Genomic DNA, 59,797 nt, shown 5'->3' with positions numbered 1-59,797 from the left:
GAAGTTTCTCCTTAATTCTCTCTTTGATCAGCTTCCAACTGTTGTTTCTCGTCCTGCCCTCTGGTGCTTTGGAAGAAATAAGCTGACCCCCTCTTCTTTGTGGCAGCCCCCCAAATACTGGAATACGGCTATCATGCTGTTGCCATAGTCCCTTCTTTCCTCCAGACTAGCCCACTCCTGCAATTCCGGGAGCTGAAGTCCCCCCACTCTTTCTCAAAGTTGCCATGGTTGAGAAACACTGAACTAGGGATACAAAGGTCAGTGTGGCTAGGAGATGTGTGTCCGTACTACTCTCTGCAATCTAGGACTACGGTTCCCGGACAGCCTTGCCCACAGTCGCGTGACTTGAACAGTTTTGAGATTTTAATTCAAGACAGTTTGGCCTTTCCAGGTCGGAGAAGGCTGGACTGCAGTTGCCTTTAGAATAGAAATAGAATAGAATAGAATAGAATAGAATAGAATAGAATAGAATAGAATAGAATAGAATAGAATAGAATAGAATAGAATAGGAAAGAACAGAATAGAATTATAGAATAGGAATAGAAATAGAATAAACAAGAATAGAATTACAGAATAGAATAGGAAGAGAATTACAGAATTATAGAATAGGAATAGAATAGAATAGGAATAGAATTATAGAATAGAATAGAATAGAATAGGAAAGAACAGAATAGAATTATAGAATAGGAATAGAAATAGAATAAACAAGAATAGAATTACAGAATAGAATAGGAAGAGAATTACAGAATTATAGAATAGGAATAGAATAGAATAGGAATAGAATTATAGAATAGAATAGAACAGAATAGAATAGAATAGGAAAGAACAGAATAGAATTATAGAATAGGAATAGAAATAGAATAAACAAGAATAGAATTACAGAATAGAATAGGAAGAGAATTACAGAATTATAGAATAGGAATAGAATAGAATAGGAATAGAATTATAGAATAGAATAGAACAGAATAGAATAGAATAGGAAAGAACAGAATAGAATTATAGAATAGGAATAGAAATAGAATAAACAAGAATAGAATTACAGAATAGAATAGGAAGAGAATTACAGAATTATAGAATAGGAATAGAATAGAATAGGAATAGAATTATAGAATAGAATAGAACAGAATAGAATAGAATAGGAAAGAACAGAATAGAATTATAGAATAGGAATAGAAATAGAATAAACAAGAATAGAATTACAGAATAGAATAGGAAGAGAATTACAGAATTATAGAATAGGAATAGAATAGAATAGGAATAGAATTATAGAATAGAATAGAACAGAATAGAATAGAATAGGAAAGAACAGAATAGAATTATAGAATAGGAATAGAAATAGAATAAACAAGAATAGAATTACAGAATAGAATAGGAAGAGAATTACAGAATTATAGAATAGGAATAGAATAGAATAGGAATAGAATTATAGAATAGAATAGAACAGAATAGAATAGAATAGGAAAGAACAGAATAGAATTATAGAATAGGAATAGAAATAGAATAAACAAGAATAGAATTACAGAATAGAATAGGAAGAGAATTACAGAATTATAGAATAGGAATAGAATAGAATAGGAATAGAATTATAGAATAGAATAGAACAGAATAGAATAGAATAGGAAAGAACAGAATAGAATTATAGAATAGGAATAGAAATAGAATAAACAAGAATAGAATTACAGAATAGAATAGGAAGAGAATTACAGAATTATAGAATAGGAATAGAATAGAATAGGAATAGAATTATAGAATAGAATAGAATAGAATAGGAAAGAACAGAATAGAATTATAGAATAGGAATAGAAATAGAATAAACAAGAATAGAATTACAGAATAGAATAGGAAGAGAATTACAGAATTATAGAATAGGAATAGAATAGAATAGGAATAGAATTATAGAATAGAATAGAACAGAATAGGAAAGAACAGAATAGAATTATAGAATAGGAATAGAAATAGAATAAACAAGAATAGAATTACAGAATAGAATAGGAAGAGAATTACAGAATTATAGAATAGGAATAGAATAGAATAGGAATAGAATTATAGAATAGAATAGAACAGAATAGAATAGAATAGGAAAGAACAGAATAGAATTATAGAATAGGAATAGAAATAGAATAAACAAGAATAGAATTACAGAATAGAATAGGAAGAGAATTACAGAATTATAGAATAGGAATAGAATAGAATAGGAATAGAATTATAGAATAGAATAGAACAGAATAGAATAGAATAGGAAAGAACAGAATAGAATTATAGAATAGGAATAGAAATAGAATAAACAAGAATAGAATTACAGAATAGAATAGGAAGAGAATTACAGAATTATAGAATAGGAATAGAATAGAATAGGAATAGAATTATAGAATAGAATAGAACAGAACAGAATAGAATAAAATAGAATAGAAGCTGGAAGGGACCTTGGAGGTCTTTAGTCTCAGATAATCATCAAGTGAGTTTGCCTCTCCCACTGTGGTCATATTATCACACATCCCGTTCAGCTGGAAAGTGCCTGTTTGATCTGGGTTTATTCCAATGTAGAGAGGACTCTCCAAACTTGGCCACTTTTTAAGACTTGTGGACTTCAACTCCCAGAATTGCCCAGCCAAAGTTTGGAGACTCCCGATGTAAACTGCAAGCCCAGCTTATTTGACAAACTGCAGAGAAACAAACCGTGACATAGCATGAAGTTAAATTGGCTTTTAAGATGATCACGTTTGTAGAAAAAAACAAACCCTGTATTTAACCTACAACTATTCCACTAGATGCAAGGAAGCATGATCTTTTTTTAAAAAAAGAAAAAGAAAAAAGAAAAATCAATTGCCAGTCTTGGGAGAGCTATTTAATTTGGATCTGGTCAGACAGCAAAGGAAATCTGTTTCTGGTAAAACCAGAGAATCCTGACCATATAATAAATTGGCCCTGATACTTAAGAAGTTAAATAGCAGGTTCCACCCTCCCTTTGCAGTCAAAAAAGCCCGAGGTCAATCAGCTTTTCTTTCCATGCTCAGAGGACCTCTCTCCACCTGGGATCAAGGAACAAAATGACTCAAAACGACACGTGGACCAGCCTGGCTTATCAGCTTTACTCAAACAGTGACCGCACCACCCACCGAGGGCTCCGACGACATTTTCCCATTTTAAGACAAAAGTTGGCCAGATTGAGTGGAACTGGCACGCGCGCGCGCACACACACACACACACACAGTCACACAGAAAACAAAATATAGAGGAGAAGCCACAGCCCACAGTCCCAGCCTGCAGCGAGGGCACGTTCAGACGATCATTTCCAACTGCCGAGCATATTCAATGACCTGCTTGGCCAGCTCTGTGGAGGGGATGGTGGCGTCTTCCGCTTTCTGCTGCTGCCCCATGAAGCAGTAGTGGTTGTTTGGACCCAGGAGCCAGCCTCGCTGGAAGGGGGGAGGAGAAGCTGCGTGAGTTGAGGGGCTGACGGAGCAGCCCAGCAAGGCAGCCAAGGGAAATTCCTTGCCCACAAGAGAAGAGGGAGGGGAGGGGAGGGGAGGGGAGGGGAGGGGAAAGGAAGGAAGGAAGGAAGGAAGGAAGGAAGGAAGGAAGGAAGGAAGGAAGGAAGGAAGGAAGGAAGGAAGGAAAAGGAAAGGAAAGGAAAGGAAGGAAGGAAGGAAGGAAGGAAGGAAGGAAGGAAGGAAGGAAGGAAGGAAAAGGAAAGGAAAGGAAAGGAAAGGAAGGAAGGAAGGAAGGAAGGAAGGAAGGAAGGAAGGAAGGAAGGGAAAGGAAAGGAAAGGAAAGGAAGAAAGGAAGGAAGGAAGGAATGAAGGAAGGAAGGAGAAAGAATAGGGTTGGCAGGAAGGAAGGAGGGAGGGAGGGAGAAAAGGAAAGGGAGAAAGAAAAAGGGAAAGGAGAGGAAAGAGTTGGCTGGCAGGCAGGCAGGCAAGAGAAAGAGAAAAGGGTTGTCAGGAAGGAGGGAGAGGAAAAGAGACAGAAAAGAAAAAGAGAAAGAGAAAGAAAGGAAGGAAGAAGAGAAAGAAAAAGAAAGAAATTCCTCCACAGAAGAAGCCAAGGCAGCTGAGGAAGCCGCACGGCCAGGCTGACGGCTCACGAGGAGGAGCGTGGGCAGAGTTGGGCCCTGGTCAGCGGAGCTGCCCTCCCGGCGACTGGCCCAGCCCGGCCCCCTCACCTTCTTGGCGTAGTCGGACATCTTTTTGGGGGTGAAGAACAGCATCCGGGTGGCCTCGTTGAGGAGGATCTTCTCATAGGCCTTCTCGATGCAGCTGGCAATTTCATCCCTGGGGCGGGGGGAGGAAGGAAGGGAGAACCCAGGTCAGCCCCAGCCGGGAAAGAAGCGCTGAGAGGCCCGGAGCCAGGAAAGGCCCTGGGAGGAGAGAGAGGCCGGGCAGAGACTGGTGGGGAAGGGCTGGACCGGAGTCCCTTTCAAGCCGCATTTCTCAAAGCTGGCCTTAGTTTAAAACCAAGATACAACCCAGCAGGCTCCGACTGTAAACAACCATGGTTTACAGATTGGCAAAATGCACAAATATTGCCCGGCCACCCATCAAACCCGATCCTGGTTAGTGTGCCTTGTAAACCTGACACCCCCCTGGACGTAACTGAGCCTGGAATGCTGGTTCTCAGGCAGTTGGCAAGCCGGCATGTATCCAGGATGGTTGCAGCTTCCCCGGGGTCCTCAGTTTCTGGCCAGCACAGTTAATGGAAGAAGCTGGACTTGCTTAACAAACGGATGACTCAGTTAACAAGGGCTGAGTTTCACTTAAAACTGTGGCCAAAAAAAAAAAAAAAAAAGCTTGCAAAACTCCGGCATGTCTGCCTGCTCAGCTGTGGAAATTCTGGCCTCGAGGGCAATCGTAAATCAAGGATTACCTGTGCAGGTAGTCCTCCACTTACGACCACGACCAAGCCCAACATTTCTGTTGCTGACATTGGCTAAGCGAGTTTGGCCCCCATTTTACGACCTTTATTGCCCCCGTCGTAAAGTGAATTGCCGTACTTGTTAGTACTTGTTAAATTAGTAACGTGGTTGTGAGTGAATCTGGATTCCTCCCCCCCCCTTGATGTGGCTTGTCAGGATGCATGGAGGGGTGGTCACGTGACCCCGGGGGAATGCTGCGACCGTTGTAAATGTGAGCCAGTTGCCAAAGGTCTGAATTTGGATCGCAGGGATGCTGCAACGGTTGTGTGAACAAGGGTCATAAGTCACTCTTTTCAGCGCCCTTGTGACCTTGAATGGTCACTGAGTGAACTGTTATAAGTCAAGGACTACCTGTAGTAAGAGGGGGGCCCCTCCCCCAATACCCCGGGTGTCCCCAAGCTGAAAGGAGCGAGGCCCACCTGACTGTGTCCAGCAGGATGTCAATGAAAAAGGCGTAACTCTCTGCCGGGATGTTGCCTTTGGCCAGGAAGACTTTGTTGTAACTACCTTCCATCAGGTACTGAAGAGGAGAACAGATTACACAATCGTCACAACAACAACAACAACTACAACAAAAGCATCCCTGAAATCCGTCTCACAAAAAGTGGAGGGATGACGATATGGCTCGCTGCTGCCCAAGAGATACACTGACGTTGAAGGCATGGCTGAATGGAGTCGTGAAAGAAAGGATTGCCCAAATGAAATGGGAATGGCAAAAATAGAAACAGTGGCAAGGTCAGTTTAACTGCTTAAAGATCTGAATTGTTGAACTGGCCCACGGCAAGTTGTCCCGAGTTGTGAGTTGCCCAGGTGAGCCAGCTCGTCCCATTCCGGCGGAGAGGGGCACATCCTGAATATGTATAAGGTTTTTCATCTACCCACTTTGGGGATTTTGATATTATTTTACTGATTAAACCAATTTATGGGTGCAGCTTGCAACTGTTAAAATATCCACTGTATAATTAAAAAAAACTATACATGCGCACATCCGAAGGGCAGCAACAAAACATTCCCAAGTTAGCCACGTGATTGGCCCCATCTCCATTTGCAGTCCCCAGGCATGTTGAATAGAGATTAACAGAACTGGAAGGGACCTCGGAGGTCTTCTAGTCCAACCCCCTGCTCAAGCAGGAGTCCCTACACCATTTCAGACAAGCGGCTGTCCAGTTTTTCCTTAAAATCCTCCAGTGATGGGGCACCCACAGCTTCTGAAGGCAAGCCGTTCCGCTGATTAATTGTTCTAACTATCAGGAAATTCCTCCTTAGTTCCAGGTTGCTTCTTTCTCTACTTGGTTTCCACCCACTGTTTCTCGTCCCGCCTTCAGGGGCTTTGGAAATTGTCCTCCCATCTTCTTTGTGGCAGCCCCTCAAATACTGGAATGCTGCTATCATGTCTTCCCAAGTCCTTTTCTCTAGACTGGCCATACCCAATTCTTCCAACCGTTCTTCACGTGTTTTAGTACCCAAGCCCCTAACCATCTTTGTTGCTCTTCTCTGCTGAGAAAACCACGTGCTTAAGGCCCTTTGCGAAAAGCAACAGGTGAGAGGAATCAGACCTCTCCCACATACAAAAAATATATGGGGAAGAACAGAAACTCAAACCTCTGACATCATCAAACATCCCTATCTTCCTATCCCAGCTCCTTGGGGAGGATCCGAGAGGTGGATGGAAATGCCAAATCCAGTCTAAACATCGGGCTGATTGTGCGAGAAAATGTGTTGTTGTTAGCTACAAAGTCTTGTCTGACCCATCGAGTCCCCATGGACGACGTTCCTCCAGGCCTTCCTGTCCTTTACCATCTTCTGGAGTCCCTTTAAGCTCAAGATAGATGATAGATACATATATAGATACATAAAATGGATGAAAGATGGATGGATGGATGGATGGATAGAAAAAGAGATACGTAAGTAGAGGGAGAGATGATGGATGGATGGATGGACAGATGTTGTTGTTGTTAGCTGCGAAGTTGTGTCCAATCCATCGCAACCCCATGGACCACGTTCCTCCAGGCCTTCCTGTCCTCTACCATCTTCTGGAGTCCATTTAAGCTCACGCCTACTGCTTCAGTGACTCCATCCAACCACCTCCTTCTCTGTCGTCCCCTTCTTCTCTTGCCCTCAACCTTTCCCAGCATGAGGCTCTTCTCCAGTGAGTCCTTCCTTCTCATTAGGTGGCCAAAGTATTTGAGTTTTAGCTTCAGGATCTGGCCTTCTAAAGAGCAGTCAGGGTTGATCTCCTCTAGGACTGACCGGTTGGATCGCCTCGCAGTCCGAGGGACTCGCAGGAGTCTTCTCCAGCACCGTAGTTCAAAGGCCTCAATTCTTTGGCGCTCAGCCTTTCTTACGGCCCAGCTTTCACTGCCATACATTGCAACTGGGACAAAACGTTAACAATCCACAATTAAAAAGATGGGGAGGAAGGGAGCGGTTACCTGCTCCAGAGACACAGGGTGCTTGATGTAGACGTTAGTCTGGATGTCCTTGGACGGCAAGCGTTCCAGCTCGGTGTGAAACTCGGCAACGCGGTTTTGGGACAGCAGGAAGAGGAGGTTCAAACCCAACAGCTGGTGCTTATAGGCCGACTCGGGCAATTCGTCTCTGAGGAAGGAGCAAGGAGAGACGGGGAACATGTCAAGAGGGGGGGTGGTGAGGACGGGAGGGCCTGTGGGCAAAAAGCCTAGAATAAAATAAATTAGCAAAAGGCACCGCTCCCACCCACACTAGGTGCCTTTCCCTCCCCTCCAGCAGCCAAGATCCTCTCCAGCTTGTGGGGTCTTCGGTTGTATGGAGCAGCTGGCTGGCTGAGGAATTCTAGGAGTTGAAGTCCAGAAGTTTTTTTTAAGTTGCCAGGTTTGGAGACCCCTGGCATAGAACAACGTTTCTCAACCTTGGGCCCTTTAAGACTTCTGGACTTCAACAACTGACGTCAACCCCTCTTAAAGCTCCCTAGCGTGATGGCTGAGGGATTCTGGGAGTTGAAGTCCACTCCTCTTAACGCTCTCTAGCGTGATGGCTGAGGGATTCTGGGAGTTGAAATCTACTCCTCTTAACACTCCCTAGCGTGATGGCTGAGGGATTCTGGGAGATGAAGTCCACACATCTTAAAGTTGCCAAGGCTTACTGTCCTCTGATTTACTAAATTCACCCAAGTGCCTGTAGCCATAGAAGGTACAAAAGTTGGCTAACTATGGTTCAAGTGGGCTGCTGAACACACCCAACCTGAAGTGAAGGCTTGCCGGAGCACACGGGATCACTGTGCCTGGGATAATGTGGAAAAATCACAAGGAGCTTGGTAGGCTAACTCCTCCCAATTTCACAAACTTGCAGCTTCTCCCCTATCATTTCTTTGTTCTAGAATGGCATCCAATCTTGCTTAATATTAGATTCCTACGATGCTTTTATTTTGTACAACTCAAAAGTGGTCTACTTAACGCAATTTTCTCTAGCACAATAATCCAGGGAGACGGGCTGAGACACAGGGGACTAAGCCACTCAGCTGGCTTTCATGCCTAAAGCCAGGCTAGACCGTAGGGCATCCCAGTTCCTAGTCCAGCAGCTTCACCCCTACCCGAGACTCAACCTTTTACAGATTTATTTTTTTGATAGTTTTGATATATCGTCCCACGGCTTTCGGGATCGCCCGAGGGAAGAAAACATTCCCTCAAAAAAAAAGGCGAAAATATTTACTTGTAGTCAAAGTAGTAGCATTTCAGCTGGGCCATGTATCTTTCAAAAGATGGGATGTCTTTCTTTAGGATGCTCCACTGGGCTCCGATTTCTAAAATGTCTCCTTGAAAAAGGAAGATAAGAACAGGCAGAGCATGAAATAACAACAATAACAACGACACAACAAGCAAGGACAGCACAAAAGCACAGGGCCAACAGTTGGCCTTTCAGCGGGGAAACCTCGCTGTCCTCCAATCAATTCAGAGCAAATGACAAGGATGGAGGAACAGTTGACTTGGATTTTCATTAAGTCACAGGCAACGACTTCCTGCGTTCCAGCAGGGTGGAATTATCACAGGCGTGACCTAGGCCTTCCCCGTGCTGTTAAAATGAGTCACGTGAGGCGTTTTGAACCCTACAAAAAAATTCAGCCAAGATCCAATCTTCGCCTCATGATCCATCGACATGGCTGAAATTTAGCAGGCTGACCACTAAGGAACTCCTGGCTGGGCAGTGCAGATAGTCCACGACTTAGCGACCATTCATTTGGCGACCGTTCAAAGTTACAACAGCACTGAAGACCTTTTTATGACAGTTGCAGTGCCCTGCAGTGGTGTGTGTGTGTGTGGTGTGTGTGTGTGTGTGTGTGTGTGTGTAGTGTGGTGATCCCTTTTTGTGACCTCCTGACCAGCCAAGCCAATGGGGAAGGCCAGATTCGCTTAACAATCCTGTTATTCACTTAACGACTGCAGTGACTCAGTTAACAACGGTGGCAAGAAAGGTTGTAAAATGGGGCAAAACTCACCTAACAAGTGTCTCGCTTAGCAGCATATGCTTTAGGCTCAATTGTGGTCATTAAGTGGAGGACTGCAGCTGTACAGGCAGCCCTTGACTCACAATCACAACTGGGTCCGGAATTCCTGTGACTAAGCAAGGCAGTTCAGTGAGCCCGGCCCGATTTTACAACCTAGTTTTTGCCATAGTTGTTAAGCGAATCACACGGTCGTTAAGCGAATCCAGTCCCCCCCTTTTTTTTACTCTGCTTGGTGGAAGCCGGCTGGGAAGGTGACGCATGCTGATTACGTAACCCTGGGATGCTGCAACCGTCGTAAACACAGGGTGGTTGCCAAGCGCCCGAAATTTTGATAGGGTGACTTGTGAGGATGCTGTGATGGTGGAGTGTGAAGATGGGTGGTTTTTTCCAATGCCGTCATAACTTAAATGGTCGCCAAACAAATGACTGTAAGTTGAGGACTACTTGTACTTGGGTACCCTTTTGTAAGCGACCTGAACAAACAGGATTTCAATATAGTGAAAAACATTTAACCAGCCTACACCGTGTTTCCCCCCCCCCCCCAGCAAAAAAGACCGGGTCTCATATTAATGTTTGCTCCAAAAGACACATCAGGGCTTCTTTTCAGATTAGGGTTTATATTCGGGGAAATACGGTACTAAATGCCTCCCTCTGGCTGGCGGGTCTTAACTAAGGCTTATTTTGGGGGTGGGGCTTATATTACGAGCATCCTGGGGGAAAAAAATCACGCTAGGGCTTATTTCCCATTTGGCTCTCATTTGGGGGGAAACGCGGTAGTTTAAGGGACAAGGCTTTCTGACATGGAAGGACGAGTCTGTTCGCTGCTCAGCTTGGTGGTCAGAATTCAGGGATTAGGGCAGAATTTCTCCAGACCTCTTCCAAAATTAGAAGGCACCCGGTCAAACTACGTGCGGGCTCGTATAGTACTCACTTGCCAAAATAAGCTGCTGTTTAGTCAGTTTGGTGCCAGTGGTGGGCAAGAAGTTCAGCTCAAGCAGAGCCAACTGAAACGCAAGAAGAGAGAAAGAGGCTTGCAGACAATCAAGCTCACCGCAGTGTATTACCATCTCCTCTGATACAGAAAACACCATCAACGCCCCACGATCCCCTGCGACCGAGGTGGGGAACTAGGTAGCCCCCCCCCTTTACGACTTGTGGACTTCAACGCCCAGAATTCCTGAGCCAGCATGGGAGTTGAAGGCTGGCTGGGGAATTCTGGGCGTTTGAAGTCCACAAGTCATAAAAGAGCCCAAGTTTACAGGGTCAGCATACTACCCCCCCCCCGACATATTGCCCCTCATTTTACCAGCCTCAGAAGGACGGAAGGCTGAGTCAACCTTGAGCCGGTCAGGATCGAACTCCTGGCAGTGGGCAGAGTTTGCCTGCAATCCTGCATTCTAACCACTGCGCCGCCACGGCTCTTAAGTGAGTTTTGCCCCATTTTACGACCTTGCTTGCCACAGTTGCTAAGTGAATCTTTGCAGTCGTTAAGTTAGTGACCCGGTTGTTAAGTGAATCTGGCTTCCCCATTGACTTGGCTTGTCAGAAGGTGGCAAAAGGGGATCACGTGATCCCAGGACGCTGCAACCGTCATAAATATGAGCCAGTTGCCAAGTGCCTTAATTCTGATCACGTGACCACCGGGAATGCTGCAACAGTCATTAAGTGTGAAAAATGGTCATAAGTCACTTTTCCCAGTGCTGTTGGAACTAAATGAACCGTTGTAAGCCGAGGACTGCCTGTACTGAAGACCCGGTTCCACCCCTCCCCCCTGAGATCAGCTGACCTCAGTTTGAGCACTTGGCAACCAGCCCAGCTTTCCATTTGCAGCATCCCATGGCCACAATTTATATTCTGTCAAAAAACTTTGTTTACTGCCCGTTTTCAGCAAAACACGGCACAGCAAATAAAAGACCACTGCAAAAAGGAAAAAAAAAGGTTGTAAAATTGGGTCAGTCGTATGATGATCCCCTTTACAACCATCATGACTTACGACTTTAATGGGCAGGCTCCATTATGGTCATAAATGGAGGACTACCTGTATGCTACCTTAAATATTTTTTTTAAACAGCAATGTATTAACAATAAACAAACAGAACCCCTGACAGCTGCCAGATGCCGAGCCTCTAATTTCAGACAATCCACTCTTGCTGATAAAAACGATGGACAAGTTCGTCCGGTAACTTTGCTTTAGCAAGGAATCCTCCTGGCTGAAGCATTGGGCTGGAGGGAGCAATCCTCTCCGTTCGGAGTGTGTGACTCAACAGAGAAATTAAATACAGGAAAAAACAGCAAGCTGAATCATTCACCTCCCTCCCCAGTTTGAAATGTCATTTATATTTGCTTGTTTATTACTATATCTTACATGCTGCTCCATTTCCAGGGATTCCGAACCCCCCGACAGTATTCATTCAAAGATCCAAAAGAAAAAATCAGTTTTAATAAAGTTGCATTCACCGTTTGGGGAGTAGTCTTTCTGGAACTGTGCTTTTTATGGCTCTATAAACGCCTTTTTCTTTTGGGGGGTAGCCCCTGATCTGTGGAACAATCCTCCTCAAGACAAGATGGTTCCCCCAACTCTTCTTAGGAAAACTATTCTGTTTTGTCCATCTTCAGCATTAAGGTCAGTTGAAGGGGGGGTGAGGGTGTCCCCTTTGGGCTGCTCGGCCACCGTTTGGTATCTATTCAAGGTGGACAGTGATTAATATTTATATGTTAGTAATATGTAAGGGTATAGGTCTATACATATGTTGTATATCAGGGGTGTCAAACTCAATTTCATTGAGGGCCGCATCAGCATGGCGGTTGCCCTCAGGGGGCCGGGTGGGTGTGGCCAGGGTGGGCATGGCCTACTGGGTGGGCGTGGCTAGAGTGCATATGGCCTACTGGGTGGGCGTGGCCAGCTCTACATCGTTGGCATCAAGGGTGCCTATGGGGGCCTGGGCAGAAGTGGGGCAGATCTGAGGGTCTCTAGCAGAAGGAGGGTCTCTGGGCCAGGGCCAAGGCAGCGGGGGCCGTTCCCTCACTGTTTCCAGGATGGCTTCATGTGGCCTCATGAAACCACTTTGCAGGCCGCATCCGGGCCTTGTGTTTGACATGTCTGTTGTATATAGTATGTTTAAATGTGTGCCATGTATGTGTACACTTTGAGAGCCAGCAACTAAACTTTACTTTTAATGTGTGCCATTGTGCCCACAGTGAAAAATGGCAATAAAGGTTATCTATCTATCTATCTATCTATCTATCTATCTATCTATCTATCTATCTTTTAAAGATTCATAAAGCTGCTCAAAGTCAGAGAGCACGATTGATATATATATATATGTTCATATTTTAATGTTCCACGACTTTGTATTGGTTTTTGTTTGTTTTTTTAGGATTTGTTTTCTTGCTGCATGCCGCTCGGTGTGACATTCCCTACAGTGGCCTTCTTTTATTTATCAAACTTCGAACCGCCCATCTGTCTTCCAGCTTACAATCCGTAAGAGCAACAATTAGGTTAAAATAACAGCAACACTAAAATCGATTACGGGACAATACGTTAATTAGAGAAATAAAAAGAAAGGCACATCGTTTTTAAAGCAAGGCCATTTGGGCCTTATGGAGAAAGAGCTTCGCCAACCAGCATCTCTTGGCCCTGTTGTCCCCCCCCTCCACCCCACCCCCGGTCCCCCCTACGCCACGCAACCACATACAGGTAGTCCTCCCGCTTACAACAGCTCATTTAGTGACCGTTCAAAGTTACAACGGCACCGATAGAAAGTGATTTAGGACCGTTTTTCACACTTAACGACCGTCGCAGCATCCTCCCGATCGCGGCATTTACATTCAGATGCTTGGCAGCCGGTTCATATTTATGACGGTCGCAGTGTCCCGGGGATCGCTGGATCCCCTTTTTGTGACCTTCTGACCAGCAACGTCCAATAGGGCAGCGTTTCCCAACCTTTAGGAACTTGAAGATGCGTGGACTTCAACTCCCAGAATTCCCCAGGGGAATTCTGGGAGTTGAAGTCCACGCATCTTCAAGTTCCTAAAGGTTGGGAAACGCTGCAATAGGGAAAAGCCAGATTCACTTAAGAACTCTGGTCTCAATTGAACCCCGGCAGCGTTTCTCTTAGCAACAGCGGCGGGCAAGGTGGTAAAAGGGGGCCAAGCTCCTTTAACAAATGTCTCACGCTCAGCAGGAGAAAAGGTTGGCCTCCCTTGTGGTCGTAAATCGAGGAACCCCCCCCCCCAGATGCCGCCTATCCCCCACAGCAGGGGTCTTCAAACTCGGCCCTTTTATGACTCATGGACTTCAACTCCCAGAATTCCTCAGCCAGCGTACCTGGCTGAGGAATTCTGGGAGTTGAAGTCCATGAGTCATAAAAGGGCCGAGTTTGAAGACCCCTGCCCCACAGCCTCCCTCCCAAGTCACCCCCCGGCTGCCTTCTTCAAGCTTCCGGATCCCCGGTTTTCTCGCCGCCTCCCCCGCTCAGACCGAGTTCTGCTTCCCCCGTTTTGTCTGTTTCTAGTCTTCCCCCCAACGGCAGTTTCAAGCATCCTCCCAAGTTCCCACCGAGCGGTCTCTAGTCTCCCCCCCCTCTCCCCGCCCCCCTCCCCTCGCCGGCCTCCTCTCACCTTAAGGCGGCCCAGCAAGTCGCCGCACTTGCTCAAGCTGAGGTTCTTGCGGTTCCACTCCGCCCGCAGCTGCTCGTACATCCCCGCCGCTTCCTTCAGCCCCGCCGCATCGGCCCCGTTCAGCACCGGGCCGCCGGCCGCCGCCATCATGGCCACCGCCGAAGCCATGAATCTGCACCCGGCGGGACCGTCGCGAAAAGGCCGCAAGCCGCCCCCGCGCTTTACGGCCGCGGCCGTCAATCGAGCGTCTCCCTTGGCAACGGCGGCGGCGGTGCGCGCGGAGCCGGCCGGCTCGCGCTTCGCCCGATTGGCTGGGAGGAGTTTGGCGCATGCGCCGAGCGGATTCTAAAAAAAACAAAAAAATATGCTCGCGCCGCCTGGTGGCGCCGGTTGAGGGGAGAATTTCGAGGTGTGGGGAGGCTTAAACGGCGGTGCGGAGTTTGGGGAAGGCGCGGAAAGGACAGGGCAGGGTCCCCCCCCCTCAGTAATGTCAAGGTAAAAATCACCTTTGTAGAGGGCGACGGACCGTGCTTCGGAGAATGCATGATACACTTGCAGGAAGGCAAGAAAAAACACGACGCATAATCTTACTAAATACCTTTTACTTACAAAATATAAAAACTAAATATATATTATACAGAGCTAGCTAGCTGCATCCTAACGTAACAGACAGTAACAGCAAAGTGAAGAAAAACAATACAGATAATAACTCTGGGAACTTCTTCTAGACATGCGCACTAAACAGACTTAAACCATAACATAGCTAGTCATATGGGATTCACTATGGTTACCAGATAAGTTATCACAACAGGTGCAGAGAGCAGGGGAAATGTACAGTTAGAAATGAACTTTTCTGACGAACATAAAAAAACGTGCAGTGACATTCCCCTTCTTTCGTCAGCAAAGTGAAGACTCAGGTAAGGCACATCTTCTCACGCAGATACTCATGCTGGGCTGTAGGAAGTGGTTTGTTCAGCATGTCAGCAATTTGATCACGTGTAGGCACATACTGTAACGTCACAAAACCTTGTTTAACCAGTTGCCTTATGTTTTGATATCGGATGTCAATGTGTCTGGACCTTGAACCTGTAAAACGTGTTTCAGAAATATAAACCACAGATTCATTATCTTCCATTACTGTGATTGGTCGAATCGGATGTGTCCAGATATCTGTGACCAAAGCATCAAACCAGGTTAAAGAATTGCATGCATCAGACACACAAGCATACTCAGCTTCTGTAGAGGAACAAGAAACAAAATTCTGTTTACGCACATGCCAGTAAACAGGACATCCATTTAAGAACATCATGTAACCTGATGTACTTTTCCGTGACTTCTTATCACTCGCCCAATCTGAATCTGCAAAACAACATAACTCTGCATAGTCAGTATGTGTGGGTTCCAACAACAACTTCATGTCTTTGGTGTGTTTTAGATACCTCAATAACCTTTTAACACATGTCCAATGAAACTGTTTTGCCTTGCCTACGTGTCGTGATAAAAGATTAACACTAAGTGCAATGTCGGGTCTAGTCCAACTACTAATATATAGCAGTGACCCAATGACTGAGCGATATAGTGTTTGATCCTCGAACTCAGGACTTGGTTCATGTGCCAAAATGTGAAAGTCAGTTTGCATGGGTATACTCACAGGCTTAGCGTCCTCCATGTTACAGTGATGTAACAGTTGTTCAATCTTCTCTCCTTGTGTGAGACTAAACCCCTTCTGAGTTTTGGCAATTTGAACACCTAAATAAGTGTTAATACATCCTAAACACTTCAACGTGAAAAACTTTTGTAAAGCTTTAGCAAAAACCTCACTCATCTGCTTATTTGGACCAATATAAACAATATCATCGACATAAACAAGAATTATCTCATACCTATTACCGGATCTTTTGGTAAACACGCATTCATCTGTTTCGGACTTAATAAAGCCCATTGAATTTAGTTTGTCAGAAAGACATAAGTACCACATTAAACCAGACTGTTTCAGACCATAAAGACTTTTGTGTAGAAACCAGGTATCCCCTTCTTGCTGTCTGAAACCTGGAGGACCTTTGACGTAGATGTCTTCATCAAGATCAGCGTGAAGATAAGCCGTTTCAACGTCGAACTGGAAAACTTCCAGGCCAAGGATAGTTGCAGTGGCTAAAGCAATTTTCACACTTTCAGTCCGCACCGTGGGTGAGTATGTATTTGTATAGTCCTCAGGATAACGTTGAGCGAAACCCTGGGCTACGAGTCTGGCCTTGTACAACGACTCACCATTCGGCTTCTTTTTGATCCTGTAGACCCATCGAGTACCAATAACTTTCTTGTTTGCTGGAGGGCTTGCAGGTGTAAACACTTGGAGCTTTTTTAGACTGTCCATTTCAGCCTGCATTGCCTCAAACCATTTATCCTGTTCTGATTCAGGAAGATGTTTGATCTGTGTGAACTTCTCAGGTGGAAGTGTTACATTACAAATCAAAGGTACAGGTGTTTTTGTTACTTGCCACGAATACCGTTTTGGAGGGATTCCCTTTGTGGTCCTCTTGGAACGTCTCGGGCCAACCGTCCATTCTTCTTCTGTGTCGTCCTCGTCTTCATCATCGTCGCCAGCAGCAACATCGGCGGCTTGCGAAGACGGAACAGTAGGTTGAGAAGAACTCGTGGAAGGAACATTCTCCTGTGCATCTTGATCAGGTTGCGTGGCATCAGCAACATCATCTCTAGGAAAATAAACTCCAGGATCGTTAGAATGAATCCTGGACCAGTCAGCATCTTCCTCAAAAGTAGCAGATTGTGAAACCACAATAACATGATGAGAGTCAATGTATTTGCTCCATTTTGAATTATCATCAATGCCCATAAATCTCATCCTTTTTGCTGCAGGACCCCCTTTCTTTCTTTGGGCTAAAGGAATATTCACCATAGCATATGAACCAAAAATATGGAGATGTGAGAGATCAGGCTTGTGTCCATACAACATGAAATAAGGGGTCTGATTTATCACACTACTCCAAGTACGGTTGACGATATGGTTAGCATATTTGATAGCTTCACCCCAGTATGGAAGACTAAGGTTAGCATCTTCAAGGAGGCAACGCATCATGGTTTGTAGAACTCCATTTCTGCGTTCTGCCACTCCATTTTCAGCTGGAGTATAAGGAGCAGATGTCTGATGTACTATCCCATTCTCACGCATCCAGTCCTGGAAACGCTGAGACATGAATTCAGCACCGCGATCACTCTGGATTCTGGCAATGTTGACCTCGAATTGGGTATAGACAAGACTAGCAAAGTCTTTAAAGATCTGAAAGGTCTCAGATTTTTCTTTCATAGGATATACATATCCATATCTAGAATAATTGTCAACGATTGTCAAGAAATATCTTTTACCACCAAGTGTTGGTGCAAAAGGACCAACTATGTCAGTGTGTACCAAATCAAAAATGCGTGTTGACAGGCGTGTAGCGCGTTTTGGAATTGCTGCTGCCTTGGATTTGGCTTTCTTGCAGACAGCACAGTCCAAAAACACCTTACACCCCTTTAGATCCAAACCTCTTGCGAACTCTGGCATCTTCTTCAGAATACGGAAACTGGCATGACCCAATCTTCTGTGCCACTTATGGATACACCTGGAATGCAAAGGTTTACCTGTTAGTGAATTCTCAACTTTAGCATTTTTATTAGGAACCCCAGGCTTGCTGTGAGCAACCTGTGTCTTTTTTGTATTTTTATTATCTTTAGGAACCTTTGGAGTAGCAACAGGATCTCTCTCTGGGACGTCTCTCTCTGGGCCTGTGCTCTTTGGAACGTGTATACTTGCCTGCTCTTGCTGCTTAGGCTTTGGTTTTAAGTAATAAACACCACCAATCAACATGGTTTCAGCAACAATATCTCCATCTTTGACTATATAACTTGCTTTTTCAAGATGGTGGACCTGAAAATGAGAAAACCTAGACAAATGACTCTGACTAAGCAAATTACTACTGGCAGACGGAACATAGTAAACATTTGGAATGAGAGCATCAAGCTCTTCAATATAGACAGTTCCTTTTCCCATGACCTGAACAGGATGATTGGAAAAAGAGTAAAGTTCACGAAGTTCAGGTTCAGGCTCGTGCATCTCAGTGTAAAGCTCTTTTCTGTAGGTTACATGTAATGCTGCTCCACTGTCCAAAGTCCAAAGAAGTCGTCTGTCATACTCTGGTTGAGGCTGTGGATCGTTGGTCACAACCAATGTGACAAGTGGAGCATGTGGATCACGCCTGGAACCACGACCACGACTTTGTCGTCCGCCTCTACCTCTGCCTCCTCTGGAATCTGTTCCTCTGGGCTGGTATGTGACGGGCGCTGGAACTCGTTGGGGACAATCCCGGGTGGCATGTCCCACACGATTGCAGATGTAGCATCTTGGCATCCTTGGAACGTAGGTCCTTCCACGGAAGGCACGCCTTGCTGAAGCTTTTGATGCAGGTGGTTCCCTTAAATGTGGCGCAGCTTGCATAACTGCCTCTTCTTCAGCTAAGATTCTGCATACATGATCCACTGTGCGTTGAGCAATAGGCACTTGATTAATCTTGGAAATAGCATCTTTCCACTCATGATTCAAAGAATTGATGATAATGCTGATCATTTGAAAATCATCAATAGGATAGCCTTTTTCACCCAGTTCTTTTCTAATACCTTTCATTTCAGTCAAATGTGCTCCAATATGTTCACCAGGTTTTAATCTGGAACCATGGAACTCAGACAAAAGTAAACAGGTAGACTCAATTGATGTAGGCCGATAACATGCCTCTAACTGAGTCCAAATTTGTTGGGCAGTTGCATCTTGTGAAAACGTGAGCTGCAATTCAGTGTCCATTGACATCAATAATGTTGTGCATGCTCTATTATCCAAGTCCCATATGTCAGGAGTCCATGGCTGGGCAGGAGGATTAAACACCATCATGTGAGTACCTTCTCTGCGTAACAAAAGTCCAACCTCGCTGACCCATGCCCTGTAATTCTGTCCTGACTTCTTTAATTTTGAGTCACCAGCCAGTGGTACAATGGAAGGTGTTTGACGAGGAAAATACAATTGAGGTACTGGCTGTGCAGGTTGTGCAATCCGACCATAACCTGCAGGGGGCACCAGTGGCGTCTGTCTCTGGACATGCGGCAGTTGCATTGAAGCTGCCGGTAGTCTTGGTGCTGGCTGTGACTGTCTTTGAGCTGCTATTCCACCCTGGCCAGCAGGAGGCGCAGGCGCTGGGACTGGTGCATTAGCATAATCTGCAGATGACACTGGCCTTCGCATATAAGAACCCGGTGGCAATTGCATGTGGGTTAAATATGGCTGTGTTCTGCCAGGTAGAGGGGCTTGCATAGAAGCAATATTAACAGGAGAAGCAATAGTAACAGGAATCCTAGCACCATCAGGGACTGGAGCCTCAGATGATGGCAGAAATCTTGTATCTCTGAGCAAAGACTCCTCCATAGACAATTGCGAGAGTGAGAGCTCCAATTTATGTCTTAATGCAGCTTCACCAGTAGATGGTGCTATAACATTTGCTTCAGGCATCACTGTGGCTCTGTATGTCCTTTGGGACAGCCCATAATCATGTGACATAGGAGCCTCCGGTTCCCATTCGTCTTGCATGACACTCAATGATGGGCGTGACTTTAGCTTTGGGGAAGAAGGAGGCAATATGGCTTCTCCTTGTGGGTGTGGCAATATGGCCGGTTCATGCTCATAATTCCTCTCATATTGCTGAACCATTGACACATATTTCTTTGCCTGCTGCAAATGCCTTTCAAAAACCCCAATTTGTTCACAGTAGCCTTGCATAGCCCTATCTCGCATAGTTTGCTTGGGGCTTGAAGGAGCAGAAGGAATTTTCTTCGGCTGAACTTTAAGTTTCACTCCAAGCCTTTGAAATTCATCCTGAGCCCCTGGAGTGTGAACATTTTCAAAAGCAGCTGCCAGGGAGCTTGGAAAAGTAGAAAAAGGAGTGACTGACCTTGCATCGTGGACAGGAGCAGGCGCGTCTTCTCCAAGGCGTGTGGCCGAAGCTATCGGAGTTCTTAAGGTCGAAGGGAGATGCCCAACAGAAAGACTCCTTTCCAGCCGTGGCTTCCTTCCTGACATGTTTCAGCAGTTAATCACCGCTGCCCCACTAGCACTAACTAACTGATAACAGCCGCAGAAACATGCTTCTCCAAAAACATAAATCAAACCATCCTCGATACCAAAATGTCAAGGTAAAAATCACCTTTGTAGAGGGCGACGGACCGTGCTTCGGAGAATGCATGATACACTTGCAGGAAGGCAAGAAAAAACACGACGCATAATCTTACTAAATACCTTTTACTTACAAAATATAAAAACTAAATATATATTATACAGAGCTAGCTAGCTGCATCCTAACGTAACAGACAGTAACAGCAAAGTGAAGAAAAACAATACAGATAATAACTCTGGGAACTTCTTCTAGACATGCGCACTAAACAGACTTAAACCATAACATAGCTAGTCATATGGGATTCACTATGGTTACCAGATAAGTTATCACAACAGGTGCAGAGAGCAGGGGAAATGTACAGTTAGAAATGAACTTTTCTGACGAACATAAAAAAACGTGCAGTGACAAGTAAAGCGGAAAGCGTGGCAAGCGGAGGCGATTTTGACGTGACACGGCGTCGAAGTAGCCCCGTTTCTGTTTAAGGGGGCGAGGTCAGTGACGTCATCGGGCTCCGGTGACGTCATCGTGCCAGCGTTTCCGTCTCTAAGCTGCACCAGCTTGGGGGACCGCTGGATGGCAGCAGAGAGAGTTTTCTCTTTTCCGCCCTCTAGTGGTTTCTGCAGCCCGGACATGGGGAGACTCCAGGAAGATTAAAGCAGGAGGCTTCAAACTTGGCAACTTTAAGACTTGTGGACTTCAACTCCCAGAATTCCTCAGCCAGCCAGGGTCGAAGTCCACAGGTCTTAGGTTTAGGTTTAGGTTTTATTTAATTTATATACCGCCCTTCTCCCTGGGGACTCAGGGCGGTTCACAGGGCATATATAATTACGATACAAAAGTTAAAATAAGATTAAACCAATGCCCAAATAAAAACAATAATACAATAATAAAAACAACTATTTTAAAACCCATATTCCCCCATCAGGCCAGACCAGCTAATTCGAATAAATGGGTCTTCAGGCCGCGACGGAAGGTTCGGAGGTCTGATGTCATCCGGAGCTCCACCGGCAGTTGATTCCAAAGTGCCGGAGCGCCCACAGAGAAGGCCCTCCCCCTGGGGGCCACCAGCCGGCATTCTCTGACCGGAGGCACCCTGAGGAGGCCCTCTCTGTGGGAACGCACAAGGCGGAGGGGAGTTGACGCCGGCAGCAGGTGGTCCCTGAGGTAACCCGGCCCCATGCCATGTAAGGACTTGAAGATCATAACCAAGACCTTGAACCTCACCCGGAAGACAACTGGTAGCCAATGCAGCTCGCGGAGCAAAGGTGTAACATGGGAGTACCGGGAAACTCCCAAGACAACTCTCGCGGCCGCATTCTGTACCAGCTGGAGCCTCCGAGTGGTCTTCAAGGGAAGCCCCATGTAGAGAGCGTTACAGTAGTCAAGGCGAGAGGTCACGAGCGCATGAGTGACCGTGCACAGGGCATCCCGGTCCAGATAGGGCCGCAACTGGTGCACCAGGCGAACCTGGGCGAAAGCCCCCCTAGTCACGGCCACTATATGGTCTTCCAGGGTTAGCCGTGAATCTAGGAAGACTCCCAAGTTGCGAGCCCTATCCACGGGGGGTAAAAGCTCACCCCCCATAGAAAGAGATGGAACATTTTGAATGTCCCGGGATGCCGGAATGCACAGCCACTCAGTCTTGTCAGGGTTGAGTTGAAGTCTGTTCCTCCCCATCCAGACCCGAACCGCCTCCAGGCAACGGGACATCACAGCGAGGGCATCACTGGGGTGGTTTGGGGTCGAAAAGAAAAGTTGGGTATCATCGGCATATTGATGATACCCAACTCCAAAACCACGAATGATCTCACCCAGCGGTTTCATGTAGATGTTGAACAGGAGAGGCGAGAGAACCGACCCCTGAGGAACTCCACAAACGAGAGACCTAGGGGCCGATCTCTGCCCCCCTGCCAACACCGACTGCGAGCGTCCCAGGAGATAGGAGGAGAACCACTGAAGAACTGTGCCTCCCACTCCCAATCCCCTGAGACGCCGCAGCAAGATACCATGGTCGATGGTATGGAAAGCCGCCGAGAGGTCTAATAGGACAAGGACAGAGGAAAAAGTTGCCAAGTATGAAGACCCCTGGATTAAACCTAAGTACAGGCAGTCCTCAATTTACGACCGCAATGGAGCCCCAGGTTTCCTTTCTTAAGTGAAACATCAGTTGAGTGATGCCCCATTTTACAACTTTTCTTGCCACAGCTGTAAAGTGAAACACAGCAGCTGTTAGTGACACAGTTGCTAGGCTTCCTCGTTGACTTTGCTTATCAAAAGGATGCAAAAGCGTGACTCCGGGACACAGCAGTTGGTCATAAGTATGAAGCAGTTGCTAAGCATCTGAATCCTGATCACGTGACTATGGGGATGCTGCAAAGGAGGTAACTGAGAAATGGTCATAAATAGGATAATAACATCAAACCTCAATTTTTTACTTTTTCATAATAATATAAACCAGCCATTTCTATAACAACACACCTATTAATCGGTAAAACTCCAAATTAAAGTTTCTTTTTTTCCCCACCTGAAGTGCAAAGTCTGGAAGCGGTTTCCAAGTAGAAACAAAAATAATTGTTTCGGAATCTTACAGGTAGTCCTTGACTTATAACAGCTCATTTAGTGACCGCTCAAAGTTACAACGGCACTGAAAAATGTGACTTATGGCAGTTTTCCACAGTTACAACCTTTGCAGCATCCCCAAGAACATGTAATCAAAAGTCAGATGCTTGGCCACTGGTTCATACTTATGACCATTACTGTGTCCCAAGATCAAGTGATCCCCTTTTGCGAACTTCTGACAACCAAAGTCAATGGGAGAGGCAGATTCACTTAACAACCGGGTTACTAACTGATCAACTGCAGTGATTCACTTAACTGGGGCAATAAGGGTGGTAAAATGGGGTCAAACATACTTAACCAATGTCTCACTTGATGGCAGAAATTTTGAGCTCAGTCGAGGTTGTAAGTCAAGGACTCCTATTTGAAAAGGGGCTATCCAAATGAACGTCTGAATGCCAGGTTTGTTTGCTTTCTGCTAGGTCTCTCTTGCCAGAAGCATCCATGATGTGGCCACCTTTTCTGCCCAACCTGCTTTGCCTCCTCCTCCAACTGAAGCTTTGCCTCTCGCTGAGACAATGCAAATGGTACACTTCACTTGTTGACACTATGAATCTCAAAGCCCTCTCAAGCAGCTTCATCAACCAGGAAGAAGTTCTCAACGTGTCCGCCATCTTCCGTGAACTCAAAGACTCACCGGTAGATCCCGATGACAAAGATGCTGTAAGTACCTCTTGCCTTTAAGTATGGGAAAGACAGGAGAGCAGAAAAGAGCATGCAAGGATCCTGAATAAAGCATGGAAGACAGGCAAATGGAAATTCTTTTTTTACACAACATATATGGGTAGACCACATATGTAACCACAATGGGGACCAGGATATCTACTGCTAAGCAAGGCAGTTGTTAAATGACTTGCGCCTGATTTTATTTATCTATCTGTCTGTCCATCCATCCATCCATCCATCCATCCTCTCATCACCTATCCATCATTTACGTATCTATCCATACATCACTCATTCATTTCTGTCTCTTTCATCTCTCTCTCTCTCTCTGTGTATCTATCCAACTCTGTCTGTCTGTCTGTCTATCTATCTATCTATCTATCTATCTATCTATCTATCTATCTATCATCTATCTATCTATAATCTAGCTATCTAGCTATCTATCAAACCGAGACAGATGGACAGTTCAGAAATGCGGAATAATAATAGTAATATAATGATGATGTTGTTGTTGTAGTTGGAAGGGGTCTTATGAGGTCATTTAGCTCAACCCCCTGCTCAGGCAAGAAACCCTATACCATTTCAGACAAATGGCTGTCCAGTCTCTTCTTAAAAACTTCCAGTGTTGACTTCCGGTGGCTCCGCGGCGCCGGAGACAGCCTTCCCGGGCTGCCCGCGGCTCAGCTGTGTGATTTTTCGCCCGAAACAGCGCCGATCAACTGTTCGGGCGAATTTGAAGCCCCCTCCTCGGGAGAAGAGGAGGGGGTGAGCCCCCAGGTAGGGGTCGAGTTCTCCGGGGCCGCCTGAGCTTGGAGCTTGGGCGGCTGAAGGATTGAACTCCCCTGTAGCCTGGGCTGCTCCCAGCTGGCTAGCGTCTCTGCTCCGGACTTTATGGAGCAGAGCCAGGCGTCTGCGACCATCCCTGCTTGAAGGAGAGACTATGAAAGGAAAAGAGCAGGCAGAGCAGTACAAGAGGGAAAGATGAAGAGATGAAGAGGATTATTTTATTTTACTCTCAAGCTTGATGGACTTTGCTTAAAACTTAAAGTGAAAGTGCGTCACAATTGTAAGTAAAAGATGGCGGCTAAACCTCCCCCTAGAACTTTTCGGAGTGCTGGAAATTCTCCGGTGCAACAACAATCATTACTGCAGGCGTTGCATTCTCCTGATGTATTGACATCGAAGGATCTTGAAAAACATACCCAGTTAATTTTGGAGTCAATGGGTGTTAAATTTGCACAGATGGAGGAGAAATTGGAGAAATTGGAGCAGAGAATGGAAGAAAGGATGGAGCAGAAACTTAGAGAGATGAAGGTAGACATTTTGTCCTCAGTGCATAAAGTAGCTAAATGTGTGGAGGTGCTGGATGATCAAGTGGAAGACTTGACTCAAAGGAATGCTATATTAGAAGCAAAAGTATTGGAAATTGAAGATTTAAAAGACAAAATGGATAGCGAACAGAGTTTGGCTCAATTTTATCAGATGCAGTTTGCTGTTAGAATTAGAGGCCTAAAAGAGAATATTAAGGAAGATTTAAAGCAGCTGGTTTCTGAGGCTTTTGAGGGGGTATTGAGCCATCCAGCATCTGAAATAAAACAAGGCATGGACAAAGTGTATCGTGTGAATTCGTGGATTGCTAAGCAGAGAAAGTTGCCTAGAGATGTGGTGGTTTATTTTGTAAAAAGGGAAATTAGAGATGAAGTTATACAAGCTGCCTATGATACTAAAGTTGTGATTGCTGGTCAAGAAGTTTTGGTTCTAAAAGAAATTCCTCCAAAGATTTTAAAGAGAAGGAAGGACTTTATATTTCTTGTGCAAGAGCTCAAGCAAAGAGATATAAGGTTCAGATGGGAGATCCCAGCTGGGTTGAGCTTCATGTATGATGGCAAAAGGTACTGTTTGGGTACTGTGAAGCAAGCGCATGATTTTTACAACAATGTTTTAAAAGCAACCCCATCAACACTTCTGGAAGCTGCAGAGGGATCTGGAGAAGGAGAACATCAAGAGGATGAAGATGGACAGATAGACGAGAAGGGTACAGGAGGAGATCAAGCTGCAACTCTTTTGGATGATCCTAGAGAACAGAGGGTGACGCGTGCTGCCTTAAAACGCTCAAAAAAGAAATAAGACCAGTAGAAATCTATGGAACTTCCACAATATACTTATAGTCAAGTGGTAGTTGTGTTTTTAAGAGTTTTGGGATGATATGTCTGGTAACAGAATGTTCAATTTGGAATTAATGGACAATTTACTACAGAGGAAGAGGAAGAAAGTTTTGTGGGTTAATGCGGGTTAATTTGTGTAAGAACTATCTATTATAGCCTATTTTGGCTAGAGAGGTTAATAGGGATAGGTGCTTGTGATGTGTAAGTGAGAATATGTCTAGGTAATAGTGAATTGTGGAAGAACATAGATGGGAATGATGCTAGTTTTCTTTTATTTTAGTTTTTTATACATATTTAGTATTGTTAAGGATTGGTTTACTCTATATAAGCTAGAGAGTGATGGATTTTAGAGTTTATAATTGTTAGTATATGATTGTTTATGATTGCTTTTTAGATATATACCTTGTATTTTGCTCTGGGAAGTCGGGGGGGGGGAGGGGGGGAGGAGGGGAAGTAGAGGAGGGGGAGGCAGGGGAGGGAGGAGGGAGAGGGGGAGGGGGGGGAGATAGGGGGGAGGTAGGGAGGGGAGGAGGGAGGGGGAAGGGGGGTTTTTTAAAGGGAAATTGTATTTTAAAACTTTTCAATAAAAAAAAAAAACTTCCAGTGTTGGAGCATTCACAGGTTCTGGAGGCAAGTAGTTCTGCTGGTTAATTGTTCTGACTGTCAGGAAATTTGGTGAATTACTCACAGATCTAGATGATAAGAGCTCTCTCGAGTCTTATGAAAAAATAGTGCTGTGTCTGATATCTGAAAATGACTCTTATTTCTTTTTTTAAAGCGTTACTATGGATTTCCATACTTCCTGAAAGTAACTCTAGTTTGCGTCTATCGGGTAAGGATGAAACCTGTGCGAAATTGGTCAGGGTTCCTTGACAGAGAGAAGGAGAGGAATTAGGTTTGGGAGGGCCCTGCTTTAGTCAAGCAGAAGAGAGCTGGAAGGGACCTTGGAGGTCTTCTAGTCCAACCCCCTGCTCAAGCAGGAGACCTATACTGTCTGAGACGAGCGGCGGTCCAGTCTCTTCATACAGGCTCAAAGTTGACTCAGCCTTCCATCCTTCCGAGGTCGGTGAAATGAGGACCCAGATTGTTAGGGGCAATATACCAATAATGCTTCTACATTGTAAACCACCCAGAGAGTACTTCCACATTGCATGTATGCCCCAGAGGTATGAGGTGGTATATAAGTCTAAATGCAATTGCTATTGCTACTACTGTTGCTATTGAATGGGGCTCCCCCTTCAGTAATTGGAGAAGGGTAAGGAGGGTTACATCTGGAGTGGGCCTGCCAGTGCTGTAGGAAGCCAGCACCACCCAGTCCTCCAAGTTCATTTGCTTAGAATTATTATTATTTATTCAAGGTATTTACCAACCCTCTCGCCATGAGGGCTACTCTAGAATGCTTGCAACAATAAAAGCAAAGGAAGGAAGGAAGGAAGGAAGAAAAAAGAATTGCTTGGGAGAGTGAGAGACTCTCTGCCCTTCTCCTTCCAGAGCGAACAGGTAGCTATTCGGGTGGGCCACTACAGCGGGCTGAGACCCATTGTGAGGATCTCTTTTGAAGAACCCGTCAACCCCGTGCGCCAGAAACAAGAACGTTTACGGATCGAAATGAAGACTGCCCCACACCGGATGTACGGTGGGTTTTGGCACGGTGGGGCTGGAGAAGTGAAGAAGCTCTTCTCTCCTGTCCACGTAGCAGGTGTTCCTCGTGGTCTTTGAAAAACCAGGGCACGTTTGATCCGCTCTGACAGCCTAAATCTTCCTTCCCAGTTCCAGTGGGAATTAAAATCAAAATCAAAGCGAATTAGCTGCTGACGTTTGGGAGAGGTGGCAGGGCGCACCCTCCCAAAGTGGGATGTTCCCTTTGGGATTAGCATGTTGTGGTATAAACCCGGATTTTTTTTAAAAAAACTTGCACCTTTGATTTCTGTTGCTAAGCAAGACAGTCCTTAAGCGAGTCGCGCCCAATTTTAGGACCTCCTTTGCCACGGTTGTTAAGCCTATCGCTGCAGTGATTAATTGAATCGTGCAGCTGTTAAGCGAATCCGTCTTCCCCCTTTGACTTTGCTTGTCAGAAGCAGCTGGGAGAGCCACAGATGTGTTACCCCTAGGCCCCCCCCCGGCAAACTGCAGCGGTCATAAATAGAGGCCGCTTCCCAAGCTCCCAAATTTTGACCGCAAGACTGTGGAGATGGTGCCACGATTGTAAGTGCAAGGATCGGTTGGAAGCCATTTTTTCCCCCTCTCACTACTGTTGTAACTTCGAACGGTCCCTAAACAAATGGCTGTAAATCAGGGACTGCCTGCACCAGCCAGAATTAAAGACAAGGGGGACTTCACTTGGTAGGTGGCCTGTCTGCCACAAGCCTATGGCAATTAGTCTGCCCAGTGTACGGGTCATCCTCAACTGACAACTTAACAAAAATTTCCATTGTTAAATGAGACATTTGTTAAGTGAGCGTTGCCCCCCTTTACGGCCTTCCTCAGCACAGTTGTTAAGTGAATCACTGCAGTTGATAAAGTGAGTCACCCGGTGGTTAAGTGACTCTGACCTGTGACCCCGGGACACGGCAATAAATGTAAAGCACTTGCCAAAGACCTGAATTTTGATCACGGGACCATCGGGATGCTGCAGAAGCCATAACTGCGAAGAACGGTCATAAGTCCCATTTCTCAGTGCCGTTGTAAGTTTGAACGGTCGCTAAATGAGCTGCTTGTCAGTCGAGGGCTACCTGTACATCGTCCTTATGAACAGAATGTAAAAATTGCGCCTCCGTCTCGTAACGCAGGGTAGATTTCTGCTCATGTCAGTGTTTCAGGAAGCAGCCCAGGCTGTGTGACGTGCTACCCTCTGTCTCTCCACATTCAGATCACTGTGATAGCGAGGAAGTTTGCAAGATGTTTTGGTTCGCTCCGATGCCCTTCCTGAACGGCAGCGTTGTGAACCGTGTTCTGGTGAGGACTAACGGCTTTGGGCTCCCTGTGCTCAACTTGAGGTAAGAAGAGGCTGGGGATAATGGTCTTTCTAGCCATCCCTGTTGCTAAAAGCTTCCAGCAGAGGAATTCATTCCTGCATACCATTTATTTTGTTTCTTTGTTTTTATCTTGCATTTATTTATTCATTTATTTATTTATTACAAATCACTCAAGGCGGTGAACAAATCCAACACACCGCCCTCTTCCTATTTTACCCACAACAACAACGACAACAACAACCCTGTGTGGTGAGTAGGGCTGAGAGAAAGCGATTGGCCCAAGGTCACCCAATCGGCTTTTGTGGCCAAAACAGGACTAGAACTCACCTCTCCTAGTGATTAGCCCAGTGGCGCCCGACTGCTTTCAGGCCTAAGGCGGGACTAGAACTCATGTCTCCTGGCGAAAGTCACCCAGCTGACTTTCCATAGCTGAAGCCGGACTAAAACCTCACAGTCGCCCGCTTTCTGGCCCAGTTGCCTCAACCACTAGATCAAACTGCCTCTCAAACCATTTTGTTGGGACCGAACCTGTCGATGCCTCCCTTTCCAGAAGGTCTCCCGCTGTGGCCCTAAGATCATTTTATTCTAAATTGCTCGATTCCCTTCTCTCCCGTTTCTTTTTTTTTTCCCCCTCCCCTTCGTTGCAGCTCTCTTGGAGCCAACTGCCATAACAGAGTATAATTTGCTTTGGCAGACCAGTTATCCCTAAACGTAGTAAATGCAGATGCTTCCTCTTCCCCTCTTCTTCCTAGGCTCAACATTAACATAAATGGATTTATGGAATACTCCGAGAGATCAGAAAAATTCAGGATTGGGAAAAAGGTGACTTGCTGTGGCTCTGGGGTTTGCAAATGTAGACATATGAAGCTTGGGAAGAGCCAGGGGTCTTAATAAGCACGCTTGCATTCCATAGGTCAAATGCCTCTTTTGGTTCCCCTGGACCAGGGGTAGGCAACCTTGGCTCTTTCATGACTTCAACTCCCAGAATTCCGGATGCAGCATGGGGGAAACTTTGGCCCCTTCATGACTCGTGGACTTCAACTCCCAGAATTCCTGAGCCGGCCTGGCTCAGCTTGGAAACCTCTCCCTTTCCCCTCAGTGCGGCTGGCTCAGGAATTCTGGGAGTTGAAGTCCACCAGTCATCAAAGAGCCAAGGTTGGCCTACCCCTGCCCTGGACAAAGGTTGCTGCAGCAGTTGCTTTGAGTTGTGGATCCAGCCATCCCCAAGATGCTTTTTCATGCGGCAACTGGACTTCCTTGTTTTTCTTTGACTTTACCTTTGGGATAATTATGACCTGGCTGACTGCGAATCTCCATCGATCCAGCCATCCCTTTAAGAACGTTCCGTTGGCCAGAGGACTAGAACTCACAGTCTCCTGTTTTCTAGCCCAGCGTCTTAACCACTACCAAACCAAACTGACCCAAACCTTCCCATCTCCTCACATATAGAAAACGGACTCCACTGGAAAATAGGTGCAGTTGAGCTTCGCCTACGGCAAAGAGGGCTGTGATCCAACTAAAATCTGTGGCTTAGCAGAGTCGGAAGGGACCTTGGAGGTCTTCCAGACCAACCCCCTGCTCAAGCAGGAAGCCCAATACCATTTCAGACAAGTAGCTGTCCAGTCTCTTCTTTAAAAACCTCCAGGGATGAAGCACCCACAACTTCTGGTGGCAAGCCGTTCCTCTGGTTAATTGTTCTCACTGTCAGGAAGTTTCTCCTTAGTTCTAGGTTGCTTCTCTCCTTGATGAGTTCCCATCCGTTGCTTCTTCTCCTGCCTTCAGGGGCTTTGGAGAATAGGTTGACCCCCTCCTCTTCTTAGCGGCAGCCCCTCAAATACTGGAAGACTGCTATCATGTCACCCCTCCTCCTTCTTTTCATTAAACCAGACCAGGGGTCTTCAAACATGGCCCTTTTGTGACTTGTGGACGTCAACTCCCAGAATTCCTAAGTCCACGTCATAAAAGGGCCAAGTTTGAAGACCCCCCCTGAAACTAGATCTACCCAATTCCAGCGACCGTTCTTGGTATGTTTTAGGCTCCAGTCCCTAAAGATCTCTGGCTTTGTATCGTGGAGTTAAACGTTCTGTTGATGGGCAAGCAGTGACCATTTTTTTTTCTTTCCCTCTCTGGTTGGTTGCAGTTGTACAGCTTGAAAGGTATCTTGCAGCTGAGTGACCCGTCGCGCCCTTTGTGGGCCACGTACCAGCAAGCCCCCGTGCTTATCCTGGGAGGGATCCCGGAGAAGAAAGTTGTCATCATTTCAGATACGAACTTTGAAACATTTGACATTATAGAGGTAAAGAGGGAGAAAATTTTTTATCATGACAGGTAGTCCTCAACTTGCAACAGTTCATTTAGTGACCATTCAATGTTACAACATCCCGGGGGGGGGGAAATGACTTATGACCGTTTTTCACATGTTGCAATGACCGTGGCAGCAGTCCCCAAAATTCAGACCATTGGCAACCGACTCCCATTTGTGACAGTCGCAGCGTCCCGGGGATCAGGTGATCCCTCTTTTGCGACCTGCTGACCAACGAAGTCAACGGGGAGGCCAGATTCGCTTCATGGCCCTGTGACAAACTTAAACCATGGCAGCAATCTGTTTAGCAGCTGTGGCAAGAAAGGTCGTAAAGCGGGGGCGAAGCTCCCTTGACCACTGTCTGGCTTAAGGACCAAAACTTTGGGCTTGATTGTGGTCGTAAGTCGAGGACTGCCTGCATTTCTGCAGCCCTGGGGGGATGAAAGGCTGCTGCCCCCGGGCAAGAGCAGACAGCACACCCAGCTCTTTGCCTTTTGTCTCCTGCTCTGCCGCAGGTGGGCATCGACAGCTGCTGGATCGGCTCCGTTTTGTGCCCGCAGGGAACGTTCTCCTCTTCCATTGTAGACACCATCGCTACCGAAAGCACTCTTTTCATCCGACAAAATCAGCTGGTCTATTACTTTACAGGGCATTATCCAATTTTACACCGAGAAACCGAAGGATCTGGTATGTCAGCCCGCCGCAATGCTTCCAGGAGCTTCTGCCAGCATGGTCTTGCCAGGAAGGTCCATAATCAGTAAAAATCAAAAGCTTTCTGCCAGAGAATCAATTCAGCCCACTTGATCCCTCGCATTCCTGCTTTACTCCACGCATTATTAAGATCCAACCTCGGGACTGAATGATCTATAATTACATGTGGAAGTGTGATTTCCCCATATTTGGAGTAAAGTCCTCTTGAATCCCATAGGGGGGTGGGTTGGGTTCAAGAGCTGTCGTTGCACAGTGGTTAGAATGCAGTATTGCAGGCTGACTGTGCTCACTGTTAGGAGTTCGATCCAGACTGGCTCAAAGTTGACTCAGCCTTCCATCCTTCCGAGGTCAGCAAAATGAGAACCCAGATTGTTGGGTTGACTTTGTAAACCGCTTAGAAAGGGCTGTAAAGCGCTATATAAGTCTAAGTCTCTATTGCTATGTTGAGACCTTGGAAAAAGTTCAGAGAAGAGCAACTAAGTTGATCAAAGGCCTGGAGACTAAAACATATGAAGAATGGCTGCAAGACGTGGGTTTGGCTAGTCTAAAGAAAAGAAGAAATAGGCGATGATAGCAATAGTCCAGTATTTGAGGGGCTGCCACAAAGAAGAGGGGGTCAAACTATTCTCCAAGACATCAGAGGGCAAGATGAGAAACCATGGTTGGAAACTGACCAAAGAGAGAAGCAACCTGGAATTAAGGAGAAACTTTCTGACAGTGAGGACAATCAACCAGTGGAACAGCTGGCCTCCAGAAATCGTGGGCGCTCCATCACTGGAGGTTTTTTAAGAAGAGACTAGACATTCACCTGTCTGAGATGGTATAGGTTCTCCTGCTTGAGCAGGGGGCTGGACTAGAAGATCTCCAAGGTCCCTTCCAGCTGCTACCCTACCCTACCCTGTCCTGTCCTGTCCTATCCTATCCTATCCTATCTTATCCTATCCTATCCTATCCTATCCTATCCTATCCTATCCTATCCTATCCTATCCTATCCTATCCTATCCTATCCTATCCCCCTGCTCAGGCCATTTCAGACAAATGGTTGTCCAATCTCTTCTTAAAAACATCCAGCATTGGAACATTCACAATTTCTGGAGGCAGGTTGTTCCACTGGTTAATTGTTTTACACCGTTAGGAAATTCCTCCTTAGTTCCAGGCTGCTTCTCTCCTTGGTTAGTTTCCATCCGTTGCTTCTTGTCCTGCCTTCAGGGGCTTTGGAGAACAGCTTGACTGCCTCTTCTTTGGGGCAGCCCCTGAGATATTGGAACACTGCTATCATGTCACCCCTAGTCCTTCTTTTCATTAAACTAGAGACGTACCCAACTCCAGCAACCGTTCCTTATATATTTTATCCTCCAGTCCCCTGATCATCTTTGTTGCTCTTCTCTGCACTCTTTCTGGAGTCTCTGCACTTTTTTTACATCATGGTTGATTTGATTTGATTTGATTAAATTTATATGCCGCCCTCCTCCCTGAGGACTCAGGGTGGCTCACAACCATAAAAATTAAAAAACATAAAGTAAAAAATTTAAAAAAGAATTAAACAACAGATGCAATAATTACGAGACAATTTAACCCAGTAAAAAGCCTAATTAAAAACCGTAGTCAGTCCAGGCCCGCTTGTTGGAACAACCAGGTCTTCAGGTCACGGCAGAAGGACCAAAGGTCAGGGGCCGTCCACAGCTCCGGGGGTAGTTCATTCCAGAGGGTTGGCGCACCCACAGAGAAGGCTCTCCCCCTGGGGGTCGCTGGCTGGCATTGCCTGGCCGACGGCACCCTGAGGAGGCCGACTCTGTGGGAGTGAACCGGGCGATGGGAGGTTGACAATGGCAGCAGGTGGTCTCGCAAGTACCCCGGGCCTAAGCCATGTAGGGCTTTAAAGGTTATGACCAAAACTGGATGCACTATTGCAAGTGTGGCCTTACCAAGGCCTTGTAAAGTGCTATTAACATCTGCTCTTTCTCACTCTGTTGCTCCTTTAGAACTGTGGACACGGGTCTTGAACAACGTCTGCGTGAAGAAGCTCGTTCCTGTCTTTTTCCCTCACAATAACAGCGAATACGTGATCGCCCTGGGTGGCGGTTCTCAGGATGGGGAATTCTTCCTCATAACTTGCAAAGGTAGCGTATTAGACTTGGTGCGGGCTCCAGTGAACAGGGCCTAGCCCGAGAGACACTGCTCCCCCATCGTCTCGTAGAGGTAGTCCTCAACGGCCACAATTGAGCCAGATATTTCTGTTGTTAAGAGAGACATTTGTTAAGTGAGTTCTGCCCCATTTTATGCTTTAAATGATTTTTATTCACTTATAAAATAGGAAAATAGAAAAGCATAGAAAAGGAACAATGGTAGAGGAAGGGGGAAAAGAAAAGTGTGGACAAAGGGGGGAGGAGGGAAAAGAGACGTTGACTTCCGACTCCCCCTGTTGCAGTAAATTAAGGCATTAACATCGAATCTCAACTTTTTACGTGTGTGTGTGTGTGTGTGTGTGTGTGTGTGTGTGTATCTGACTCAGGAATTCTGGGAGTTGAAGTCCATGAGTCATAAAAGAGCCGAGGTTGCCTACCCCTGCACTAAAGGAAGTGTTGTAAGTCGAGGACCACCTGTCAAATAACATGGCGGCATGGCAGCCAGGCATGAGACCATGCCCAGGGAAGGAAGAACTCTTTTGTTCCTGTTTGTGTGTTTTTTCCTTTTTGTTTTAGATGGAGTGGTGAAGGCGAGTCAGTCCCTAAGGGAACGGAAGAGGACCGTCTGCTTTTCTATGTTCAGTAAGTGTTTTTCTATGTTTAAAAAGTTGCCTTTCCCTTCCTCTGGGTCGTTTCTGTAGGCTTCAGCTGCTGTGGAGATTTTGGGAAAAGGTGGCGACACTTTGGGATGGGTGCATCTATAGTAATAGTAATAATAATAGCAATAGTAGTGGTGGTGGTGGTGGCAGTGGTGGTGATGGTGATGATGGAAGGGACCTTGGAGGTCATCTAGTCCAACCCCCTGCTCAGGCAGGAAACCCTACACCATTTCAGACCAATGGCTGTCCAGTCTCTTCTTAAAAACCTCCACTGTTGGAGCATTCACCACCTCTGGAGGCAGGTTGTTCCACTGGTTAATTATTCTAACCGTCAGGAAGTTTCTCCTTAGTTCCAGGTTGCTTCTCTCCTTGGTTAGTTTCCATCCGTTGCTTCTTGTCCTGCCTTCCAAGTGCTTTGGAGAATAGCTTGACTCCCTCTTCTTCGGGGCAGCCCCTGCGATACTGGAGCACTGCTATCATGTCCCCCCTCGTCCTTCTCTTCTTTAGACTAGACATCCCCAATTCCAGCAACCGTTCCTTATATGTTTCAGCCTCCAGTCCCCTGACCATCTCTGTTGCTCTTTTCTGCGCTCTTTATAGAGTCTCGACATCTTTTTTTAACGTCGTGTTTTTTTTACATCCGAAACTGGCTGAGGTATTCCAGGTGTGGCCTTACACGCTTCCATGCATTTCTCCAAATTCTGACCTCTCTTTTCTTTTCTCCAGAAGCGGCCTGCTCCATCTTATGGGCCTCTCTGACACATGAGGACAAGTTCCATTTGCTGGTGATGCGGAAGTCAAACAATGCAACTTTCGTCATTTCATACGATAGAAGTAATAATGCTCGACTCCTTTTAAGCATAACTCCTCCATGTAGGGCTACAATTGAGGCCAACGTTTCTGTCGCTAAGCGAAACATTTGTTAAGTGAGCTTTGCCCCCATTTTACGACCTTTCTTGCCACAGTGGTTAAGTGAATCACTGCAGTTCCTAAATTAGTAACCCGGTTGTGACTTGGCTTGTCGCAAGGTTGCAGAAAGGGCTTACCTGACCCTGGGACGCTGCAAACCACCATAAATGTGAGCCAGTTGCAAAGCGTCTGAATTTGGATCATCTGACTGTGGGGAGGCTGGAACGGTTGCAAGTGTGAAAAATGATCACAAATCACTTTTTTTCAGTGGGGTTGCAACTGGGTGGTCACTAAAAAAACCTAATGTAAATCAAGGACTACCTGTGCAATGCAGGATTGGTTGGAACCATTTCAAGACACTTGGGAAAAAGACGCTTACCTGGTGACGGGGTTGTTTGATATTAGCATGGTCAATACGACTGTGAGCTATCTTTGCCAGCTCCCCTGGCTAGGGAGAAACACTTTACATGGCTGGCTGTTGAACTGTGACTCCAAACTATTTATGTATATCAAGAACAGAACAGAACAGGAAGAATAGAATAGAATAGAATAGAATAGAATAGAATAGAATAGAATAGAATAGAATAGAATAGAATGGAGTAGAATAGAATAGAATGGAATGGAATAGAATAGAATAGAATAGAATACAATACAATACAATACAATACAATACAATACAATACAATACAATACAATACAATAACAAAGTTGGAAGGGACCTTTAAGGTCATCTAGTCCAACCCTCTGCCCAAGCAGGAGACCCTACACCATTTCTGACAGATGGCAGTCCAGTACTCTTCTTGAAAGCTTCCAGTGATGAAGCTCCCACAACTTCTAAAGGCAACGTCTGTTCCTTTGGTTGATTGTCCTCACTGTCAGGAAATGTGTTTGCGTTCACACTCAGTCTAACCTTGGTTCTCTTTGTTCCGTTTCTAGAGCACCAAAAATTTCAAGAACTGTATCGCATCCCTGCCTATATACCTAAGGGTAAGAACCATACTGCTTGTGGTTTATGAAACTCACCTGGTCCTTGGGAGGGATCCGATGGGTGGTTATGAATGCCCAACCCAGTCTAAACATCTGGCAGACTCTGTGATAAAACATCACGACCCCCATTGATTCAATGCTTATGCCCCCCCCCCCGACTCTCAATACCTTTGGGCTGCTCACAACAACGAAATCACAACAGAACCAACAAAAAGGTGCAAAAATAACAGAGCAGGTGAAAAAGAAAGGGGGGGGGCTGGGAGAAGAGCCAGGTATTCACTACTTTTCTAAACCATAGCAAAATGGAGGCCATCCGGATCTTCGAGGGGTGGGGGAAGGAAATTTTGTCTCAGAGGGAAGTTGCTGCAACAGAGAAGGTGCATTTCTGGCCCCTGCTTAATGCGGGGTTTCCCAATTTTGGCAACTTGAGGATGTGTGGATTCCCCTCCCAGAATTCCTCAGCCAGCCATACTGTTAGCTTGTTTCTCTGAGTTTGTAACAGTAAACCACAGCTTTATCCAGGGACTGACAGGACAGGCCGCCAGTATGTAAAAAAGCGAACAAGCCCTACTCCTTTCCAGCACTGGTGATGAAATGTCTGCAAGGAAACAACAAGCTCAGAGAGCACCAAGGATCCCCCTAGTCCTCCTCCTCCTCCTCCTCCCCCTCCTCCTCCTCCTCCTCTCTTAAAACCCCCCTTCCTTCCAGCAATAATAATGTTACCTAGTTGGGTAATGAAACATCTGCAAGGAAACAACAAGCTCAGAGAGCACCAAGGATCCCCCTAGTCGTCGTCGTCCTCCTCCTCCTCCTCCTCCTCCTCCTCCTTTCTGTTCTTTTATACTGCAAGCCCCACCCCCTTCTAGCACTGATGATGTTACCTAGATGGGTCATGAAACGTCTGCAAAGAAACCACCAAGCTCAGAGAGCACCAAAACCCCCAGAGTCTTCCTCCCCTGTTTCTCCTCCTCCTCCTCCTCCTCCTCCTCCTCCCTACAAACTCCACTCCCTTCTAGCACTGATGATGTTACCTAGCTGGGTCATGAAACGTCTGCAAAAAAACAACCAAGCTCAGAGAACACCAAGGACACCCCACCCCACCCCCATCCCCCAGTTCAACCCTGAGCTGCAAATATTCTCTTTAATCAGCAATGATCACCGTTCCTTTCCTACCCCGACTCTCTGCTGAGTCTGTTGTTCAGGAGCTGTCCTGTCCTCTGAGTTCCAGGTGGACTTGAGGTTCAGGAAGAGCAGCCTTCAAATGAGGGATGGTCCTCAGATAAACAGGAGGACCCCAAGCAAAAGAGAGGAAGGAGGGATGGCTCGTGTTTTCCTTTGCAGTCTTCCCGCCAACGCTGCGGAAAACCTTTTGGCAGTTCTCTCTTCTCCTCAACAGCCTCTGACAAAGGGTTTGTGATGCTCCTGGGCACTGAGGTGTACACAACAAAACGCCTGATCGCACGAGGCCTGGCTTACAACCCCTTCAGTAGGGCTTTTTATATTTGGGGGAACGTGATCTTGGAAAGGTAAGCTTGTCATTCCTACGGTGAACTGTCATAGACTCAGAAGGGATCATTTAGCCAGTAGAACCAAACAGGAATATAAGAAGGACGAGATTTGTCTGAAACGGGATAGGGTTTCCTGCCTGAGCAGGGGGCTGGACTAGAAGACCTCCAAGGTCCCTCCCAACTCTATTCTATTCTATTCTATTCTATTCTATTCTATTCTATTCTATTCTATTCTATTCTATTCTATTCTATTCTATTCTATTCTATTCTATTCTATTCTATTCTATTCTTATTCTATTCTATTCTATTCTATTCTATTCTATTCTATTCTATTCTATTCTATTCTATTCTATTCTATTCTATTCTATTCTATTCTATTCTATTGTGTTCTGTTCCGTTCCGTTCCGTTCTGTTATTCTATTCTATTCTACTCTATTGTATTTTCTATTCTATTCTATTCTATTCTATTCTATTCTATTCTATTCTATTCTATTCTATTCTATTCTATTCTATTCTATTCTCAGAGTCATTTCAATACGGTCCTTTCTGCAGTTCCAAGAATGTTCCACTCACCCCTTTGCACTCTGATTCACGTGACCCTGAGGGCACAGATAAACCTCCGTGTGGCCTCAACGACTCTCAGAGAGAGAGCTAAGAACCAGATGACTGCTAGGAATATAAATCCATCCTGCACCATTCAGTCAGAACTGAAGAAGCTTCTTGGATGAGAAGCGAAACACCTTCAAAGAAAAACAAAGAAAGTCCAGTTGCTCTTGAAAAAGTCACCTTTGGGAGAAGGACGAGACATTTTATTTGTTTGTTTGTTTAATTAATTAACTTTATCCCACCTATATTTTTTTTTATAAATAACTCAAAGTGGCAAACATACCTAATATTCCTTCCTCCTGTTTTCCCTACTACAACGACCCAGTGAGGTGGTTGGGCTGAGACTGAGTGATCGACCCAAAGTCAGTTTTCATGCCTAAGGCGGAGCTAGAACTCACCGACTCCTAGTACTTGGCCCAATGTCACCCAGGCTGCTTTCCGGGCTAAGGCAGGACTAGAACTCACCGACTCCTGGTGATTGGCCCAAAGTCCCCCCAGCCGGCTTTCACCTCTGAGGCCAGACAAGAACTGGAACTAGAACTCTCAGTCACCTGATTTCTAGGCCAGCATTTTAACCATTACCCCAAACTGGCTCTCCAAATTGAAGTTGACCCCCCTGGTCAACCTAATGACGGGACTTCCCCCCCCTCTTTTTTTTTTGCTCTCCTTTCCAGCCAAGATATGACGAATTACATCTACCTTTCCAACTTCCCAAGCGACTCTCCCATCAAGGATTTTATTCTCTCTTTTAATGGGCCTTTTGCCCTTGTGACAGACCGGGAGGAGGTAAGTCTATATTCCTCATGAATGGGAATGGTCACTAAACGAACGGTTGTAAGCCAGGGACCGAAGAAGATGACTTAAGTCTTTGAAGTCTTTGAAGATGACTTAAGTCTTTGAATCTACGCTTGTTAAACCGGTGTCCATTTCGCTGGGTTTTTTTTCTTTTTTTTTCTTTTTCTTTTTCCCCCCAGCTGATTTATATAAAGGACATTCATGGCAAATAAAGAATGACGAAGAGGGATTTCCTTCAGGATAATGTCCTTAGGTCTCGAAATCTGGGATTGTTAAATCTGTGTCTTCTAGCTCAGATACGTGTATGCCAAGTAGTTTTGCACGAATTCTGCCCTCCCCGCCTTTTTTTTTTCTTCTTCTTCTTCTCATCATAGCTCTGGGTGTCGATTGAAAATGGCATAGCATTCAAAAAGGTTTATCCCTCCGATGCCTGGAATAAGTTTGGCGCTCTCCAAGCGATGAGGGGGTCTACAAGATACCCCCTATCAGCCAAACACTCCATCGTCAGCATATTCTACACCAAGGAAGGCTTGCACGAGGTGGGTGAGACAGGCCATTTGGGACCTCCAGGAAGTTCCTCGGACGCAAAGGGGTCTGGCAAGGTCCTTGTGGATTTGACTGTGGAGATTCTCAATCATCCAGGTCGTAGTTATCCCAAAGAGGGTTTTTTCAGGAGGCAACCGGACTTCCTTGGGTTTTTTTTGAAGACGTTTCGTTTCTCATCGAAGAAGCTTCTTCAGCTCTGGCTGGAGGGTGGGGAAGGGAAGGATTTATATTTCTTGCAGAAAGCTGGCCATTTGCATTTTTTCAGAGACCTTGAGGCCACTTGGAAGTTTGCTTGTGTCCTTAGGATCACCTGAGTGGTGCAAATGGGTGTGGATCCTTCTTTCATCAGTTCCAAGAAGGCTCCACGCCCATTTGCACCACTCGGGTGACCTTGAGGACCCAGACAAACCTCCAAGTGGCCTCAACGGCTCTCTAAAAGGATGCAAATGACCAGCTGTCTGCAAAGGAGTATCAGCCCTTCCATTCCCCGCCATCCATTTGGAGCCGAAGAAGCTTGTTGGATGAGAAGGGAAACGCCTTCAAGGAAAAACAAGAAAGTCCAACTGCCTCCTGAAAAAAAAGCACTTTGGGTTCTTATGGATTAGAACGAGGAGCTGGCGGGGTTTGCTTAATGATTTATTTATTTGTCTTCTATTGCCGCCCATCTCACAGAGGTGACACCAGGCACCTGACTGCCCTCCTGTTTATTATTACGGGCAGTCCTTGTCTCACGACCACCACTGGACTCAACATTTACGTCGTTGAGTGAGACATTTGTTTAAGTGAGTTTTGCCGCATTTCACCACATTTCTCGTCACAGTTGTTAACATGAATCGCTGCAGTTGTCAAGTTAGCCACAGGGTTGTCAGGAGGTCACAAAAGGGGGTCACGTGACCTTGGGACACAGCGACCGTCCTAAGCATGAACCCATAGCCAAACACCTGAATTTTGACCACGTGACCCTGGGGACGCTGCAAAGGCCGGAGCTATGGAAAACGGTCCCAAGTCCCTTTTTCCAGTGCCGTTGTAACTTTGAACGGTCACTTAAATGAGGTGTTGTAAGTCGAGGACGTCCTGTCTCATTAACAACCACCACAATTAATTCAAATAAATCATTGAAATCAGAAGGCCTAGATTCCCAGCGTAAAGTGCTCCAGACGTTTTTTTTTTTCATCCTTGCCAGGAGAGGACATTTAAGAAGTCCTTGAATGATGAATGCAATTGGGTTAACAATTTCTGTTGCTAAGCAAGGCGGTTGTTAAGTGAGTCACACACACACCCCCTTTACGATTCCTTTTGCCATGGTTGTTAAGCCGGTCACTGAGTTATTCAATAAACCCCGTGCTTGGCGAGAGAATCGTGGCTTCTCCCATCGACTTTGCCGATCCCTGGGAAAGTGACAAACGGCAATCTCCCGGACTCTGGAACGTTGCGACCTTTGTAAATACCTGCCAAGGAGCTGAGTTCTGATCCTATGATCGTGGGGGATGCTGTGACGGTCGTAAGTGCAAAGACAGAAGTCTCTTCCTGCAGTCCTGTTGTAAGTTTAGTAGGGTCGCTAAACGAAAGCTCGTAAGTCAGGGGCTGCCTGTAACGGCTTTGCATCTGCTGTTGTTACATCAGCGTCCTTTTTTCTTTCTCTTTGCAGCTGGTTTATATGGTAGATGGTCGCAGGGAAAGATTCCTGAAGAGGGATTTCCCTCAAGATCCGGTCCTGACCTACGATCTGCTGATCAGCACACCTCACAAAAAGATGACCTTCAAGTGAGTGGAAGACCAAGGGCTCTGCCTTTTTCTAGGTCCAGCCTTGCCAATGGCCCTGCTCTCCTTCCTTTGACCACTTCTGGGTCTCCTCCCTCTGTGGTCCCTTCTCAGCAAGTACAGTTGGATGTTCGATTTCGTCTAGAGTGGACCACGTTTCCCCCCCCCACCCCCGCCCTGAGAAACCAGGACCTTCCGCAGGAAAAAAAACACAAAACACACGTGAGGAAGCTGAAGGCTGGGCCTTGAAAATCCGGGGGAGAGGGTGTAAATCTCGGGCCCTGCTTCCTAGTGAGGCTGCCTGGTTTTCTACCGACAGGAATTCTTTGACGTTGGGAGGGGCTGAGAGACAAAGGGACAGGCTCAAGATCACCCAGCTGGCTTTCATGCTTAAGGCAGGACTAGAACTCACTGTCTCCTAGTGATTGGCCTAAAGCCACCCAGCTGGCTTTCATGGCTAAGGCAGGACTAGAACTCGCTGTCTCCTAGTGATTGGCCTAAAGCCACCCAGCTGGCTTTCATGGCTAAGGCAGGACTAGAACTCACTGTCTCCTAGTGATTGGCCTAAAGCCACCCAGTTGGTTTTCATGGCTAAGGTAGGATTAGAACTCATTTTCTCCTAGTGATTGGCTTAAAGCCACCCAGCTAGCTTTCATGGCTAAGGCAGGACTAGAACTCACTGTCTCCTAGTGATTCACCTAAAGCCACCCAGTTGGTTTTCATGGCTAAGGCAGGACTAGAACTCATTTTCTCCTAGTGATTGGCCTAAAGTCACCCAGCCTTTCATGACAAAGGCAGGACTAGAGCCACAGGTGCAGAATTCAGACTTAACTACTCTATTATGTCCTGCGTATAATACGGGAATCTCCCCAGTCTGGCAGCTTTCTCTTGGGAACAAATAGATAAGGCTGCCAGGAACTCCCTGAGGTTGGGGTCCATTCTAGTCCTTCTGTGGTTCCCCAGTGACGCTAGGCTAGCTGTGCCCTTGATCCCTCCTCCGCCCTGCCAGTCATGGTGCTTCCCCAACAGCAGCGTTCCTCTTCGGAAGGCTGCAAACGTCGGCCATTGGTTCTCTCTTCCCAGCGGGAAAGACTACATCCGATTCACCCGCCGTTGCCCCTTCGCCGCATTGCGCGTGGTGGATCTGCCGCTCCCGCAGCGCTTTTCCCGAGTGGAGCATTACTGGGCCACCCCTCCAGACATCATGGAGAAATCTGGATTACACGATGAGAGATCGCTCACCGTCTACCAGGGCCTGGTCTACCAGTTGCTTCAGCTGCATTCGTCGTATCACAGAGTGAGCACCAAACCTGTTTCTCTGGGCACAGAAAGGGCCACCCGTGGCTGGAGAGACACATGGCCTGGCCTCCAGGCTCCCTGCAACCGCCTTTGGGGAGAAAAATCATGCGACGTCTCTGGAAAAAGGGACGTGTCCCGTTCTGACAACCCGCTGGGTGGAAAGAAACAGAGAGAAGGGGGTGGGTGGGTGTAAAGTACAGGTAGTCCTCGACTTAACGACCGCAGTTCAGCCCAACATTTCTGTTGTCCAGTGAGACATTTGTTAAATCAGCTTTGCCCCAGATTACAACTTTTTGTTTTGCCACAGTTGTTAAGTGAATCACTGCAGTGGATAAGTTAGTGACACGGTTGTAAAGTGAATCTGGCTTCCCCCATTGACTTGGCTTGTTGGAAGGTCGCCAAAGGGGATCGCGTGACCCTGTCGTAAATATGAGTCAGTTGCCAAAGGTCCGAATTTTGATCACGTTAACTCTGGGGATGGATGCTACAACGGTCGTGTGAAGGAGGGGTCATAAGTCACTTTTTTTCAAGGCTGGTGTAACTTGGAACAGTCACTAAACGAACTGTTGTAAATCGAGGACCACCTGCGTTAGACGGTAGTGTTAAAAGAAACAAAAAGAATAAAAAATGATCAGGGGGAGAAAAAAAAGCCCTCAAAAACTAATATATTGTTGATATATGTCACCTATATAACCATAGCAGACCAGTTGGAACAGGTGATATATTGCATGTTCGTTTAATCATTTGATCTTGTTTCCTCAGCCTTACGCAGACCCTGTCCACGACCCCACTTGGCGCTGGTGGAAGAACCAAAAAGAGGAGGCCGTAAGGAAACCAACAAAAACCCTGCACATAAATTCCTCAGCCTTTGCTCTACTTAAACCTCTTTCCCAGCCCGACAAAAATTGGAAATGCGGAAAAACAGTAAAACGTGCAACAAAAGTGCAGCTGTGGGTTGGCTTGTCGTGGGAGGCTGCTAAATTCTCCTGTTCTCCTGGGCTTCGTGACCACAAAAGAACGTAAAGGTGAAAAAAACCCCATAAAATCAGTCCTTCTGGAACTTACTTGGTCTCTCTCTCCCTCCCTCTCTCTTCCCCCCCCCAGGAATATTTTAACTATAAGGCAAGCAACTGGAAATCGTTGGGAGGTGTCTATGTTGACATGGCCAACTATGCCAAAATTTACAACCTGATTCCAGATAACGATCTACCCGAAAAAATCTATCTGGACAAGGATACAGCCTACTCTTTTAACGTGTACATGACCATCAGCACAGCCAGAGAGAGCCGTAAGGACTGCTGGCTTGTTGGGGGAGCATCCCTCTCTTCCCTCCTTCCCTCCCTCGTTCAATTTACAGGAATTGCCAGCTCAAATTCATGACTCTGGACAGCTAACAAAACTTAAAAACAAGATTAAAAGCCACAGTCAAAACGAATTCTATTAGCTACTTATCTGGATCTACGAGCTGCTTAGAATGGGTCTCGGGAGCAGAAAGGACCATTTCTCTCTCTCCCTTTGCTTTTGGTGTGGTCCCAGGCGGTTTATCTGAGCCCGAGAAGGTCCCAAACGGCCTGTGTAGGTGTTTGTGGGTGCGCACGCACATCGTCAGCCGTTGTGCTTTTTTTTTTTGCCTACAGTGACAGAGACTGCCGAAGAAAACTCTCTCCACCACATCTGGCTGTCTGTCATGTTGGCCCATCCCGAGTACGTCCAGGCAGTAATGCAGAGGCAGGAACTTATCAGCAGAGGATCGGTGTTATACCGCGTAAGGCTCAGATGACTGTTCATTTGCAATAGGGTGTAGGTTTGTAGATTATTCATTTAATTTGATATGTCTCCGTCCCGTGCCTGGTTGGGGATTTGGGGTTTCGCAACAATGCTTATCAAAAAGGTACAAAATTGAACTTGGAACGAACATCCCCACTTCCTGTCATCTAGAGACGACCAAGCCAATGGTGCTGTCGCTTCCCAGAGCAGGGCATCTCCAAACTTGGCAACTTTTTAAAAACCTGTGGACTTAAAAGTTGCCTGGCTGAGGAATTATGAGAGTTGAAGTCCCGAAGGAGAAATTTCCTGACAGTGAGAACAATCAACCAGTGGAACAACCTGCCTCCAGAAGCTGTGAATGCTCCAACACTGGAAGTTTTTAAGAAGAGACTGGACAGCCATTTGTCTGAAATGGTATAGGGTTTCCTGCCTGAGCAGGGGGTTGGACTAGAAGACCTCCAAGGTCCCTTCCAACTTTATTATTATTATTATTATTATAATTATTATATAAAACTTTTATTCATAAAACATGAAACTCAGTCATCTGAACACTCAAATTGGCTGGCACTAATGGTTGACACGGGTTGCTGCCAGCATCCTAGGTATCAACCAGGTACCTCCTTAAAATGTAAGATGTTCCGAGTAGCGCAGTTTTTTGTAGCTTTGCTGGAGTTATTGCAGGAAGCTGCAATTTCTTGATGTATTTTGCAAAGTTTTTGGACATAGTTCCCAGTGCCCCAATGACAGTGGGTATCACTGTTAGGTGTTTCATCCATAATCGCGCAGTTTCAATGGCCAGATCGCGGTATTTCGTAATTTTTTCCAGTTCTTTTTCTTTGACTCTGGCATCTCCTGGTACAGCGATATCAATCAACTGTACGCTTCGGTTCTCTACGACTGCTATATCTGGCGTGTTGTGTTCCAAATGGCGATCTGAATGTATTTGGAAGTCCCACAAGATCTTCACAAGATCCAGGCCTAGCTCTCCAGGCCCAGCCACGGGTTGTTGTTGTTGTTGTTATTATTATTATTATGTCTTCAAGTTGCTAAGTTTGGGGACATAGAGCGCTGGGATGGAAAGAGGTACCCTCTGCTGAACGGCACTCTGCAAAGTGAGCCACCATTACAGCCTCTTGGATAATTCCCCATCGGAAAAGAAATGTGCTACTGTCTCCCCCATGTTTTGATTGCGGGATCAGCATCTGGTTGTGTTTCATCTGTCTTTTCCTACCCTTGCTATCCATTTTCTAAGACGGTCAAAAGGACAGAATTCTGAACTGAAATATGCCCTGGGTAGCTGACCAGTAATGGTTGACAGATGAGAGGACTTAATAGTTCTTTAGCGCAGGGGTCTCCAAACTTGGTAGCTTTAAAGCCTGTGGACTTCAACCCCCAGAATCACTTAGCCACCATGCTAGAGAGCTTTAAGAGGAGTGGACTTAAATTCCCAGAATGGCTGGCTAGGGAATTCTGGGAATTGAAGTCCACCCCTCTTAAAGCTCTCTAGCATGGGTGCTGAGGGATTCTGGGAGTTGAAGTCCACACACCTTAAAGTCCACTAGCATGATGGCTGGGGAATTTGGGGAGTTGAAGTCCACACATCTTCTTTAGTGCAGGGGTCTCCAAACTTGGCAACTTTAAGGCCCCTGGACTTCAACCCCCAGAATTCCTCAGCCAGGCTTTAGGTCCACAGGCCTTAAAATTGCCAAGTTTGGAGACCCCCGCAGTAGACTGCATACATATCCCCACGTTCAGGAGGGGACAGGGAAGGCATTGTTGCCATGTTGAAAATGAAAGTCAGTGGAAAGTTAAGGATGACTTTTTGTCCATCCTTCGTACAGCTTCAACGAGAAAACTGCCTATCTTTTTTCAAGAATAGATCAGACAACCGTTGATCTGAAATAATAATGATGATGATGATGATGATGATGATGTTGGAAGGGACCTTGGAAGTCATCTAGTCCAACCCCCTGCTCAGGCAGGAAACCCTATACCAGTGATGGCGAACCTTTTAGAGACCGAGTGCCCAAACTGCAACCCAAAACCCACTTACGTATCATCGGATGTCAGGTGGGCGTGGCCCATTAGGTGGGTGTGTCCAACTGGGTGGGCGTGGCCCATTGGGTGGGCGTGGCTACAGTGGTAACGGCAGACTGGGTGGGACTAAAAAGTTCAATTCCAACTTTGCGAGATCTTTTTTTTTCTCCCAAGAAGTTTCAATTGATTGAACTTTTTTTTTTTTTTGCACACGGCGGCGGAGGCCTAAAGCGAAAAGGTTTTATAAAACCCAGCTGAAGGCCTAGGACTGGGGCGACGGCGCGCGTGGCCACAGAGAGGGCTCCGCGTGCCACCTGTGGCACACGTGCCATAGGTTCGCCACCATGGCCCTATAGCATTTCAGACAAAAGGCTGTCCAGTCTCTTCCAGGGTTGGTACGGAGTCCCTCCCAACTCTGTGATTCTGTTAGTGTGGGGCAATGTTTCTCAACCTCAGACACTTTGAGATGGGTGGACCTCAGCTCCCAGGCCCGCTGGGGGATTCTAGGAGCTGAAACCCATATACGAGGTTGAGAAACAATGGTAGGGAACGTCTGGTCTGAGAATGGCAGAAAGAATCAGCATCTTTCTTTAGGCAATTTAAGCTATACCTGACTTCTATCCCCCCCTCCCCCAAACAGGTAACCATTAAAGACAATGGGAAATACCCAAAACAGCAGCTCAGTGGGAAAAATCTTTTGAAAAGCTCCGCTGGCATAAAGGTGAGCTGACAGGCTTCAGCGGCAGCTCTGAAAATCTACGCATCGCTATTTGATAATATGTTAGCTCTGGGTTTTGGTTTATTGATTTATTGATTTGACTTTTATCCCACCTCTATCACTTTATAAGTAACTCAAGACGGCGAACATACCTAGTACTCCGCCTTCCTCTTATTTCCCCCATAACAACAACCCTGTGAGGTGGGCTGGGATGAGGAAAAGTGACTGCCCCAAAGTTACCCAGCTGAATTTCATGCCTAAGGCAGGTCTAGAACTCATATCTCCTAGTGGTTGGCCCAAAGTCACCCAGCTGGCTTTCATCCCTAAAACGGGACTAGAACACCCAGTCTCCTGGTGATTGGCCCAAAGTCACCCGGCTGGCTTTCTTGCCTAAGGCATAACTAGAACTCGCAGCTGCCAGCTTGTACCCGAGTGCCATAACCCTGGACCCAGCTTGATCCCTCTAAATCTCCAGCCATTTTACTTTTCCCTTCTGCCGAAGAGTGGCCTATTCTGACTTAACTTGTGGCTGGTGAAAGTGGTCTTTCTACTTTCTTCCTCTGAAAGGCCCATTAAACCTTTGTCCACTTTTCCTAGGTTGTCCATTCGGAAATGGCCTGTTATCACTATGCAAGCCTGGCACCACAGTTGAAGGTAATGTTATTTTCCCCCGAGAAGGTCATCTCTTTCCCATTCCTTTTCCTTCCAACAGCCAAACAGCAAGGAGACAACGCAGAATGACTGACTGACTTATTTAAAACCATCGAACATGAAAGCTGTTGAAAATACAGAATAAAATTAGTAATGAAATGGATATCAGACCTTCAAGACTTCCCAGTTAGAATTTCTTCCCTTGGAGCAGGGCCAGTGCTTTTTTTGTAAAAGAAAAAAGGTGCCGGAACTCACACATGTCATATAACCCTAACCCTTACCTACCCTACAAGGTTCCATCCAAAAAAGGTGCCGGAACTCCGTTCTGAGCGTTCTATGAGAAAAAAAAAGCCCTGAGCAGGGCTATCCAAGCTTGGCAACGTTAAGACTTGTGGACTTCAACTCCCAGAATTCCCTAGCCAGCATGCTGGCTGGTCAATTCTGGGAGTTGAAATGTGCAAGTTTGACCACCGCTCTGCCATAGAGGAACTTGGCAGTAACAGTATAACAGCGTTGGAAGAGACCTTGGAGGTCTTCTAGTCCAACCCTCTGCTTAAGCAAGACACCCTATATCATTCTGGACATCGACCTAGAACCCGATCCTGAAACTGTACGAATATTTCTCTCCCTCTGTTTTGGGGAAGTTTCCCTCCCTCCCTTCCGATCATGCGCTACAGTTCATATCTTAAGTTATTTTTACCACTACTTAGGAACATCTGTAAAATGGATTCTGTACAGGAATATTTATAAATTCATAGCTCACCTATTTCTTTGTTGGCCCCCAGGGTACTGATACATTGGACATTTATATTGGATGCCCCCCAGGCAAGAGATTGGCGTTTGACATCACGTATACGAAGAATTATACCACGGAGAAAAACAAGCGCTACTTCGACTGCGTTGAGCCAGATCCAGAAATGCCCTGTTTTTTCTTCAGCGATGGTAAGTGGCTTTGGATCTCCTCCTCCTCCTCCTCCTCCACACTGCAAACCCTTCTGGTATTGATGATGTTACCTAGCTGGGTCATGAAACGTCTGCAAAAAAACAACCAAGCTCAGAGAGCACCAAGGACCCCCCAATAATCCTCCTCCTCCTCCTCCTCCTCCACACTGCAAACCCTTCTGGTATTGATGATGTTACCAAGATGGGTCATGAAACATCTGCAAAAAACCAACCAAGCTCAGAGAGCACCAAGAACCCCCCAATAATCCTCCTCTTCCTCCTCCTCCTCCTCCTCCAGCTGCAAAAATGTGTGAATCTAGTTCCTCCTCCAGTTCCTTCAAGGCTTGGTGTTGGATTTGAGCCAATCACATGCCGGAAACCTTTCAAGAGTCAGGCTGGGAATGGTGCTAGTAGCCTTGTTGTGTTCCACTCTACTCTAGTTTGGCAGCTTGAAGCAAGACGCCTCCTTGTTTTCCTTGCAGTGTTCTACCCAAGCTTCTTGATCCAAGACATGGTGACAGGAGACTCAGGACAATTCCATGGCAGGTGGGTGTGGTGGGGAAGGGTCTCAGGCCTTGTAAACCTGAGAATTGGGAGTGGGGTGGAGAATGGGGCTCTCTGGGCATCGCCCTTGGGGTTTGGGCAATAAGACAGTGGCATGTGTCCTCAACAGCTAATCTGCTTCACAAGTGGGTTTTCCAGGGCAAAGAGGAAGAAGACTGGTTCTAGGAAACTCTTACATCAGTATCAGAAGGCTTTCGCTTTCGCTTTCTCTTCCTCTTCCCCCCCCCTCTCTCTGTACATGTGTGGAGTGGTGTCAGCTTTGAACAGATTTCACACAGTGGTGAATCTTTGCCCAGAACCGTTTTCTTCATGGCTATTGCCATTGTTGGTAGAGGACAGGAAGGCCTGGAGGAACGTTGTCCATGGGGTCGCGATGGGTCGGACACGACTTCGCAACTAACAACAACAATTGCCATTGTCTCAGGGTTTGTTTTTTTTTCCTAAGCAAAGCAGCAAAATACCGTATAGAGCAGAGGTGGGGAACTGTAATCCCTTTAATGACTTGTGGACTCCAACTCCCAGAATTCCTGAGCCAGCAGAGTTGAAGTCCACAAGTCATAGAAGGGCCATAGTTCCCCACTCCTGATATGGAGGAACACAAGGCTGTATGGCCCACAAACGTGGTAGGTCGTGGGAGTTATGTCCATGTCTGGTGCAAGAAAAGTCCAACTCTTTGGTGCCGCACACCCAGCGCTTTAGCTGCTCTCTCAAGCAGGGTTTCTTTCAGGTGTGTAGAGCAAAGCTGGCTGGGGAATTCTGGGAGTTGAAGTCCACGCAACTTAACATCGCCGAGGTTGAGAAACCTATAGAATCTGCTTTGACTATCAGCGGGGTGTGTGTGTGTGTGTGTTCAGTTTCTGCTATCTAGAACATGGGTGTCATGGCTCCGACAGTTGAAACTCTTCAAAGAACTTCGAGGCATTGTTTACCTCAAAGAATCTTTATTCAAGTTGCATGGCAATGGCACCTATGTGGTGGAAGCCAAAATCTGAATTCCCCTCCTGTGAGGACATCGTATCAAAGCACAATTCCCTTCTCTAATTAACAGTCATAAATCACATTCTACAATTAGTTTGAAACGCAGGCTTTCCCTCCTGTTCTCCAACCCGCCATTTCTCATCATCCCTTATTTCACAAGCCCCTGCTTTCACACACTATTGCACTATTGTTACGTCCAACTAACTCCCATCACATTCCTCCTCCTCCTCACCCGCCCCTTATCATCTACTTCTAAAAGTAAAGCATAGGAAAGAAAAAAGCCGCATCTCCATATGTTATCAAAGCAAGAACATCCGATGTTAGCAGCGTTGACATCGGGTGGGGTGGGGGGAGAAGACCACCCCCCAAAAGAGAGGTGTGGTTTCATCGCAGTTGTCGGGAATCCTATTTACGCAAAAGGGGGATTGTGTAAGAGGGCTGCATAACTTCCCCTCCCCCGTTCTCTTGACAGCTACCTCTTTAGCGTCATTGGTGGAGGGGCCTTTTCGCAGAGCAACATCAGATACTTCACTCAGGAAGAGATCGTGAAATACAACACAAACAGGTGCTGCTGCGTAGCCCCAGTCTGAGCTGGACTCGGAAGCAAACTGGGAACCTAGTGCCGTTCGTGCGAAACGGTGTTATATGTGTAGCCCTTGCCCCTGCCCCCCCCGAACTGTGCACACCGCTTTATTCTGCACCAGCTGTAGCTTCCCAAATAGTCTTCTAGGGCGGCCCCACATAGAGCGTGTGGCAGTAAGGAGTGGAGGACTCCCGTGTGGGCCTTTGCAAAGGCCAACGGTCTCAATCTGTCTTTCCCTAGTAACGGGTCCGCTTTGATATGGGCGAGAGCCGAGGTAGAAAGTAATGAAACCAACGAAGAAGGGTTCCCGGTCCTTTCTGGAACCAACTCCGGAATTGTGTAAGTTCTCCTGTGAAAGACACGCTGTCTGTTTGGGGTGGGCGGATCAGTTTCATTCACCTCCAGTGAAAGAGGCTTGGATAGAGGTTGGGCTAGCCCAGGGCTAGGCAACCTTGGCTCCACGAGTCATAAAAGAGCCGAGGTTGCCTACCCCTGGGCTAGACCAACAATCAAGAAGGAAACAGTACCCCAGTCAAGAATCTACATGGGGACGTGGTGGCTCAGTGGGTTAGGACACTGAGCTTGTCGATCAGAAGGTCGTCAGTTTGGCGGGTCGAATCCCGAGTGCCGCGTAACAGAGTGAGTGCCTGTCACTCGTCCCAGCTTCTGCGAACCTAGCAGTTCGAAAGCACGTAAAAATGCAAGTAGAAAAATAGGGACCACTCCGGTGGGAAGGTAACAGCGTTCCGTGCACCTTTGGCGTCTAGTCATGCCGGCCACATGACCATGGAGACGTCCTCGGACAGGCGCTGGCTCTTTGGCTTTGAAACGGAGATGAGCACCGGGCCCTAGAGTCGGAAACGACTAGCACACATGTGCGGGGGAACCTTTACCTTACAAGAATCTACCAACTCAGACACCAACCATCAAACTCTAAACAACAGGTGAATTCTCTCTTTTTTTTCCTTTTAGGTGGATTTGTCAGAAAAATTCTCCATGTTACGATATCATCCCCCAAAGTATGGCCGCTCCCGATTATTACTTTGTGATAAAAGTCTCCAACAGGTACTTGTGATTTTGAAACGGATTATTCAGCAGGGTGAAGTCCGGCCAGATTGCCTGGGAGAGCTTTCTCTAATGGTGGATTGTGTGGGTGCGCGTGTGCATATGTGTGTGGCACTGCGTTACCGAATTATTAGCCTGCTGCAAGAGTGAGGTCCATGATCTGGAATCTGTTGGACTAACAGCTGGATTAATTATGCAGAACAGAGTTTCTCAACCTCAGTAATTGTCAGACGGGTGGTGGAGAAGAACTTGAGGGCGGAATTAAAAGAGGGATCAGCCTAGAATCCCTACGTAGCCACAAATGAACTAAGTCCAACCCTCCCTTGAATTCCGTTGATCCTTATCTGACTCCAAGCAAGTGCTCAACGTTAGCTGGGAAGATTCCTCTGCGCAGGCCTGATGAGCACTAAATCCGGTTTTGTCGGATCTTTACGTGTGGATTCAGTCTTTCACGCCTGACAGGTGGGCTTCAACTGCCAGAATTCTGGGAGTTGAGGCCAAACTTCTTAAAGTTGCCAAGGCTGAGAAAACTAGGAAGAGCCTGCATTGAGATGTAATCTCTTGTCATGAGAGGGATTTTTTTTTAAAAAAAGGATGGATGCTTTGTTCCGTTGTTCCACCTCTATCCGGTCTTCTCTGCTTCCGTAGGGGGGTGGATCAATCCACCTACTGCGACTATGCCTTGGAGTTCATCGTCCACATCCACGGCCTGCGCCTCAGCCCCGACCGTGCCCTGTATGTACTGAAGGTAAGACAGCTGGGCTTTGACTAGGCCAGGGGTAGGCCACCTTGGCTCTTTTACGACTCATGGACTCCAACTCCCAGAATTCCCCAGCCAGCCATGCTGAGGGGAAAGGGAGAGGTTTCCATGCTGAGCCATGCTGGCTCAGGAATTCTGGGAGTTGAAGTCCACGAGTCATGAGGGGGCCATAGTTCCCCCATGCTGGCTCAGGAATTCTGGGAGTTGAAGTCCACGAGTCATGAGGGGGCCATAGTTCCCCCATGCCGGCTCAGGAATTCTGGGAGTTGAAGTCCACGAGTCATGAGGGGGCCATAGTTCCCCCATGCCGGCTCAGGAATTCTGGGAGTTGAAGTCCACGAGTCATGAGGGGGCCATAGTTCCCCCATGCCGGCTCAGGAATTCTGGGAGTTGAAGTCCACGAGTCATAAAAGAGCCAAGGATGCCTACCCCTAGATTAGGCTCAGGGGTGGTGTGATGGGCAATACTGTTGGGAAGCCTAGTCCACACGTAAAGGGAAGGCGGAGAGCCCATGAACTGACCCGGGAGAGTTGACAAGTCTCATGTATCCTCAGCCCCAGAGACCCCTCAGTTGTTCTCCTGTGCGATCGTATGGGTAAGTGGTTCATTGTCCTACCAAAAAGACTGGATAGGAGGATCTGCTGTCATATCAGCGGTCATAAATTCAGTCCTGGCTTTTCTAGGGCAATGTTGCCCTCGGGGTGGGAAGGGCATTCCCCCTCAGCTGTAGGAGAAGAGCAGGCAGGCGGAGTTAAGCTCGTCACCAGCTTAGAATTAATAGATGGCCCCCTCTTGAATCCCATTGAGCCTATATCTGGCCCCAATTTACTACTGACCTGTAAGTGGACTAGATTCTTGCGTTGAGGCTCCAGCATTAAACCTTCGGACTGCAACTTAATGAATGAATGATGTTGACGTGGCATCAGCCAAAAGGCCAACCTCCCACATTCTTAAAGGCAAATGCAAGAGATGAGGTATCATCTGAGGGTAGACATCTCGGTGGAAATACTTTGGGGGAAATTAACTCAGAGATTGATTGATTGGCTGGTTGGTTGGTTGGTTGCTTGGTTGACTGATTCGTGCGTCCGTTCATTCAAAACATCTCCGTGACCACCCATCTTCTGTCAATCTCTGGGCGGCTCCCAAACAACCATTATGGCAGAACCATATTCAAGGCTAGTTTGGTAATCCCCTGGTCAAAGAGCAGGACCGTTTTTTTGCAATGGCCCGTGTTCTTCAAAATGCCATTTCTTTATTTATTAAGCCAATATGCCGCCCTTCTCGCCTGAAGGCGACTCTAAGCGGCTTACAACCATAAAAGCAAGATAAAACCTTAAAACCCTAAATATCGACAGGAAAATTGGTTTAACAGGGAGGCAGGAAGCAAGGCACACCTAAAAGGGAGGTGGGATCTTAGTCCCAATCTTAGCAACTTGAAGACGTGTGGACTTCAACTCCCAGAATTCCCACGCCAGCATTTCTGACTGAGGAATTCTGGGAGTTGAAGTCCACACACCTTCAAGTTGCCAAGAGAAACTCTTCAGAATGAGAGCATGTGCTCCTGTTGAGGCAAGTTAGCAGAACTAGATTTTTAGGCGCTTTCAGAAGACCAAAAGGGTCTGTCCAGATCTCACCTCTGTGTGTGTGTGTGTGTGTGTGTGTGTGTGTGTGTGTGTGTGTGTCCCCCCTCCCCCCACCTCCAATTCTTCTCCCCATTCTAACTAAAACGAAGGCTGAGCATTCCTGGGCTAGCAGGATAATCAGAAAATGACAAAACGGTGTGTGTGGGGGGGGGGGTCCCTGCTTAGCTGAAGAATTCACCACCCACCCTTCTTTCTCTCTTTCCTTCTCTCAGATTTCAATGACTATTGTGATCGGATTCGTCGTTCTGTATATCATAGTAGACCTAGTGGCTCCCCATGTTAAACAGTACTGCGACAAGATGGTACAGAAACTGGAGGAAGTTATCACATTTCGGGCTGGTGAGTTTCCAGTGCTCCTGGAGAGGCCCCTTGGACTGTTTCCTTGACCTTTCGCCCAAACCTACACTGAACCAAAAGGTGATCTCGAGCTTGACGGCCACTGAGGCTACTTGAGGCAGATTTGCCCAGTCGGGGACCTTTGAGAAGGTGGGACCTTTGCCTCCAGAGTCATCTCTGCCTCCCTGGCCCTTGGCATCTTGCTCAAGCTGCATCTTTCATGCCCTGGGTCAAGAAGGAGAAGCCGACTCTTCTTGCCACGTGACTCTATCTTCTGCCCTTCTACCCGGCCATCCTAGAATTGGGGTTTAGGATATTCCGTGCCTTTGCTGCATGAGTCATAGTTTCTAGCAAAAGCAACCAGAGACTTCTATACGGCTTCACAATGCTTGACAGCCCTCTCTAAGCAGTTTACAGAGTCAGCATATCACCCCCCGCCAAACAATCTGAGTCCTCATTTTACCGGCTTCGGAAGGATGGAGTCAACCTGGAGCTGGTCTGGATCGAACTCCTGGCTGCAGGCAGAGTTAACCTGTAATGCTGTATTCTGACCACTGTGCCACCACAGCTCTGTCCTGTCACCTGGCTTTCATGCCTAAAGTGAGATTAGAACTCACAGTCCCTGGGTGATTAGCCCAAAATCACCCAGCCGGCTTTCATCCCTTAAGTGGGACTAGAATTCACCCGGGATCTAGCCCGGAGTCTTAACTACTAGACCAGCCTGCTTCGTAGGATTTTATCCTATGTTAGTGCCATGTGATTATCATTCTTGGGATGCATAGGCTGCTTTTTTTGTCTTTTAATCCGACTCTTTTACATGTTCTCGGCCACCTTTATAGACCCGGGTGGCTTTCTCAAATTATAAGTAACAGGTGACTTGGGGCCAGCTCTGCCAGCGAATTCCTAACTCTTTTGTGCCTTTTCCCTGTGCCTTTTTCTTACCAGAATCCAGCCTCACCTTCTCCTCTTCCTTCACCAGTCAAGGCTCCCTTCAAAAGCTGCCTTCCGATCTCAGTCAGGAGGACCCCAGCGGTAGCGTCGTCTTTGCGTTCCACACCCACTCCCAAAAGAGGCCACACCACCATGAGGCACACTAGACCCGCTGTGACTTGCCAGATTCATCGGGCAGCGCGGTTTCCTGGTGCCTGCGTCTGTTACCCTTCGTCTGTGGCAACTGTCCAAGAAAGGTCGGCTTCTTTCTCACCGTTTCTCCGTCTGGAGGGTTTCTGGAGCTCAGCAGCGGGGAGGAAACGTGTCCATCGTAAGCGCCAGCTGTCTGATTTTGGGACCAAGGGACCGAGGCAGGCGGCGCCACTCGTCTGCAGATAGTGCCAGGCAGCGAGACTGCAGATATTTATACTTTCGCCAAGGAGCAAATTGTCTGGTTGAGGCCTTCACAATGCAACTCTTGCCAAGGGTTCCGAAATCATCCATTCCCCCGTGCCATACCTATAAATTGGCACCCCCAAAGCAGCCAACTATCACAGCCTCGGAAATCCTCCTGAAACGTAGCAGAAGCATCTTTTTTTCGTTGAGGGTGGAATGGTCAGTCAGGAGCAGATCTTAGTTTTATTTTATTTGCTTGCTTGCTTGCTTGCTTACTTACTTACTTACTTACTTACTTACTTACTTACTTACTTACTTACTTAACTTATTAGATTTGTTTACCGCCCATCTCACTGTAAGGTGACTTCAGGCAGCTTACAAACATGAATTAGGTTTGGTATGCCACCGGTTTCCCATCCCTTCTGTTTTCTAAAAATTGTACTTCTTCATCCCGATCCTCTCTCAGCTGGTGCAGTCCTGTATCTCGATGCTGGGAACTGTTACAGAATTAAACTAAACAAGGGGGTAACCATTTAAAAGAATGTGAGTGGTAGAGAAACTAAGAACCCTTACAGGCAGGGGCGGCCAGATTCTGATCCTCTGTTCATCGTTTCTGACTTGGTTTTGTTTTAATAAATATTTGGGTCCAGGCAGGCTGTTTATTATCAGCTGGATGCTTTCTTTTTAATTTGGTTATTTTGGGCACTGCCGGTCGTTCCGGAAACCCGCCTGCTTCCGAAAGGGCTCCGGATTAGGTACACTTGGCTCGTGGGCTCCCTCTGCTGCCTTTCCAGGCCGGGAGACTGCATGGCTGGAAAACATTTCAGTCTTTCGGTTCGGCCCTGGTGGAACTTCTCTGCAAACACCAACGTATCCCTTTGCCCTCTTTAGAAACAGAAATTACAAGGTAGCAGCAGCAGCAGCAAGATGTTAAGTTTAGAGCAAGGTTTCTCAGCCTCAGTGACTTTTAAGATGTGTGGACTGCAAGCTCTGGAATCCCCCAGCCATGTTAAAGCAGGCTAGCTGGGGAATTCTGGGAGTTTGAGTAGTCCTGAGAAAGCAACTGAGTGTGCAGCTCTGTACTCTTTTAAAAAATCTCTATAGGCTGCAGAGTGATATTTCTCTCTCTCTCTCTCTCTCTCTCTCTCTCTCTCTATCTATCTATCTATCTGTGTGTGTGTGTGTGTGTGTGTTGCCATACTGTCCCTTGGGCAACGCTCTCTTGATAGCGACCCCTTGTGGCGCCTCCAAGGAGTTTCTCCTCCAGGCTCTGGCAAGACTTGGGGACCAAGCAAGAACTGGGAAGCTACTTTGACCCCCACCCCGCCTGCTCTGAGTGGGTTTCAGTCGGTGCCTGTGGATGCAGAAGGAGCCCCTCCCGGTGGGAGCAGGGAATCCAGGACGGCTGAGCATCCCCCCCCCCCAGAAACACAAGTATAAACTCTGCATCACCTTGCAATTGACGCTTTGCAAGTGAGGCCAGAGGGTGACACTTCTGAAGAAGATCAACTAAGATGATCCAGGGCCTGAAGACTAAAACATACGAAGGACGGCTGCAGGATTTGGGTTTGGCCAGTCTAGAGAAAAGAAGAAATAGGGGAGACATGATAGCAGCGTTCCAGTATATGAGGGGATGCCACGAAGAGAGGGTCATGTTATTCACCAAAGCACCAGAGAGCAGGACGAGAAACAACGGATGGAAACTAACCAAGGAGAGAAGCAACCTGGAATTAAGGAGAAACTTCCTGACAGCGAAGACAATTAACCAGTGGAACAGCTTTGCCTCCAGAAATCGTGGGCGCTCCATCACTGGAGATTTTAAAGAAGAGGCTAGTCAGTCACTTGTCTGAAATGGTATAGGCTGTTCTCTCCGCTTCTCTCCATCCCGGGCCGTCAGCAGCTGTCCAGGGTCCTGCAGGCGCGCTCCCGCCACTCCTGAGATCCACTCCCAGGCCGAAGCTGTCCCTTTTGTATACAGAGCCATGCGGGCTCTTGTCAAGGCAGGATCTCTGCACCGGCCTCCGGCTCCGGGGGGCCTGTTTTTTTTGGGGGGGGTTGGTTTTGTTTTTTTTATCACTGGGCTGCAGCGCTGCATCTCAAACCAGTAGATAGCGATGCTGCGTTGCTCGGGGACCCTCCGGGACAGAGAAAAGAGCTTTTCTATTCAGGAGGCAGGTTGAAGAGTCAGCTCTTTGTCCCTGCCTTAATCCATCCCGGCTCTTGCAAAGATAAGGGGTGGGGTGGGGGTGGCTGGGAAGAGGCCTTCGGCTAGGGATGATAGCACCTGGTGGCCTCCTTTTCAGATGGAAAGACGAAGGGCTGAAAGTCTCCGAGGAAGGCAAATAATGGCAGAGAGAAAGGAGGGCTTTGCCTCACTTCTGTCCCATTGCATAGGGCTTCTACACCCTGGCTGCTTGCAAGAGGCTGGACTTCAACTCCCAGAATTCCCCAGCCGGCCATGCACCTTGCTAAGCACATTGATTTGTGCTTTAGATTGTAAGCCGCCCTGAGTCTTCGGAGAAGGGCGGGATATAAATGGGATTAAAAAAAATAAATAAATCTCTTTTCAAACTGCCAAGGTGGAAAAACACAGCCGTATGGCTATAAAGTAGGCAACATAGTATAGCAATCACTCTGGAAGAGTTTGCATCAACACCACACCAGAGGGCTGGCCATCCACCGGCTGTGATGGTTTTCTGCCTTTCTGCTGAAAATCTTCTACTAGATCAGGGGTAGGCAATCTTGGCTTTTTTATGACTCATGGACTTCAACTTCCAGAATTCCTGAGTCAGCTGTGCTCCACGCAACCCTTTCTGGGTGTTCCAAAAAAAATGCACACATCCAACTTTGTCTAGCCAACATGCGCGTGTCCAACTTTGGCTAGCCGTTCTGCTAAACTTTTGAGAAGACGGCCTGTTTACTTGGCCCTCAAGAAAACGAGGAGCATCGGGTTCAATCCCAACATGCCCTCCAGAACTTCACAAGCCACCACCTTCCACCTCTTAGTACGAAAGAATGTAATTTGCTCCCCGTTGCAACTCGGGGGCCCTTATCCAGGAGCTATTTTTAGCTGCTATTAACCTCCCGACTTCCACCGTTAGGGCCTCTCTGCCACTCTGGAGGCCACGGGCAATTTGTCTAATTAAAGAGAATTAAGGAAGAAATGTCCCCAATTAGAGCCAGAGAAACTGCCTATCCTGGAGGTAGTTTTTTTGGTCATGGGTGTCACATAGAATTAGGCAAGACGGGGACCGGTTTCAGAGCTGGCTCTCTGGAGTAGAAGACCTTCCCAAGGTGACGAATTGGCAATGGATCTGATTTGTGCCCCAAAGGGGTGATTTGGGGATTTCCAGCCAAACTTAAAAATAAATTAAACCAAGTCTTTAAATGCTGCGGAATGCTTTCTTCCAGCCCAAATACCCATGAAACTGTGAACAGATTTTTTTTTCTTTTTAATTTCCCACATTAACAGGGCAATAAGACTCTGGGGCATCATTTAAACTCTGGAGAATCTCAGTGGATCTCGACAAATTGCACATTAATCCCGCTTAACGTGGTTTAATCAGCTTTTC

General features: G+C 46.7%; 2 protein-coding genes across 2 annotated transcripts; one reads left to right on the top strand and one right to left on the bottom strand.

The window, feature by feature from the left end:
* Positions 1 to 3,067: 3,067 nt before the first annotated feature.
* PSMD8 (proteasome 26S subunit, non-ATPase 8) lies at positions 3,068 to 14,215 on the bottom strand. The gene is made up of 7 exons (XM_083368996.1): positions 14,013 to 14,215; positions 10,324 to 10,396; positions 8,600 to 8,702; positions 7,345 to 7,510; positions 5,332 to 5,432; positions 4,163 to 4,271; positions 3,068 to 3,416 (listed from the first exon to the last, which is right to left on the bottom strand). Exons 1-7 carry the CDS (start codon positions 14,178 to 14,180, stop codon positions 3,279 to 3,281), a joined length of 858 nt encoding a protein of 285 aa, XP_083225122.1. The 5' UTR covers positions 14,181 to 14,215; the 3' UTR covers positions 3,068 to 3,278.
* Positions 14,179 to 56,451, top strand: CATSPERG (cation channel sperm associated auxiliary subunit gamma; the record flags this gene model as incomplete). The annotated part of the gene is made up of 30 exons (XM_083370146.1): positions 14,179 to 14,332; positions 23,280 to 23,506; positions 26,450 to 26,503; positions 27,163 to 27,307; positions 28,541 to 28,667; positions 29,399 to 29,468; positions 30,787 to 30,942; positions 31,464 to 31,635; positions 33,642 to 33,779; positions 34,362 to 34,427; positions 35,171 to 35,278; positions 36,290 to 36,340; positions 37,737 to 37,866; positions 39,129 to 39,240; positions 39,624 to 39,788; positions 41,444 to 41,559; positions 42,640 to 42,853; positions 43,618 to 43,680; positions 43,960 to 44,143; positions 44,493 to 44,620; positions 47,300 to 47,380; positions 47,975 to 48,031; positions 48,814 to 48,970; positions 49,453 to 49,516; positions 50,985 to 51,077; positions 51,336 to 51,434; positions 52,068 to 52,160; positions 52,809 to 52,908; positions 54,776 to 54,902; positions 55,845 to 56,451. The coding sequence occupies 30 exons, from the start codon at positions 14,179 to 14,181 to the stop codon at positions 55,994 to 55,996; spliced, it is 3,603 nt and encodes a 1,200-aa protein (XP_083226272.1). The 3' UTR covers positions 55,997 to 56,451.
* Positions 56,452 to 59,797: the final 3,346 nt, after the last annotated feature.

The sequence above is a fragment of the Vipera ursinii genome, assembly GCF_947247035.1.
Source record: "Vipera ursinii genome assembly, chromosome: 9".
Classification (NCBI taxonomy): domain Eukaryota; kingdom Metazoa; phylum Chordata; class Lepidosauria; order Squamata; family Viperidae; genus Vipera; species Vipera ursinii.
The sequence above is the reverse complement of the archived record's forward strand: the minus strand, read 5'-3'. Positions and strand labels throughout refer to the sequence as shown.

Excerpts from the sequence above, each read along its gene's own strand:
- PSMD8 (XM_083368996.1), bottom strand. The coding sequence starts at position 14,180 with ATGGCTTCGGCGGTGGCCATGATGGCGGCGGCCGGCGGCCCGGTGCTG. Across the intron at positions 8,703-10,323 it reads ACAGCAGCTTATTTTGGCAA|GAGACATTTTAGAAATCGGA; the intron begins GTGAGTACTATA and ends TCCTTTTTCAAG. Across the intron at positions 3,417-4,162 it reads TGTCCGACTACGCCAAGAAG|CGAGGCTGGCTCCTGGGTCC; the intron begins GTGAGGGGGCCG and ends CCCCCCTTCCAG.